The sequence below is a fragment of the Nannobrachium achirus genome (genome assembly GCF_963921795.1).
Source record: "Nannobrachium achirus genome assembly, chromosome: 17".
NCBI classification, from domain to species: Eukaryota; Metazoa; Chordata; class Actinopteri; order Myctophiformes; family Myctophidae; genus Nannobrachium; species Nannobrachium achirus.
Genome location: NC_137824.1, coordinates 31895290 through 31967378, shown reverse-complemented (window position 1 = coordinate 31967378; position 72089 = coordinate 31895290). Strand labels below are relative to the sequence as shown.

General features: G+C 42.2%; 2 protein-coding genes across 2 annotated transcripts; both read left to right on the top strand.

Moving 5' to 3' along the window:
• Nucleotides 1–17608: 17608 nt before the first annotated feature.
• Nucleotides 17609–42738, top strand: sh3rf2 (SH3 domain containing ring finger 2; the record flags this gene model as incomplete). Its single annotated transcript, XM_080746673.1, has 10 exons — nt 17609–18016; nt 23872–24135; nt 25159–25254; nt 26714–27088; nt 34856–34977; nt 36880–37050; nt 37584–37849; nt 38334–38647; nt 40273–40580; nt 42477–42738. 10 exons carry the CDS (start codon nt 17609–17611, stop codon nt 42655–42657), a joined length of 2505 nt encoding a protein of 834 aa, XP_080602799.1. The 3' UTR covers nt 42658–42738.
• A 3788-nt stretch (nt 42739–46526) lies between these two features.
• kif3a (kinesin family member 3A) lies at nt 46527–67975 on the top strand. The gene is made up of 17 exons (XM_080746352.1): nt 46527–46667; nt 47542–47815; nt 49018–49162; nt 50246–50330; nt 50491–50596; nt 51546–51685; nt 52200–52397; nt 53959–54133; nt 54337–54423; nt 57583–57739; nt 58010–58190; nt 59511–59621; nt 60079–60204; nt 65377–65430; nt 65516–65584; nt 65934–66064; nt 66592–67975. Exons 1-17 carry the CDS (start codon nt 46662–46664, stop codon nt 66638–66640), a joined length of 2094 nt encoding a protein of 697 aa, XP_080602478.1. The 5' UTR covers nt 46527–46661; the 3' UTR covers nt 66641–67975.
• The last annotated feature ends 4114 nt before the right edge of the window (nt 67976–72089 follow it).

The following is a 72089-nucleotide window of genomic DNA, read 5'->3' as shown; positions in this document are numbered from 1 at the left end:
CGTCCGTCTGTCCGTCTGTGCGTCACGCCTCATGTCACGCTCCATATATGGAGCTGGGCCAATACCTCTACATCTGACCTCACAGACTCCAGATATATCTGACATCACAAAGATGGTGTGTTCTGACATCACAAAGATGGTGTGTTCTGACATCACAAAGATGACTCGACCAGCCAGATTAATTGCGACCATTGGTAGCTACTTAGTATGAAAGCCTCCAGCTCCTGTCTGTCACTCTTCTGAGTATTTCTGTCACTCTTCTGACATCATAATGGCATCACAATATATCTGACCTGTTCTGACATCACCTTATCCCAGCTCAACAGAAGAATATGGCTGACCTGTTCTTCTGACATCACCTCATTCCAGCTCAGCAGAAGAATATAGCTGACCTAACATCACAATGATATTGCAAATAATTCGCCCTTGTCCCTTTTATGCCCATATACGGAGATCCCAGATGTCATCAATATCATCCCAGCTCAGCAGAAGGCTATAGCTGACCTGTTCTGACATCACAATGATGTTGCAAATGAATTCCATCCTTGTCCCTTTTATGTCCATATATGGAGATCCCTGATGTCATCAATATTAAGCCAATGTGTGTCACATTGTGTGACACCTCATCCCAGCTCATCCATATTTAACCAAACACAACGCGAGTCAACTTGCAAATTAATTCCCTCCTTGTCCCTTTTATACCCATATATGGAGATCCCTGATGTCATCAATATTAAGCCCATATCTGCGAATACCCATATATGGACATATTGTGCCAGTCTCATGTGGTCTATGACATCAAACATATGATGTCAGACGTCAGTCATCTCCATATTTGGGAGAATATGGCCACATTTTGTCCACATTTTGTCCAACATAAACAACCAACTAGGTCTGTGCATTTTTTTTGGTCAAATTTGATCCCATTAATAGTCTTTAAAAGACAAAGAAGCGGCCGCACACACTGTAGCCAAAGTGACAATATATAGTTTAGGACACAGAGGGAAAGTTGATCTCATGCCAAAGGGCCAGTGCTCGCCCAGCAGGCTGCTGTCACCCAGACGGATGCGTGCACGTGCCCGTGTGTCCGTGCGCCCATGTGCACACGCCCTTTAGGGCAAGGTCGCTTCTCACCCTTAGTTTAGGAGTGTCTTACTGGTTTTACTCCTGCTTCTTAACTGTGCCGTAAGAAGCTCTGATGTTTCAGAAACGATCTTGTCCTTTAGGATATTTGACTAATTGTTTTGCCCTTCTTTTAGCCAGTCCAACAATTTACAGTCCACGCACACATATCTTATGGACAACCTGACAAATATCAAAGCAATTGTTTTGCAATTACACCAGAGATGGCATATGCAAGTGGTTGGCATTTCATATCTCTCGCGCGCACACACACACACACACACACACACACACACACACACACACACACACACACACACACACACACACACACACACACACACACACACACACACACACACAAGCAGCTGATCTGGCTGTTAAAATGCATACATGTAAATAACAACCAGCTGATCCATGGGGTCAGCTGGCTGTTACAATGGATGCATGTAAATAACAAATGGATGACACTGTTAGAATACTCAGAAACCTTCTGCCAAACGGCTAGCAAGCAAACAGCGGTGACACGTGTGTGTGTGTGTGTGTGTGTGTGTGTGTGTGTGTGTGTGTGTGTGTGTGCGCGCGCGCGCGTGCGTGTGTGTACGTGCATGCGTGCACACTGAGCGAGCGAGCAAGCAGGGACAGACAGACACACACAAAGGCACATCAAAGGGAGTGATTGCAAGGGTTTTGTTCCATGGGAGATGAGTGAGGGGAGACTCAGCCAGTCACCTCGGATGTGAATGACTTTCATCATCTCCAAACACATGGCAGACCATAATAATCACCTTATTTCTCTGTACTTTGAAATAGAGAAATTGGGATGATGATTCCTTGCTCGTGCACAGTCAGGGCCATGGACACGCACGCACGCACGCACGCACGCACACACAGTGTCCTTGAAGGAGCAGAACGCAATCTCCATCTAGGATGATTTACTTTGGAAATGCTGCTGTGACTGTCTAGAATTACAAAATACATGCACGCACGCACGCACGCACACACGCACGCACGCACATCACACACACACACACACACACACACACACAGAGACACACAAAGAAACCCAGATAGAATATTCTCACAACTGTTGACTAAGTACGGACCTGTTCCTCTGCTTATTAATTATGCTTCTCTAACGTCGTTCATATGGAAACAGGCAGCCTTCTCCTAATTTGCAATAAGATGAAAGGCTGTCAGCTGAAAATATAGTCCCAAAAACAATTCCAGCCAACAGAATGTGTTTATTTCCCTTCCAACCCATTAAAATGTTTGACATTACCTATTGCGTCCAACTGAACATGATCTGCCAAAGTTTTGTACTTTTTCTGTTTTGTATGTGTTAACATTACTCTAATAGACCCCCGGCTTGTGAATATGCAAATATGTCTTCTAGTAACGGGAACATAAGAAAATCTGCAAAGTAAATCGTTACCAAGACATTTCTTCACCAATGTGTTTCTAAAGGTGTGTAATAATATGTACTAAAAGGTTGAAATTCAACTCCCGGGGGAAACCTCATAAAAAAAAGGATTTGTGTTTGTGTCCCATTAATTTACTATACAGGAAAAAAATACAAAAAAATATAAATATGCTTTAAAGGAGTAGTTCACCCCCAAAATGATTTTTTTTCTATTGATTCCCCATGCCATGGAGAGTAGAGTTCAATAATATTTTTTGGTTTTTGTCACATTCCTAAGACAAAAATTTGATTCGAGTAAATTTACCCCCATTGATTCCGGATGGTGACCCGTTTCGAAACGGGTCACCATCCAGAATGAATGGGGGTAAATTTATTGTTATCACATTTTTGTCTTAGGAATGTCACAAAAACCAAAAAATATTATTGAACTCTACTCTCCATGGTGTGACTAATCAATAGAAAAAAAGTCATTTTGGGGGTGAACTACTCCTTTAAGTAGCATGTGAGGGGTCAAACTAGGGGTTTTTCATGATGCTGAATCCATTGCAAGCATTTGTTTTGCACGAAAAACATTCCTTGGGCTACAAATGGCCCCTACAAAACGGTGAAAAGTGATGATTCATCACCAAACCATCGTTTTGTGGGTCCGTTTTTAGCCCAAGGAATGTTTTTCATGCAAAACAAATGCTTGCAATGGATTCAGCATCATGAAAAACCCCTAGTTTGACCCCTCACATGCTAATTTTTTGTATTTTTTTGGGTAAATTAATGGGACACAAACACATTGGTGAAGAAATTTCTTGGTAACGATTTACTTCGCAGATTGGTCAAATATCTTATAAAATCCCCTTACTATATTCCCTGTTAATTTTTGGTTTCTTCCTGATGATCATGTTTCAGGGGGGAAAAATCACAGCACCCCAGTGGTTGAAAGTAACCAAGTACATTTAATCAAGTACTGTACTTGAGCACAATTGTAAGGTACTTGTACTTTAATTGAATATATAGGCCTGTATTTATATTTTACAACTGTACGGTACAGCTACTTTTACTTTTACTCAAGTAAAACAAATCTTAGTACACTTCCTACAATCTGAGACGGCTACTTCTTCCACCACTGTGTGTTCCTCAAATGACTGGATTCAGGAGTCACAGGATGAAGATCGCTCTGGTCGTCATTTTAAAAATGATTTATAGGGAAAATAGACAATCTACAAAGCACACAACTTCTCGTGGTGCGAGGCGTTGTGTGCTTGTAGATCAGCTATTCTCACTAGTTCTGTGCGACAGGCTTGTGTGGTGAAGCAGGGCTTTACTTTTACGAAGAAACGTACACATTTGAAACATGTAGATACAAGGTTTCCGCCCGACAGTGACGAGATGCTGCTCTACTTTCTATACTGTACTGTAGGTTGACTAATGGACTGTGTGGTGGGAGAAGAGGTGCCCTGTTTCAGGCCTTTCAATTCAACACAGGTCTGACCACACAGACAATGAGGGCTGCTTCTGGGGCGAGGACAAATAGGTACCATAGAGTACGTGAGGAGGGGCACAGTCAGGAGAAGAGCAGGAGGGCAGAGAGAGGGGAAAACTCAAAAGCCAGTCCCAGAGGCAGGGTGGAGGCAGCTGGCTCCGAGGCGAACGTGTCCTATTTATAGTCTATTCAAACAGCAGCACCAAAAGAATTCAGGCACCCCGGGTTATACAGATCAGAACAAAGTCAAACTTTACTGTGGCTTAGATGTTTCGGTAGCTGTTGTATTGATTGAAACTGCTAGAGCTCCGGATCTATACACACTGTATGGATTCAAGGTTCTTTTGTTACATCCAATACACGTATTGATTCAAGGTTCTTTATTGTTACATCCAATACAAGTATAAGGAAGTATTATTCTGGGGTTTTGGTTCCTCGACATAGCAGCAACTATAGCAAGAAGAAACTAGAAGAGATGCAATTGGAAATTGCAAGTGTGGTTGCTGACGTCACTATATTCTGCAGTAAGCTAACTGTCATGTGAAGCTCAACCAATTGATTCCCTATTCCATCAATTTCCAATGGCAACGGAAAGGTTACCCTAGAAATAAATAAAGTTTCCCCAGGACTATAATATGTTGCCCTGTTGCCGTGAGTGAATTTAGTTTTGGGGGGAAATAATGCACTAATAAATGAATGGCCATATATGGAGATCTCAGTGTCAGTCAGTCAACCCCAGTGCACCACTCTCCCATTGAACTCAGGGGGCTTCCTCTATGGTGACATCACCGAGAATGCTACTTCCTGATTGGCAACATTTACAGAACATTTGATGACGTCACTTAGTGTTTTTCAAAGGTTTCCCCATTGGATGACGTCGCCGGATGCTGCTTCCTGATTGGCTATGAGTTTACGCAGAATTGTCTAGAACTACAATGTGTTGCCCCTAGGCAACCACACTAACTAGAAAGATGTAATTCTGGGATATTGCAAGTGTGGTTGCCTATTTAAAGTTTTGATAGCGAAAATGTCATGTGAAGCTTGACCAATCCTCAAGCTTGTGCTACTCCTCCTTGGAATCAATGGACTTACCAGCCTGGATTGTTTATCCAGGAAAAGAAGAAAGAAAGATAGACTAGAACTATAGTGTGTTGCTCTTTAGGCAACCACACTAATAAATCACACCCAGTGCCCCCCCCCCCCCCCCCCCCTGCACATTAGGGGAGGAAGTTGAGTGTGACGTTCTTTAACTACCTCAGTTCCATTGTCACCAACAACGGCGACATAGCAACTGAGATAAACCGAAGACGTGCGCTGGCAGCCATTGCCATGAAAACTCTCATGGAGGAGACCAGGGGCGCAGGAGGTATTTTAAAAGTGAAGGGGACACATCTGGGAGGTATGTGCGCGCGCATAGTGCGCGCGAAAAATTTTGGGGTATCCCCCCCACTTTTGGTGATATCCCCCCCACTTTTGCCCCGAGGAGGGGGGGACATATCCCCTCCACTTGAGCTGAATTACACAGTTGTTTTACGCAGATTTCAAGGCATTTTTTTTCTTGTTACTGTATCCCCCCCACAGTAACAAGAGGAAACGTAACTTAAAATGTGTTGACAAACGAAATTGCATTTCCATTATGCATCTGTTCAAAGGTACTTACATTGTTGCTTGATTTAAAGAACGACGTTATCGTTTTTTGGTTTTTTGACTGAGAATGATGTGAGACTAGCCTACACACACCAGCAGCAGGTCCAGCACCTGCAATGACGGTCTCCTTCTGCCACTGCCTGCCTGCTTGTCACTATCGCGTTGCATTAATTAAACTCATTCAGAACAGCTGAGCTGAGCTGACTGCACTGCACTGGTGGGACTGTGCCTCTAGAGGGCAGTAATACGCCTTGAAATGAGAACTACTCAGGGCCCAATTAAGAAGGCGGTAATTAACGCCCGTGCTAAGGAGATACCGACTGCCGACGATCGCGTTTGACGCATGAATAACGCTCAGCAGCTGATTATGTGATTTGCGATGATCGTAATTGTGCGCTCACCACGTGAAAAATTATTCATGGGTGTGTTTTCATGGAAACGTGTGAGGAAACCGATGGCATGACCGCTGTAGGTACATTCACCAATCAGAAGCTTGTCCGTCATTCCATTTAACTGGCATAAAACCAGAGGATGGGGGGGCTAATGCTTATTCACATATCACAGTGATATCATGCTTGTAAATATCTCACACTCAATAAGGTCTGTTCTATTAGAACCGACATTGTTTGCGTATAGAGAAAAAAAGGCGAGAAAGAGAGAGAGAGAGAGAGAGAGAGAGAGAGAGAGAGAAGGCTATATTAATATAATACTTTTTTTTGTCACGTCCACATATCTATTTGTCTCTCTCATCTCATGCCAGCGTGTCAGTGTGACATAGGCTGGCCTTGTTGAGTGAACAATGGACGCATAGTGGCCTATTAATTAATAGGCTACGGAACGGCGGCCTCCTGCCAAAAAAAAAGGGAATCTGATGGAACCAGTAGCCTAATTAAACGAAATAAAACATATCCCACCTGATTTAGTTTGATATTGAGTACAGTAATAATAAATACATTTCATTTATTATTTAGAAATTTACATTTGTAAAATTAGACCAAAAATGACAGAGATGTAAAAGAATAGGGCTGTTTAATTACTTAATTCAGCGCCTAGGTAATGGCAGCCAGACGGCTGCTGCATGTCCTTGAACTGTAGCACATAGGCCTACTGTACATGTGTGTGTCCGAAAAAAACATATTTAGACTTAAAAGCTGTCAACATGCCATGTATAGCCTATAGTGCTTCGAGAGCTTTTTTTCTTTTCTTATTTGGCTAAATTGGCATGACGCATCGCGATCAGCGATCACGCATCTATATGAAGCAAAGCAAAACTGCAGATTGATTCCTCATAGATCGGGCAATTATGAAGCGATTTTAAAAATTTAAAGAGCTCCTGAACACTGGAGGGGATATCCCCCCCACCCAAAAAAGTGGAGGTGTTAATCCCCCCCCGTCCCCCCCTACCCCCTGCGCGCATGGAGGAGACACATGCACCTTTCCATAACAAGAGGGACCAAAGTACAAATCTACAGTATAACACCTCAGTTCTCTCCATCCTCCTCTAAGGAGCAGAAACCTGGCCTCTCAACAATACCCTGGTGGACAGAAATGAGGGCTTCTACAACAGAGCGCTGCGCACAAAAGAGGGGATAAAATGGCAAGATCGAGTCTCTAACATCACGCTGCGGGAACGCACCAAACAGCCCCCCCGCGTCCCGTCTGGCAGCACGGCGGAGGATGCCTGGTAGGCCGCATCAAAAGACTCCCCTGTGAACACCCTACATACATCCTCCACTTCGATCTAAAAGCCGCTGGCTGGAAACGCACCCGCAGTGCACCCTGCACACGCTGGATTGATGCCATCACCAGGGACCTACGACAAATGGGCCTGTCACTGGCTGATGCTGAGCCCCTAGCACTGGATCGACCCAAATGGAGAAGATTGGTGAAGCTGATTGGCTCTACTCATGGCAACGTCCCCCCCGCTGAACAAGAGACCTGATGATGATGATGATGAGTGTGAAGTGAGCGGTACCTTTTATGAGTTACGTCCTGCGAAGCTTGGCCAATGCCAAGCTTTGCGGGACATACGGACGCACATACACACAAAGCCAGATGTAGGAGCTGTTAGCAACGCAAAAATAAACTAGACTGCACTCTGTTGAGGTGCCAACTTGCGCCTGCCCTTGTGCACTCGTGGCCATATATTATGGGCTAATTGTGCACCAGCAGAACGCGCAAGTACTGTGATCAGTGCTGTTCGGTGCAGTCTGTATGTATGTGGATGTGGCACATCGACAGAGTGCCAACTTGCGTCTTCCACGTTATTTATATCAGGTCGCACTTGTTGGTTGTAACGTCACCAATAATGCTGCTCTCTCATTGGCTAAAGGCCCTGTCTTTGTACTGTAGGCCGGAAACAGACAGCACCGAATACAGTACTTGCGTGCTCTGCTGGCGCAAGTAATACGGGAAAAAATAAATAAAAGTAAAAATTAAAGATTAGCTTGTGTGGATATTTGCCTGTTTATGTGTGATTGCGTATACCTGTATGCATGTGTGCATGTGTGCATGCGTGTGTGTGTGTGTGTGTGTGTGTGTGTGTGCGTGCATGCGTGCGTGCGTGCGGCAACAGGCCGTCAGTGTCTATTGTTCATAAGCTTGGCTGCCTGGTGTAAAAAGATGTTGTGGAGCCTGCTGTTGTTAGGGCTGCGGCACCGCTTGCCAGATGGTTGCAGCAGAAACAGTCCATGGTTGGGGTGATTGGGGTCTTTTCCTATGGGCTTTACAGACAGACCGACCAGTGTATACTGTATAGGGAAACACACATCAACTGATGCTCTGGGCTGTCTGTAGCACATTGCAGTTGAGGACAGTGTAGTTCCTATGCCAGTCATGCTCTCTGTAATCTGAGTTTTTTTTTTGCCACTAGGGGGGCGAGAAGAACTTCTGGGCCCAAAACTATGATATTCCTGGCCAGGAAGTTGTCCTTGTCACCTTCAGAATAGAAACCAAACAACCAACACCACAACAATCTGCAGCCCATGTTTTGAGGTGAATCCTACCAGACTATGCATTCTGTGGTGCCTCTGTAGAAGGCTCGTAGGTATGATCTTGGCCTCTTGGGCCCCCATGTTCGACTTGACTCAACTCAACTCGACTCGACTCGACTCGACTCAACTCGAACCCAACCCAACTCAACTATTGTCACATCAAAGGTTTACAGGAGTAAAAACGTAGGTGAAACAAATCGGTGAGGGTCTATGGTGGACGGTAAGATGCTAGGTACATTTATCTGTGTGTGTGTGTGTGTGTGTGTGTGTGTGTGTGTGTGTGTGTGTGTGTGTGTGTGTGTGTGTTTCTGTGTGTAAGATGGTAAACGATGGCAGCCGACAGTCTGTGGTTGGCACGTATAGCACATATAACGTGTCATATGACGACACAGTAAGCTTCCCTGGCGTTAGACCACTTTAAACATGAGCACTAACTAAGACATGCTGTCTGGTGGTGGGACGCACATGAGTGAGTGGGCTTCCATTGAGGGTGCACTCCATCTGCAGTGCAGTGTAAATATAGTGCACGTCCCCTGAGATGAATGTATGGAGGGACACAATGGGCTGACACAGCAATCGCAGGAGGTCATTAATGACACGCCGGGTTAAGATGTCAAGTGGAATGGCAGGTATGCAATATGGTGTCTCTCATATAAGCTGGGGTGCTCTGTTATAACATTGTGGTATGCCACAGTATATCCATGAGAAAGAATAGCTGCACATCACAAATAGAACATTTATATACAAAGTATAAAAACAATTGGAAAAACATACTGTACGTTGAAAATCCAATGATATGTTTTGAATAAAGACTATTACCATTATCATATCCTTTATTTAGCCAGAAAAGAGATTAAATTCTCTTTTCCAAGATTGACCTGGGCAGGAGAGCAGCATAAATATACTGTTACAGTATAACAACAAACACCAACAATACAAACAGACAAATACAACTGTCACACTACAACCGAGTAAAAACGATATCCAGTTCAAATGCAATACAGGGCCAAAACTATCATAAAATACATACAGTATATTGTTTCTCTCAGTATTACATTGACAGAATATGGTGGTACAAAATATTGACTTCACAACATTGTTCTTTTTCTTTGCTTTAGGCATTCTCAACATGGCTGGCATTGGAAGGTTTCTGACAGAATATTTATATTTCAGTTGATGCCGGTGAAGTGCGGCAGCACCCGACTCCCAGTTCCTTTCCCAAAATACATGAAACTCGACATCCCTGCGCCCCACTTCCTCAAGACGATGACTGAAACAGTGTCACATTCGCCATAATGAGCCTCTGCAATACACAGGTAGGAAGCAACTTATTGCAATGCCAAGAAGTAAAAAGAGGTCGTTTCATTTATTTATCATGTATGAAATATTCATAACATCCAATGTGCTGCCAGAGAAGGAGCAGGCCGAACAAACTGTGGGTGGAGGAACCACAAAGTTGCTTTGCACAAGGACGTTAAAAGGCATCTGGCAGCAGACCACCTGCCACTCTGCCCGCATACATCCCCATACAAAATTACATTCCAAGGCTTTCAGACAGCAGTGATACCATGGAGCTGGACTGACGACATACCGTACACCATTAACACATCCCTCTGTTGCCTCTGTGGCAACTCGACAGTCTGCAACACAGCAGGACAAGAGGATCTCAAAGGACCACAATGGAAATAAGCTTGCAAGCCTTTTCTCGCGTTTAATCCTTTTGACAGATGCATTTTTGGAGCTGTGTGGAACACAAGCTCCCTATACGTGGCCGTGTGTGTAGGTATGTGGGTGGGTATGTGGGTATGTGGGTCTGTATGTAGCCTGTATGTAGTAACCCTGGGTGACCAGAGAGGTGCTGTTGAGTCTAGCCTGCCCTGAGCATCAACTGCAATACACACACACACACACACACACACACACACACACACACACACACACACACACACACAGCTCCACTTCGAACAGAGGTTCGATTTTTAAAATGGCAATCAATCAATTGATCAAAATCTGGACCAAAGGCCTCACTTGCATATTAAACACAAAAAATAATGCCTGCATGGAAATGCACATGCACGCGCACGCACGCACACACGCACGCACGCACAAACACACAGAACTAATAAGAGAATCTGGTTCTTCAGGTTTGGCCATGCTTTTTCCAAACAAAGCCTGGAACCACAACGTTTACGTGAAAAGAAAAAGCTTACCTTTTCATGGGAAAACTGTCCTTAGATTTTACTGTTCAAAGACTGCAGCAATGAAACATGTCACCTAATCAGAACCTGAAAATATGATGGGGGGCCTAATAGATGCTCTGAACTGGAGGAGCTATTATGATGCTTTGATGCACCTTAAATAGCCGTTTAATCAAAACAGCTATACTAATCAAACTGCTGCATGGGATGTGTGGTTTGACTGACACTTTGTTCAAATGAAAGCACTGTCACACACACACACACACACACACACACACACACACACACACACACACACACACACACACACACACACACACACACACACACACACACACACACACACACACACACACACACACACACACACACAAAATGATCAAACAGTCACAGATAATGACTCTAGTCTAAAGGGAGGAGAGAGAGAGAGAGAGAGAGAGAGAGAGAGAGAGAGAGAGAGAGAGAGAGAGAGAGAGAGAGAGAGAGAGAGAGAGAGAGAGAGAGAGAGAGAGAGATGCTAAAATGGATCACAGTTCCATGAGTTAGCAGCACTCTTTGCATAAGACAGCGACTTAAATAAAACATGAAGGCCAGAGAGGAAAGGACTCATCCTCGTACAGCAACTTGTGACAAGCAATGATATTCCGAGAGACAGCCCACCCAGCTAGGAGCCTTCCCTGGGGCGAAAACGCCCACCACACCCCCCCCTCCATCAGACCATCAAATGTGGGACCTCATCATCACACATGTAGGCCTTGTGAAGGAGTGCCCGAGGATCATACGCATTCGTGTATTGATTTTATGAGCGTTGGAGCGGGTGGGTGCCCCCCCTGCTCTCCGCCCCTGCACCTTCGACACAGCAACAGAATATATCCCGTCCTTCCACTAGGGATGGGACGATATGAAAATGTCATATCACGAATATTATGACAAAAGAAATCATGATTTACAATATTATCAGGATAATCAAAATCCATTATCCTGCGGCGGATCATTTGCCAAAACATATTTGGCTATTTTTTGGCAAGACATTTGATAGGGAGTGAAAAAAGAGACTGTATCAAGTACGTATATTATAAGTACCTTTTACCAATTATAGAAAGTTTAAATGGTACCGGATATGAAGCTCGGCAAATAAAAGGTGAATTGATCCCAGTGCATGACGGAGGACGATATCACAATAAATGTAATCTCCACGATACGATTATCGTGAGTGTTTTTTATCACGATAAATGACAATATCGCGTATCGTCCCATCCCTACCTTCCACAGGTCCAACTGAATACGAATTAGAACTGAATAAACCAAAGTAAGTCAGCAAACTAAATAGTTTATTTATGCTGTATCATATTCCTCCTGCATTTGTTTGGACTTTGACAAAAAATCAAGCAGAAGTGGGTGGAGCACAGCTAAATTATTTAAAACCAAATGGCCTTAATAGCCGGTATGTAACACCATTTGTTTACGAACAGCCTAAGAGTTAAACTGATATTAAAAAGGTTGAGAACCAGTGATGCAGACCACCATGGGTCCAGAGAAATAAACTGCCTTGTTTATAATACAGCCACATATCACCCTGGTAGAGCCATAAAGTACTGAGAGGCATGAATAGAAGATCTTGTACATCAACATTTATATGAACATGTGAATAAATCATAGCTAATCTCACTCGGTTTGCCTGTTCTCTCTCTTCCTCTGCCCCCTCTTTTCCTCTCTGTCTCCCCCTCTCTCACTCCTTCACTCTCTCCATCTCTCCCCTTTCCTCTCCCTCTCTCCATCTCTCCCTCTCTCCCCTCTCTGTATCCTGAAAGCCATATATTTTAAGAATTCCCCAAGTTCTACTGACGTGAAGAAAGAGATGAAAGATTCATGCTTGTTTAAAAGATTCAAATGGATGTCCTGAACTTTCACTACACAGCCCAGACGGGTAAATTATTTAATCTTAAGGACGTAAGAAAGGGAATTCGGGGTTTGAAGTTAAGTGTGCAATCGAGATCCATGCCACAAAATAAGACATTTAAGAGATTTAACGAGAAGAGGGCGTTCTATAGCTACTGTGTTGTGCATCGTAATTATATTATACAGTATTGTATCATTTGGCAAGAATAGGATGCATAATTAAAAATTTCAGCAAAACCTGAAAATAAGTAGCACTCGAGGGGAAAGCTGCTCTGTCATGCATTTGTTTAACCACCTAGGATAATGTTTCTGTGCAAGTCATAATAGGAAAACAATCAGGGATAATAGGCAAACATTCTGTGAGAATAGCAGCTGCTATTTTCACAGAATGTTTGCCTACAGTAGTTTCAGATCTAGATCTACAAGGTCACAACGTGTCACAACATGTGGTGTTGTAAGCTTGTAAATCTTGTAGACTTTGCGTATAGGTAAAGAAGGAGGGTGCCAAGTACAAACCAGTTACCCCAGTTAATGAATCAATGTATAGGGTTGAACCACTTGAACCTGATCAGCATGCCTAGGGGAACATTCGCCAAGAGGAAAGATTTGGTGTAGACAGTCCAGTTCTCTAAGATTAGAGAGTTTAAGTAGTTAAAGTGGTTTAGTGTTTGAATTGTGCTTGTTAAGTAGCCTATACTAGTGTAGGTGGTTATTAACAATGGCAGCATGGCAGAGTTACTGACACTATGCACCAGCAGAGGGAGACCATGACACATGACAATAAGAGACTCTGAAGCTAGACAGAGCTTCAGAGAGTAAATCATGTCATGTGGCTTTTCCTGTGGTCTCCAAAGTATGGTCCGAGGGACCCCCAGGGGTCCAGATTATGATTGGTTTAATTAATAAGACTATTTTAATAACAGTGTTTCCATTTCACCACTATGAATCTATTTGTTATTTTGACCATTTACTTACATTTAAATTCAGTTCAAACTGAAATATCATTTTCATATCACGGCGGAGAGAATAATTTGAGTCCATGGCCTAGAAAGACAGTTTGGGGGTCTGTGAGACATGAGAAGGTTGTATAGTGGTGGAAAGTAACTAACTACTTTTACTTAAGTACTGTACTTAAGTACAATTTTGAGGTATTATACTATTATAATACTTGAGTATTTCCAATAGGCCTACTCCACTACATCTCAGATCCAAATATTGGATCTGAGATTTACTCCACTACAGTTATTTGAAAACTTTAATTACTACTTTATAGATTCTGATTATTATTACAAAATATACGTTAACCACTTCAGCCCTTCGGCCTTTTGAAAATAGCCGATCTGCAAGCTCACAATGTGTCGCGATGCAAGCTTGTAGATCTGCTATTTTCAAAAGATTTTTATACATTTGAAAACTTGAAATGTGACATTGTGCATGATGAGTACTTTCTACTTTTTAAAGCAGTCGGAAGATACACGCACATCCCAGTGACTGCGACAGGTGCTGGATCCACAAAAAATGTAGACTGGAGAAGAGGAAGAATCCGCACACTGTCTCTCAGCTCCCAAAAAATTTTATTTAACACAGCGGGCAAAAAATAATTAACACAACGTTTCGGCCTATCTGGCCTTCATCAGGTGTAAACTGAACTGTGATACAATGTGTAGGTATATTTATAGACTGGGGTATGCTGGGTAAAAGGGGACTACACCCCAATGAACTTGACTAATTACTAATCAAGTAGGCCTGCTGTCAGTAGGCAGAGCAAATCAGTAGCCTACTGAATGGCCATCAGAAGTAGGTCTGCCATATTCAGTTCACATAGGCTACAAAATAATAAACCCACATCTTAACTGACAATAAAACGTCAGTGTTACATACCTTATTACAGTCATATAACAATAAAAAGATCAAAGTAGACAAAAATTAAAAATCACAGTCAGAAATCACAAAAAATATTAAAAACAGTGCCAAAATGAATACAAAACAAGTCAAAGAAAGGGTTTGAGGTCGAATTCCTCATTGAGGCCATGCGGAGCCATAGTATTAAGGTAATTAATGTAGAACATCTCTCTCTGTAACAAGCGTTGTTCCTGGTTGCCACCTCTACTTTCTACTTTTTGAAATAAATTCAAATACATTTTGATGCCAATACATTTTTGTAACAGAGTATTTGCAGTATTGATACTTATACGTAAGTAAAATGGGAGTACTTTTTTCCACCACTGAGAACCCCTGGGACCAGTAGTTGTGCAGTGGTGCTTAGGGGCTGCTGGTAAGGCTGCCAGCTGGTTTTCTAGCCCACCAGAGGATGTCTCCTTGCATTCACCTGGTGCCCTTGTCATTAACGCTGTCTAAGCAAGGATCTAGTTAACCATACAGCTAAACATACTAAAAAACAGAGCTGCCTATGGGCCTGATGATAGGGTCCCTGAGAATGTACTGACCTAGACAATTAAAATGTTACAATTAACAAAGGTTAATCCCACTAATGAAAAACCAAACCATCCCTTTTGAACAAAATGCCTCAAATCATGAATTTTCGTGTAATTTTGCATGCACATTCCCACAGGGCCGATTTTAGCGAGCTAGCCTAGAGCGCCATCCTAGAGGGGGCGCCGAGGGGGCGCTGAAATGGAGGGAGTGGACCCAAACCAGCCCCAAACCGGCCCAAAACCGACTAAATTTATGCCAAAACCCGCTCTCCACACGAGTGGAGAGAGGCGTATTCGAGAGAGCTCGCATAGAGCGCTGATTAGACGCGCTACGGCCCTGCATTCCCACTAGGCCAGGGAAGAGATGTCACTTGATTTTTTCAAATCAGCCTCATGGTGGCGCTATAACAGTCCGATTTGTGTTTTTACCTATAACTTCACCCATCAGTGTAAAATGTTGTATGCACACTCCCTAGAGGCCAAGGAAAAACCTTTGCCCTGCATTTTTCACATCTGACTTATTACTTACTTATGTAAAACACAATTTGGGTTTAGTCCTTCAGATTTTATCCAAAAATCACGCAAATCGGTACACAGTAGGCTATCTCTATAGTCATGTGATCAAGATGGATCTTTCCAATATTTCATATTCCATCCTAATTGGCTAACATTGGCTTCCAAAGTTTGCAGGAATCCTCAGTTTAGAACAAAATGCATGAATGCAGGGTGCATGCACATTCCCACTAGGTCAGGGAAGATATGCCATCCCATCCTTAGCCTGTTACAAAATGCCTCAAATCATGAATGCAGCCTACCAGCGTCAGATTACAGTGAAAGGCAGAGGAAGACATGGCACCCTTTTCACATTGGACTATTAAATCCACAATAACATACCTGTCCTGGCGGAGACGTGCTCAGAAGAGCACTGCTTCTAGTTTCCATTGTGGTCCTTTGAGTGTAAAATAATGTTTGTGTAAACTGAGTAGGCTACATCTGTTGGAGGGGGGGTAGGAGAGACATACAGAAAGATATAATCAATAATGAATACATTCATACAATTTCAATGTGCTATGGTAAAAATAGCAAAGAACACGGGTACTGAAAGAGTTATCAATCAAAAATGTATTGTATTTAATGGACTAAGTGTTAGTAGAAAACATTTCCTCACATTGTTGTGTGTGTGTGTGTGTGTGTGTGTGTGTGTGTGTGTGTGTGTGTGTGTGTGTGTGTGTGAGTCACCACAGTAGCTGTAGTAGCAAGTGTACAAGTAGGCCTAGTCTACTACAACTCAAGGGTTAAACTAAAATTGAATGAGTGGACTGGACAAGCTGAAACCCGACACTATAGGAAAGTGCAAATCCCCAAACGTGTTTCAAGTGGATCCGAGACATGTTAGACAGCTTTGTTTTAAGTTGTATTCCTGTGTGTGTCTAATCTATAAGCCTCTTTGTCACATAACCACACAAAGTGTTTTGGTTACATTCTATCATTGTGTTGTTCAGCATGTTTGGTAAATAACAGTGGAGTACATCACTACTGTACTCATTTTGTGAGGTATTTGTAGCCTACTTTACTTGAGTAGGCCTATTTCCAATTTCCAAAACTTTTACTCCTAGGCCTACTTAAAAGATTATTATACATTTGAAAACTTGAAATGGCACATTCTGCAAAATGAGTACTTTTACTAGTACATTTTGATACCAACACTTTTTTACTTTTACTCAAGTACATTTTTAATTCCGGACTTTTAATTCTAACAGAGTATTTCTACTTTGCAAATGTTGATACTTTACTTGAGTAAAAAAATGGGAGTACTTTTTCCAACACCGTGTTTGGAGGAAAATAATCAGCTGCGTCACAGACAGACAGGCAGAGCGCTGCACACTTTTCTGCGCGAATGCTTTGGTCACTTCCCATTATTGGAATGCGTGGATTATCATGGTCGTAGTCAGCAGCTACACGCGTAAGTCATAAAGTATTTTAAAAACATTGTGTTGCTCGGCTGAAAGGGAACCTCTAGCAGCAAGAACAGCCTACTGCTATTGTGCTGCTACAGCTACTACACTTCCTGAAGTCGTCTCACCTTTGCGGCCAGGTGAGCCGACATGACACCTGCGTGCGTCATGTGATGTTTACGCACGTAGTAGCGCTTAGTTTTCTCCTCCTCGTCTCGTTAGTTTTGGATCGATCATCCGCGTGGACCGTGTGGTGATAGCTTAATAACGTGTTAATCCTAAACGTGAGTGCCCCGGATTTAGTGCTGTTACAGTGCTTTCATTGTAGAGTACTTGTAACAAGTGGACTGTCAGAGTACCGTTGATTCCTTCACTTTCCCCCAGTATGGCGGAATACAGTGTTTGGAACGTGCCAGGAGGAGGAGAAGAAGAAGCGGTCTCGAGACAGAGAGCCCCGTTAAGATGGAGGATCTAGCCCTGTTGGACCTGCTCGAATGCTCTCTGTGTCTGGAGCGGCTGGATGTGTCTGCCAAGGTGTTCCCCTGCCAGCACACGTTCTGTAAGCCCTGCCTGCAGCAGGAGGCGTTCTGTTCACAGCCACAGCAACCGCAGCAGCAGCTGCTGCTCCAGCTCCTCTGTCCGGAGTGTCGCACTCCTGCTCAGGCCAGGTCCGTGGACGAGCTGCCCGAGAACCTGCTGCTGGTGAGGCTCCTGGAGGGACTCCAGCAGGTGTCCATGGGGCCCGGCCGGGGGGCCAGACAGTCTTCTTCTGCCCGCTATGCGGTGCCCAACAACGGCATGGCCCTCAGGGAGGGTCAGCAGCAGGAGGGACAGAGCTCCCAACACAGAGAGAAGCAGGGGGACCGTGAGGTGAGTGTGGTGGTCAAAACGGTCTGTAAAATGATGTTCCATAATAATGCAGGGTTTCTCAAACTTTCAAATGTCAAGGTCTCCCCTGTCAGAGTTACAGACTTGTATGGGTCAATTTAGACCCCCCTAAAGGAAGGAACCCACAGAGTCCCTGGAATCCACGTTGAGAACCACACTGCTATAATGGATCTCAAACTGACACATCCCAACTAGCCTGTCCACCACAGGCAGCCCTAGGTAACTTTAGTGCGGTCCAGAGTTATTAGCATCCCTTTCAAATTAAGTTATTAGTCAGAATTTAGTTTTGAAACAATAAGTGTGCCAATTAAGCTAAAAAGAATGACCAAACAACTTATTATAAGGTTGACGTTCACACTGACAATATTTCCTCTCACCTCAGTAACCCATTTTAAGGGTTATTTCTTGTTTTTGCTAAAATAACAGTTAAATAGCGTATACATAGGCCTATTCTTATGTTATGGTAATCATTGCTGAATGTTTGTTCTGTAATGGAAGTCTCCCATCTCTCCAGCTCTTTAGTAAACAGAACATGCATTTTCAGGTCTGGATACCATGCAGTTTCATCCAATCTGGAGAGAGAACTCATACAGTTTAAAAGGTAAATTGGAAGTGATGAAACAAACAAAACATGTTGCCAATAAAATTAGAACAGCATTATAATCTTTTGATTGGATGAAATTGGTGTCCCATCTGAAAATGTAGTTTCTGTTTACTAAAGACCTGGGAAGACAGGAAGAAGAACCCTGTTACCAAACAAACACTCAATATAACAATGATTACTATTGGAATATAGAGCCTTAACGTTTAACCAAAAAAATATCACTACACTACCTTTTAAACCAATACATATTAATGGCAAGAACCAAACCTATTTTCTGCTGAGTGTCTATACGTTTCCCACATTACTGTGAGATCAGTACACACTCCCTTAATCTCATAATAATTAGCTACTTGCTCCAGGGCGCTTCCACTGCGTCACCACAGTTGACTAGCTGCTGGCATAATGCGAGTTTGGTGTTGTATATCTGGCTGGCACAGACGTTGCCAAAATATTAGTTTGTTTATGTTAACGGTGTTGTTTTTTTCTTTCACTCTAACCTCCCCATTTAATTCCACTGGGGAATTTGCCAGAGAAATGTACTTAAATATATGTCACTCACTATCTCATGTATAATAACAACAAACCAAATGTAAAGGTGACATTAGTCTTAGTTTGATTAAGTGTAGAATTTGGATGGTGGTTTTACCACTTGTCTTGTGCTGTTGCATCCCTATTCTGGGGGGAACGAAAACTGCAGATCCACAGGCTCACATTGCATCACAACACAACGTGTTGTGAGCTTGTTGTTCAGCTTTGATTCATTAAAGATTGAAGACTATTAGAAGTTTACCTAGGAAAAGTTACAGTTTCATGAAAGTACAATTCACTGGCACAAGGTCAACTAAAAGGATCGACACCTCAAAAAAGCTTTTTGAGCCTGTTTAAATTGGGGTCCTTTTCTTTAACTCATATAATATAACATTGAGTTAAGTTTTCTGTTACCAGTTTCGAGCAGCCGCCTGCAAGTGGCTTTTCAGAGCGGTTTTAAAGGAAGGTAGGGATTTACACTCCTTTAAGGCCTTCAGTAGGGCGTTCCACATTTTAGCGGTATAGCAGGAGAACAAATTTGACCCTTTGAGCCGAATCTGGGTTGAACATGATCTGTGGAGCTGCTTCTGGTGTTGTAATTGTGGACATCTTTGACGTTTTGGAAGTATTTTGTCAGGTACATTGGTAGTGGTGTAGTGTATCTTGTACACCAGTGACCAGGCCCATTGCAAGATGCTGTACTCTGTCAGCTACTGTGAGCCACCCCACGCTTGAAAAGTGATTAGCGTTAAGGTGAGCCCGAGAAGGAAGGTTAAGCAGGATCCTAATTGTTTGAGGAGTCGCGAGAGCATACGTTAACTCCATAGTCAAAGTGAGGGTGAATGAGTGCACTTGCTAGAGTTTTCCATGTGTTTTAATTGACCAGCGGGGCGATTTTTTTTTATTACCGTAGTAGTGATTTTTTCACTGGCTACTGTTGGCATGCAAACTTTATATGAGACCTTGTTTAGTCTAGGATATTCATTGTCCAGTTAATTGTATAGAATTTTATATGATCTAGGCTTGGTAAAGGCCAGCCTGTAATTGATACCGCATGTTGACCCCAGATGAATACAAAGAATCCTGTGTAACTGGCTGAACTGACCAAAGTTGTGTGAGGAAAGCATATTTAAACCCCTGCATTCTAAATGTTCCTTGCAAAAATCCCCAGATCGATCCATACAATAAACTGACCCAGAGAAGGACTTCTTGACTGTTGACTCCTGTCTAAATTTCTTTTACCAGTGCCATACCATGAAGGATTCATACTAGCAGCTCCAATTTAGGCATTTAGCTGGAAAGATGCAATTAGAAATTGCAAATGTGGTTGCTGTGATGCGAATTTTGCAAATGAATTTCATCTTACTATGCGAATTTTCCCCATTGAAGTCAAAGGGGAAAATGAATTTACTAATACATTAATGGCTATATATGGAGATCTCATACGAATAAGATTGGGTCATCTTAAAATCGTCTCATACAGTATAAGCATTGTGGTCCAAAAATAAACAAACGGTCTCTGCGATATTGTCGGGGAGGTGGTGGCTCTGTATGGTTTATGATAGTCAGTCACTAATATTTGATACAGTCTGTTTCTGGTGAAAATGTAACTAATTCAGCAACAGTAACATTAGCGTTTTCTCACCATCAATTGATTCTTCATATCCATATGAGTCAAACCGCTGAGATAATTTGTTTATGTTTGGAACACAGTTCTTAAATGACGCAATATAAAAAAATCGAACCTCTGTTCGAAGTGGAGCTGTGTGTGTGTGTGTGTGTGTACCGATTTTTGTGACATTTGAAGAAAATATGTAGGAAAAGGAGCAAAAAGTGTGTTTTGGAGAAAATTCAAGATGGCGGAAAATCTATCCTGGCGCAAATGGGCGTGGCCTATATGGGGAGATGCGTCTTGACCCAAGGAATCCAGGGAAAAAAGAATTTTAATTTTCCGATCTACGGTTCAAGAGTTACGGGGCAAAACGCAAAGTGTCTTGCATTGTCCCATTATAAGTCAATGGGGACAATTCAGCGTCGTTTTTTGCCGATTATGTGGCCATTGTAAGGCGGATCGGAAAGAAAGTTACTAGCACACCATTCCCGGCCGAGCCGCACGTTTTGATGTATATATTGCGGGGGTGGCGTAAATGGTGCGGGACTAGTAGCGTGCCGAAGTTTAGGCTACATACAGACACGGACGGACGGACGGACGGACGGACGGACGGACGGACGGACGGACGGAGACCCACACACACGGCCACGTATAGGGAGCTTGTGTTCCACACAGCTCCAAAAAGTCCAGGGGAATTCAGAATGGGGATGAAAAAAAAAAACGTGAACCAGGTAGATTGTGCAAATGACGTCAAACTTTGTTACTCTATATTTACTCAATAGTTTACCATGTAGAGCATAAAGGGTATAAGCGGCTAAGGTTGTTTATTTATTTATTTTATTTATTAAAAAGCTTCATCTAGCGCGTCCACTAATTATCTGAGACAGATTAATTACTTGAAAACTATATTTCCCCAACAGGGTCCCACACAGGAACGTTGGGTCATCGTATTCTTTCATCTACGGCGCCATTTGAGCGTTAATTAACATAACACCAAGATGAAGTGCACTCTAATAACCTCCCTGGAGGACAGAGTCATGCAAGCTCATTACTCTTAATAAATGTTAGCAAATCAAACTCCTTTTTTTAGTTTGAGAATATTTGTGGAATGAAAAACATGAAATGTCTTTGTTTTGCAGGAAAATGGCCCTTTTTAGTCTGATACTTCTGACAATTCAGTTACTAAATCCCATTAAAAGGTGCTGTCAGTCGGATTCTTTTGTTAAATCAAGTGTTAAATTGCTCTATATTCTGATTGTAATCATTGCTAGAGTGTTGTTCAGTAACGGGGGTCTCCCTGTCTCTTCTGCCCTTTAGTAAACAGTAAACATGTTCAGGCCAGGACACCAATTTCATCTATTCAGGAAGGTGAATTCATACAGGATAAACAAGTGAAATTGGAAGACACAAGCTGATACATTATCTTTGTGGGGTTAACAAAAAACCTTACACCCCTTTAACAGACAGTTTATTGTTGATATGTCAAATATTTTGAATTGCATCAACACTATCAAACATATAATTTTCCAAATGTCTGTCTGTCTGTCTGAGTGAGTGTCTGAGTGAGTGTCTGTCTGTCTGTCACAGCGTTTCTCCTCAATGGCTGGAGCAATTGATCTGAAATCGCATCACCATTAGCATATGAACATACCTGACATAACTGTGAAGCCGGTTTGTCACTTTCACAAATCGTATGCTGTATATTAGCGTTTTTATGGTGTATCTATTCTGCATCTAGCATGAGGCTTATCTATTCTGCATCTAGCATGAGGCAACATGTTTAACCAGCTCTGTGTGTCTGTTAACACAGTATCTCTGTAGCCATTAAACGAAACGGGTATTTCTTACATTGATGCTCCTACATATTATCATGCAAGCACCAGTTAAAGTTACTTTCCATCCCTCATATACTGTGTGCACAGTGCACACCCCATAACCCACACACTGCACATCATTTCAGAGCTCATATCTTTGAACGGGTAAGGGCTAGTAAATTAGATATGACAATTTAACAGGCCAGACATTTTTGGAATTAAAACAAGTTGTTCATGAAAACCAGCGAGAAATTGGGAAGTAATCCTGAAATCAGGGTGAGGAATGCAAATTATTCAAACTAAGTGTTGATTCATTTCTCAGAAATCTCCAGACAAGCTAAGCATCTTCTCTCAATCCAGAAAGAGAGAACAGAGAACAACACAATGACATTTAAGCTCCTCACTGATTGGCATCTAAAGGGATGTGTGTGTGTGTATGTGTGTCTGTGTTTTGTCTTCATTGTATTTGAAGGACTGGGGCCTTTTACTAATGTTCTGCACAAGGCTTATGTGAGTTGTTATTGCCTGCTGCTATCTCCCCGTCTCTCTCATTCTTGTTGGCAAATGTCCTTTGCAAAGTGCCTGGTCTCACTTTGTCACTGTAGAAGAAGTAGGTCAAACCCAAAGTTTTGTGTTTCACTCGAGGGAAATGCAATTGTATTGGCGAGCTGCTATTTGTTTTATATCTGACGACATGGGAAAGAGTAGCCCAGGATCCCTTTGGTATCTTGATGCTTCTCGGCCCAAATGCAGGAGATTGAATTGTCATTATTTTTTAATAATGTTAGAATTTATGAACAAAATGTGTGCGACACATAACTTTAACTTGGTAACATGCCATGGTATCAAAAATGTCAGTTTTATTGTTTTAATAACATTTTCATTCAAATGCTCTTTTATAATGTGTCTTAATGTTTCAACAGTTTACCACTTAAGCTAGATATATACTTGCCTGGCCATACACCAAAGCAAGAATAACAAATCACAATTGCACAATGCGCGTTGCATTGTGATGAGTTGGGAGCTTATAGATATGCTAGCCTATGCCACATTGTGACGTTTTGAGAGCTTGTAGAGCTAGCTACAGTATATTATTTTTGGAAGATTTTGGACATTTTTCAACGACACACCCAAAATAAGGAGGGCCGCTTGAAAGTGATTCATGTTTTGTGTAAACCACTTTGAATTTTCCATTGAAATGTGCTATACAAATAAACTTGCCTTGCCTTTCACAGCCAATTAATCAAAACATGTGGTATTATTTTCACGCTCTGTGCAGGTTGTTCCCAGAGCTTTGCACAACCACGGACGAGGCGGCATGGGAGAGCTGGTCCTCAGTAATGCTAACAACACCACCAACCCAAGACAGAAGACGGAGGAGAGCTTGTACCACAGCAGCAGTGGGCCTGGCGCCGCCAACTTGTCGCAGGCCGACAACCTGATGCCTCAGTCCCAACCGCTGGCTCTTTGCAGGGCCCTGTCTGACTTTAACCCCAGCACAACGGACCTGGAGGATTACAAATACTGCTTGAGGTTCCTCAAGGTTCGTCTCCCTTCCGTGCAGTAACTAACCTGATACTTCGACGAGGAAAGCGGCCCGATTTGAGAGAGTGGAGTCCGTGTGCCGTGTTTACACGCAACCTCACTTGTAAATGCAGGGAGCATCGGGAGGCTAGAATAATAGGGTTTCCAGTTCAGAGCGGTTTATTAACTCCAGGGACACTCCACACCTACATCAGGCATGCTGCAAATTGTGATATGAGAGAGAGAGACAGAGAGAGAGGCAGAAAGAAAGAGACAAGTGGACCATTTATTTTGGAGGGGGCGATACAGTATATCGTCACTGTCGGGCAGAAACCTTGTATCTACAAGTTTCAAATGTGTAAATCTTTTCGCAAAGTAAAGCTCTGCTTCATCATATGGCCAACTCACAAAAGTAGTGAAAACAGCTGATCTACAAGTACACAACGCCTCGCATCGCGAGAGACAACACACCAAATTCAGCATCATGCTGGTGTGTTCCGTTTGCAAGCATACACCAACGATTATGCACAATGGTGCTATTTCATAATCTCGGTTGCTTTCTTTGTCCCTGCTAGAAAGGAGCAGAGCCAGGGGCACAGTAGCACAGGAAGACCTCCGCTCCGCTCGCTGCAGTGCCTGCTACTTAGCGTAAAGGACTTTCTGTGGGAGTTACATAAGGACCTCAGTGTTCCATTAAAGCACGTCTGAGAGCTGGTCAGATGGGTTTGAGAGGGCGAGAGAGAGAGAGAGGGAAAGAGAGAAAAGACGAACTGGGCCCTACAGAAATAAAGGCAGTTGTCACATGCTGTGTGTGTGTGTGTGTGTGTGTGTGAGTGTGTGTGTGTGTGGAGAGGGGGGGGCTTCAGACTCCAGGGCTGATTCTACAGTATTCCAAACATGTACTCTTTTCTTTCTTTTTATAACTCTCCATTCAATCTGAATTCACGCCCCCCTCTGTGTCTCCTTCTACCGCCCCCCCCCCTCCCCCCCCTCTCTCCAATCCCTTCCTCCCCCTTTCCTCTCCTGTCATCCTGGTATGCAGGGAGACATCCTTACAGTTGTCAGACGGGTGGATGAACACTGGATTGAAGCGAAACTTGGAGACAAAGTTGGGATTCTCCCTCTACAGTTTACAGAGGTTTGTCCCTCCATTCATTTCTTTCTTTCTTTCTTTTTTAATTTCTTTCTTTCTTTCTTTTTTAATTTCTTTCTTTCTTTCTTTCTTTCTTTCTTTCTTTCTTTCTTTCTTTCTTTCTTTCTTTCTGTTTCTCACACTGTCCATGTGAGTTGAGAATGAGTGGTCTCTTTAGTCTCTTGTGTGCGTTGCAGGTTGCGTGGGCTGATGCTGTTTGACGCTATGCCTCGAGTAACAAATGCAACTGTAAGTGTTGATGCTGGAAGCGTGGGTCACTGCTGTGGCGCTGCCTTGTTTTTTTCTTTTTTTAACGTTCAAACCTTTTGCTTCATCCATAAATGCCAGTGGTGTACACAGCAAAGTGCTGAGGCACGGCGCTGTGTCTGCATCCCCTCATTAGTGTGACTACAAGGTTTACTCGGGTTCACAGAGGTTGCTTAGCTTGCTGACTGTCACTTCTTTTACTCTGTACTTCCTGCCTCCTGAAGAGAAGAGAACGTCTTCCTCGTCAAAGAATTGAGATATTTTATCTGCTCCTTTTTAACCAGTTGAACCCTATGAGATCTTGCGACTCGGTTTGTGGATCGGCTATATTCAGCGAAGAGATTTGGTGTGGGAAACGACTAGAGGACCTAGTATACTGTAGAGCCCTGGAGGACCCTGGTCAACTAAGTATATAGGCTTTAAGTGGTTAATGCTTCTTCAGACATTTTACTTGTTTACTTCTGTCTCTCCTCGTGTTGTCATGTTATTATTTTACCTCCTTTCTCTTCTCTTCGCTGTGTTCCTCCTCTCTTCTCAGCTTTCTCCTCTCATGCTTATCCTTCCTGTCTTCTCTTTTAACAACAACCCCCCAACATTGTTCCTCATCTTCCTCTGCTCTCATCTTTCAGCGTCCTGCTTTCTCCTCTCCTCTCCTCTCCTTTCCTCTCCTCTCCTCTCCTCTCCTCTCCTCTCCTCTCCCCCCTCATTCTGTGCCTCTCTCGGTGTGTCGAAGCAGTGGAGCGTGAGGACACGGTAATGCTTTCTCTGCTTGGGTGGCGTAACAACACATCACTGTAGGGAGTGAGAGCATTAACCCCGTCCTGCCTGACGGTCTGGTGGCGTGACTCTGCACAGTCCGTTTTTCGGCCATCTGCCATCGTCTTTCCCACTGCCTCTTGCCCTCTTGGCGCGCCTGTCGCTGTTCAGACCCGACTGTCGCTGTTCAGACCCGACTGACAAAGTTGTATGGGTGGGTGAGGTAGTTGTTGTGTGTGTGTGTGTGTGTGTGGTCGTATGTTATTTTTGCGAAACAGTGATAGTTTTCTTTTTCTCCTGTTCTCTTTCAGCCAAACTCTGTAGAGGTGAATTGATGTAGCTGGATGACCTTGTTGTTGTCTAGCTGAGCAAAGAAACCATCAGTTGGTTATTGTGTTCAAGGGGTTCTGTTGACATGTTTCGTTCTTCTATTCTCTTTCAGCCAAACTCGGCAGCTGTCAAACTCCTGGAGGGTAAGAACAGGAAGGGGAGGGACTCATCAGAATCCAACCAGCGGACTGGAAGTGGGAGCAAGGACAAGGCAGCTGACGCACCCGACAAGACCAACCATTTCGGGGTCCTTCAACTCCCGTCAAAGACTCCTACGATCGGCGCTCTGCCTCCCCCCAGCCAGGGCAAACAGCTGGTAGTTGGCAGCAGTGCCATCTACCAGCCGGCCAACATCTGCACCTTCAACGGCCTGCAGGGCCCGACGCCCCACCCCTCCAACGCTCCAGCCAACCACGGCCCTGCTCCGCCCTCCAGGGTGGCCTGCCAGCACCGCCGCTCCGACGGGACGCACAGACACCTGTCACAGGTGAGTCCTGTGCCTACACAGCTTCCTTATTGAGAAATCAGAAAAAGAGGAGGCCTATGTCTTTTATAATGATTACGGTAGTAAAGATAAAATCTCTCTTTGTTCCTAAAGGGGAAACCTCTAAAAGTCAAGAAGAAAAAGATTCCAAGGTTTTCCAAGGCACTCTTCCCAATGTAAAAAAACTAGCTTTAATAAAACAGACTAGTTCATCATTGAACAAAAAAAAAGCATGCCTACATGTTTTGACCTCGGGGCAAAGAGGAAGCCATCCTTATTGTGTCAGTCACGGCGGTTCAAAATGTGTTTGTTCTGTTTGCTTTACCTCGTCTTTTCCCATCTGTTGGTGTGCCACGTGGATTTCCTTTAGTTACGCTTTGGTCTCCCTCTATTTGTTCTACTATAAAATGTATGTTATTCAAAAGACCTGGCCTGTTTTGTCAGTGATAATGAATGTTTTCATCAGTCACTAGAAGAGAACAGGGAGGGAAGCATTACACTAAGCTCCAGGAATGAGTGCAGAGGGAAAGACATCGCCCTTGTGTTTCTGTTCGCCGATACTGTACATGACTAACAGGCTCACATGGAGACAGATGTGGAGGCCCACGACTGAACGATGGAGCGATAAAGAGGGTGAGGGATAGAGGTTAGTGGAAGGAGCCAAAGATTTTAATCGGCCTTGGGAAGTAAGCCAGGTTTCCCCCCACTGGAGATGAAGAGCAAGGGGAGAGATAAGGACTGTAGGAGGAGTGTTTGATTAGCTGTCATACTTTTAATTTGCAAATTAGTTGAGGTGAATGTGGTTTGGATGGAAGAAAATGTCAGAAGAGAGATCCTTTGATTGAGCTCCCTGATACAGTAGCAGACATCATTCAGAAAATCAGAACCAATGATAAAATACTGTAGATTGAAGTCTAGTTTCTGATTATCACTGAAAACAAATCAGAAAGAGCAAAAAAGACTGGCAAACTCCTTTGTACTGCACTGGTCTGTTCTTGCCCAAAGGTCTCTCTGCTCTTAACATCTCTAACATATCGATTGGAAACAGGCCAGAGGTTGGAGGTTGTAGCATAACAAAATGTGGTCATGTTTTACGAAGATGCTTTAAGCCTTAAAGCATCTTGACCACATTTTGACCACATTTTGTTATGCTACAACCTTCAACCTCTGGCCTGTTTCCATGGATGAATTGCCAAGTATACCACCAGTCACCCTGTTAATGCTATTTAGTAACTAATAATGTATCAGCACATGGTGATGAATGAGTACAATGTGTATTATTATACACAGTGTCTCTATCACCATGCACAGTGTTGATGAATGTGTATTGAACCATGTTGGGCAGTTGTTGCATGCCATGAAAGAAATGATTCGGCTTTGTTTATCAATCAATCACATATTCTGCAGAATCAGGCCTCAAGCAGGATAATTTTCAATTTTTTTTCTCATTAATGAGTCTCTCATTAACTGTATGGATTATAGGCCTACCATGAAAATGCAATACGGCACACATACCATTTAAACTTCTAAATTTCTACAAAACTGTCCTTTCATGTCAATCAGAACAAAATTACTGTGGCTAGCGTTGTCATAAGCAGGTTAATGTCAGGTTAAGGCTGGGGCGTTTCCTGTATACGAATGTCTGCAAGCATTAATTATGAACACAAAGTGTTGCCAAACGACCTGCCCTGATACGACGATTTCCTTTGATTGAGGAGACAATTCACATGTCTGCCCTGCAATTATACTGTGCAGGCGTGCACTGTACTGTACATGTCAGCCTGCGAAGGGGAGAAAGACGGGCAAAACGAAGGAGGAGGAGGAAGGAAGAGGAGGGGGACTAGACTGGAGAGGAAGGGCAAGAAGGTGGAAACCGGGGTGGGGGGGGGGGGGGGGGGTGCATGGTTTGAAGTTAAAGCTGCTATCCGGAATATAATTTAACCACTTGAGCTTTATACTGTACACTTTGTCATAGGAAGAATAGCATAAGTATCTGATTGCGATCGTTGTGAGCTTAAAGATCGACTGTTTTTGAAAGTTTATGACATGACCAAAATAGGGATGCAGTATGGTAGAGAGATAATGTTAATACAAACTATATCCTGCAGTGGTTGGAGGTGGTGTCCCTTCTCTTCCATTGAGACCCGACCCGACACCTACAACACTAGCTTACGAGTACTGCCTGAAACTAGTGCAATATCTCCACTACTTTATGTGAGCGGGTGATGAAGCCTTTTGGACAGATCGGTAGAAATGTACATTTGGTCTGGGGGATCTGGGTTCTAATCCTTGGTAGTACATGAAAGTTTACGGATTGCAGCTTTAAGAAAGGAACTAAATGATGTTATGAAGTTTGGAAGAGGCAGGATGGGATGAGGTGGAGTGGGGTGGGGGGAGGGTACAAGGCAAAAATGTAATAAAGAGAATAATCAAGAGAATAGGTGTGAAATGGAGAATAGGGAGTCTCTCTCTGCTTATCTCTCTCATAGCGATGATGATGATGACTCACTGGCAGGGTGGCTTACATAACGGGCCCCTTCTATCTCTCCTTCCTCTTCACTGAGCAAGTAACATCACCACCGCGGCCAATAATAGACGACAAGCCCAGTTCTTTGCATGCAAAAGTTTCCTCACTCTAAAAGGGGGACAGGACTCCTCGCCATTGGCCAAGCCAGCATGTGGTTTTGAGATCTATTTATAGACGCGCTTCCCATCACCTCTCTCAGCTGTGCAAACTGCCGCGGTGCTTGAAATACTGCTTATAGTGTGAATATTAACGGAGTTGAGTATAAACACAGCATGGGTGCAAAGGAGCCAGAATAATATGTAGGCTAATAATTGAATTTGTTTGCAAATCGTGTACTAATTTGTTCAGGTCCCGCAGTGAGTATTAACAGATGAGTGAGTCCTGAAGGAAAACACAAATCAGCTTGGCGTAATTTAAATGTATAATCAATACCGGTTGTGCTGACTGTTGCATAAGTGATCATAAGTAGCTATCATCGTATGACTGTAGGCTGCAACAACAAAATGTCACAAAAACTCTGCAAGCAGTAATTTAATGAATGAGATTCAATTTTTCCATCACAGCCATAAAAGTAACTCTGTGCAGTGAATCAAACTGTTGCCCAGGTGGTGCCTAAACCCCAACCTTTAACTTCACAAAAACTATGCCTAAACCGAACCTTAACCCTAACCTCACAAATACTAGGCATAACCATAACCTTAACCTCACAGAAAATACAATTTGCCTAAATCTAATCTCAAAACCACTTCCACCTGGGCGAAACACAGGTAAAAGAGAAAGTCTGTTACCCGTCTGTCTGTCTGTGTCCCTTTTATGCCCATATATGGAGATCTCTATCTGTCTGGCTAAGTCTCATTTAATGCCAATTAATTGAGTTTGTGTCAATCATACTCAAATACTGAGTCCAGGCCAGCATATCAGTCAAGTACTTGGACATCATATTGATGACATGAGGGTACTCCATATACTGTATATGGGGATTTGAAGATGTATCAATATCTTTTGGACAACTGCCAACCTCTCCGACTTTCCAGTTTCCACTTGCTTCCCAATCACTCCATAGAGCTATATTATCTGGAGGAAGGATTTCAAATCCCTGCCGACTCATTTCAATGAAAGTTGCTCACCCAGTGCATACTCCCCTGGAAGTCTGCCAGAAGTATTTATCTCCTAATGGAAGGGGGCCCATGTACCGTCACGAGTGAGCCCATATAATATAGTAGCTGAGATTTATAAAGTCGCTTTCCAAAAAAGAAAAGACCAACTTTATTAAGAAAAAGTAGAAGTACTAGATAAAAAAAAAAGAAAAAAAAAGGTAAGCAAGGGTTGGGGGGACTCGATGATGGACATGCTGAGTTTGTCATTTGGGCGATTCTCCAGATATGTGGCGGACGGACGGACAGCAGAGATTTATGACATGTCTGTCTGTGTCCCTTTTTATGTCTATTCCCTCGGGTCGTCGGCCATACGCACGCCAAGTTTGATGTTGATTGGTCAGATTTCTGTTTCTGTATACCTAGATAGATATTGCTAAATATTACCGTACTTTCTTAATATCGGTGGTTACATTTGTTGTAGATTCACTCACATTCAGTCATCGCTCAGTCGTGCTTGTTGTTTCCGTTGCTGTCAAAGATGGTAATTTTAAACACCAGACCTCAATGACTTCAGCGTGACTTCATTTGGTACACGCTGGGTGACGCGCTGGGTCACTGTCTGTTTGTGTTTGGATGATAAAAGAACAGAACAGGAATGACCGAAGACATAACAGACTGATGCGAAGACACGGAGAGGTTGAATGGTTGGAGCCAACCCATTTCAGTTCTTTCTTTCTTTCTTGCTTTCATGCCTGCTTTCATCCTTCCTTGCTTTCTCTCTTTCTCTGTCTCTTCACAAAGGACAGCTGTCATGTCTCCAGGACATACAGTAATAATAATACCGTAATACGTCGTTAACTTGATGTGTTACTTCCGCCTCATGTGACTACATCACGTCATCTTCATTATGACTTCTTTTGTCCTTCTCTTGGGTACAGTGTGAATATAATGCAACCTAATTGTGAGAGAGCCTAAAGGGTTCATGGTACTGTACTGTAACTGTACAGAGGGGCAGTTTTAGAAAAAGTACTCACATTTGTAAAAGTATCAATACGGCATTGCAGAAATACTCTGTTACAAGTAAAATTTCTGAATTCAAAATGTTACATAACATTGCAGAGGGGAGTGTTGTGTTCTTTGTCTACAGGCGAGCATTAACCACTTAAAACCTACACTACTTAGTGGACCAGAGTCCCCCAGGGCTCCATACTGGGTCCCATCCTTTTCCCCCTGTACACCAAATATCTTCGCCAAAAATTGCAGATCTGAGCTTGTCATTTTCAAAATCTATTTCTGGCAAATGTTCATCCCAGAATAGGGACACTAGGTTTCATGCGGTTTGTAGATTAATGATGTTGTTCAACACCGCTGAGCTGTAAATAGCGGCAGGCATGACATGTGTACAGTGCATCACCAAAAGGATAGCGGTCACCGGGAGTAATCAATTCACACCTTTCAGAAATAACACCATGACTCATCACGAGTGGTTTTCATTTTGAGTCACAAAGTCCTTATGGCTAAAAAGCTATTTTCAGCTTGGTAATTAAGGACCATTATCCTAAAGGCCACATTCTCCTCAAAAGCTTGGAGCAACATTAATGCCCTGGGCTTTGCTGCCTTCCATATGCTGGCTGTGTCATGCCTGACTCACAGCCTCTGCCCTGGGAGAGCGGCTGGCATGGATGAGTGTGTCTGTCACGTGTTATGCTGCTGCCGCAACTGTTGTTTTCGGGGCACGTCCCACTGGGAGGAGGCCACGGGGCAGACCAAGGACCAGATGGGGGGGTTATAGCTCCACGCTGGCCTTGGAACACCTCAGGATCCTCCCACCAGTATGGAGTAGCTGATGTGGCCCGGGAAAGGGATGTCTGGGATTCTCTGCTGGAACCTTTAGCCTCGTGACCCAAACCTGGGATAAGTGGATGAAGCTGGATGGGTGGGTGGATCGGTGGATGGATGGATGGAAACAAAGTAACAAAGTGTTTTCTTGGCGAGAGAATAAAGAATGACCCTACATTTTAACAGCCGGCGACTCTGGGTGATGTCGTCCAAAAGATAAAATAATTTCATGTTTTTGGGCGACGTTTTCCACTATCACCTGCTATCGCCAGTAGTTGCCGGGTCCCACTGACAAATAAAGCACTTCTGGAAAATATGGCCGACCGTCGCCCACTGTTGCCTGCTGTTAAAACCATAGTTATAAAAAGCTAGATACCTCTTCCGCTGCTGCAGTTCATTGGAGCGACCGGAAGTGTGAAAGGCACGCTGCCACTCAAAGTGACTACTGGGTAGTACTGGCCAATCACAGTGTCTTTTCTGGGACTTAAATTCAATCCAAAGGAGCTTTATTGGCATGAGGAGACAAATGTTTACATTGCCAAAGCAAGTGCCTCTGGGAAAGAGGGAGTACTGCCTCTGATTGGTCTGCCGAACCTCTGTTTCTGTAACACACGTTAGAATTCCGTAAAAAATGCCTATCCTTTTTTTACCAACGCCTCAGAGCCAGAGTTGGCGTTTACCTTTCTATGTCTATGGTTAAAATGCACTAAATGCCTTTTGGGTATATTGACTTTATACAACAGATGACATAAAGAAAATATAATTTAATTCAAAAACCAGAGAGGATACAAATCTAAGCAAATGGATTACCAATGTGATCAAATGGACACGATTCTGAGTTTTGGCTCCGCCAGGGACTGTCCTTTGCCACGGTTCATACTTCCTACACAGAGGACCTTATCTGCATTTTTCTCTCTACACAAGGCCAGAATGTTTACTCTGGGACATTTTACCCAGACATAATCATAACAACACTAGGTTATAATGAGTCATTCAAAATGCAGTTTGGGGAAAATGGGACTGAATCATAGAATACATTTCTTCCACATAAACTACAGTACCACATTATGTATGGCTGTGATGTGTAAACGTAATCCTTTTCAGTTTTTTTTTTGAGAGGGAGGTAAAGGCTGGTATCACATTCCTTGGAAACATCAGTCATTGTGCACAATAAAATCCTCAGTGTTAATGTAACTCTGAGAGTGTACAAATGTTACATTTACTCTCTCAGAGTAACAAATGGATACATTAACTCTGAGTATTTTACAGTGTTAACTTCAGTATGTTCTGGGCAGAACATTAAAGACTTCATCACAAGACCCTTTTGGCAAAGATGACTGTTGATTTTTTTTTGTCAAGCCACGTTTGCCCTACATCACTGGCAACACACAGATACATATAGTTGTGTTAAATCCACATAAAAATAAATAAACTTTCTGTTGGCCTGCCTTCTCCTCCTCTCACCTGTGTCTGTTAAAGTTGCAATCCGTGGGTTTTGTAACCTGGTCTCTCGTATTTGAGAACAAACTGTCAAACGAACCCTCGCCATGGGGGGGATACACAACTTCTGAGCTTCAGGCAGGGGGGTTTAAAGGTCTTGACGTTAACTACTAGTGAAGCGCGGGCCGACCCGTTGCCCGTGGACCCCGCAAACGGTCAAGATTTCAGACTCAATTGGCGGGCAGCGGGGCGGGCAGGTTATCACCACTCTCATGTGCAAAAAATAAATGAGAATAATCACCTGCTCTTAGTTGCCTTTTATTCTTAATAAGAGTAGGCTAAGAATAAGAATACAACGGTTTGAATACACTTGAATTGAGCGTGAGGGAGCGAGTTTTAAAATGCGCCAGAGAGGCTTGGAGCGAGGTTTCTCCTCCGCTCCTTGGAGCGAGGACCGTCCTCCGCTCCTGTTGGGGCCACGAACCATGTCTGCGCCTCGCAGACACGCTCGCTGACACAGAAGTTGACACGCTGAGCAGTGAGCAGAGCAGAATGCAGTCGCTGATCAGGATTTCACTTAAATGTCTGTCATCCATACAAATCTGTTCATAAATACTTAGTATAACTTACTAAGTTATGTCACCAGCCAGTCAAAGGAAACAAACTTTCGCAAGTGAGACGGATTTTGACTGAATGAACCACAATGACCTCGAGTCGCCCCCATCTCTCGAATCTGGTGATTAATCAATAGCCAACAGCGGATTTAGATATATACTGTATGTGTGTCAGCATGTGCGTCGTATATGTGAATCACAGGTTGATTAGCATTTTGTGTGACGACAATGCTGACCTGTTGCTGCCTTCCAGGGGGAGAAGAAGATGAGCAGCGAGCCGCCGCCCACCATCAGCATGGCCCTGGTCAACCCCCAGGTGACCCCTCCCTCCACAGACAGTAAAAACTCCTCCACCCAGCAGCTCTCCATCAGTGTGTGAGTAATGCCGCGCAATGCAGACAACAAACGGCATAGGAACAACTTCGCTTGGAATCAACTTTCCTAGGATTGCAACAGATTAGTTTGATTAACTAGCAACGGTTAATCAAAGTAATCAAGTTAATCATTGAAAATAGCAGATCTAAACGTGGGCTTGCTAGTTTTCTAAAATTTTTGAGTGAGACGTTGTACGAGTTATCAGACAATTTGGTTAGTCAATTATTAAAAGAATTATCGATGATTGAATTCATCGTTAAAGTGACAGTAAGAATAAACAAACTGATCTCTCACTGTACATAAACAAACAGCAAAAACTAAATCTTAAATCAAACATTATTCACATATTTACACATTCATAAAATGGCATCCAAACTGGTTAAAACACATCATTTCTGCTATTTCCCAACTGTTAGGGATCACTACAGCAGATCATTTGTTTCCATTCTGTCCTCTGCATATATAAATGATTACTTTTGCCTCGCAGCTATCATCTTCAGCATCTTTCTCCCAATACACCATCACCTTTCACCACTCCTCCGCACATGTACAAACCATTTCAACCTGGCATCTCTTGACAACTTTCCAACCTTTGCTGTCCCTCTGATACAGTGGTTATCATACATTTTCATGTCAAGGACCCCAAATTGATATGCAGGCTATTTGGCCATGGACTCGCATCAGAAAAGATTTTGTGCAATCATTTGAAAATATCTAAACATATTTTGGTGCTAACTAAACAAAATTAACTGACTTTGTTGTGGACCCTCTAGAACCCCCTCAGGGCCAACAGGGGTCCCACTTTTGAGAACCAGCACTACTCTAATATACTTATTCCTGATCCTGTCCATCCTCGTCACTCCCGGTGAAAATTGTATCATCTTCCGTTCTGCCACCATTCTGCCTCCTGTCTTTTCGTCTGTGCCACCATCTCCAAGTCGTACAGAATAGCTGGTCTCACTACCTACCTATGGTCTTACACACCTTCCTTTTCACTCTCGCTGGCACCCATCTGACACAAATCCCTCCTGACGTTTGTCTTCACCCGTCCCATCCCTGCCTGCACTCTTTTCTTCACCAGCTGTGCAGTAGCGACTGAGGAAGTTACTGTCACGATTATGACATTTTACATAACGATTCATTGTCACTTAAATAATTGTGATTAACGTCGTTGACAATTATATTTCTGTTTGGCTTATAGGCTTTGAAGTTGCACATGGCAGATATCTAACTATTAATTTAGCGAGTGTCTGTCCGTCCGTCTGTCTGACCATCTGCATGCTGACATCACTGATACTACACAGTTTTGCCGCCATGGTAACCGTCTGTCTGCATGCTACTCTGACGTCATAGTACTGACATCACAGACTGGCCTGGACACGGAACACTATGTATGGGCATAAAGATCTGCCCAACAGGCACTTCAACATGGAACACCATATATGGTCATAAAGATCTGCCAACGGGCACTCCAACATTATTTCTGGGACTCCTACATTCAATCCCTTCTTCCTCTTTCGTGTATCATCGTCCTTGATGATTGGTTGTCGACATTTTATTTCAAAAGATTTCTTGTTGCTTAGAGGAGGCCATGGGGCTGGCTGTCGTCCTCTCTCCCTTGCTGACGTCGGCTTTGGCAGGGTTTGAACCACTCACCTTCCTTATGAAGGGGCATATGCACTAACCACTACACCTTAGATACTGTGCACACATGCACACCCCCTGGGCACAGGACTAGTAACCTAAAAATACAAAGAAATTACTGACATATTTGACAACTTTATAGTGAGCTTGTAGATCTGCTATTTATTATGCGATTATGTCAAATAACTGCGATTAGACGATTATGTAATAATTGTGATAGGCTTACTCTCTGTATAAACTCTCTGCTTGGCTCCTCAGGTGTGCAACCCTCTACTCCTACAAACCTCGACGCCCAGAGGAGCTGGAGCTGAGGAAGGGAGAGATGGTGGGGGTCTACGGGAAGTTCAAGGAGGGCTGGCTCCGCGGGTTGTCGCTCAGGACGGGCAAAGTGGGCATTCTTCCCGGGAGCTACGTCACCCCCGTGCTCAGGTGACAGGCTGCCACACCTGCCTGTTTGGGATAGCTATTTAGCACCGTCATTCATTCCTATCTGGTCTTTTAGTACAGTGGTTCTTAACCTTTTCAGGCCGCGACCCCCAAAATAATCATATTTTAACTGGGGACGAACACTTTAGTTGAGGCATTACATTTTGTATATCACAGTTCTATTGTACTCTATATCACAATTTCTGCCTCTTTTGACAATTTGGCCAATGTTTAAATTGTCATTTCAGAGGTATAAAAATGTCCTTAAATTGTCACTTTAGAAATGTGCTATACACTTAAAGTTTATGTTGGTTTGTTTACTGTTGATTTAAAAAACAGTGTTAAGTTAATCGTCTGGGGACCCACAGGTGGAGAACCACTGCTTTAGTACCTTTAGAGGCTGTTTATTGGTTCAGATAAATCCATGTGTTATTTCAAATAACACATGGATTTATCTGAATTTTGCGCATTACAATTTAGTATACGTGTGTGCTAAATTGATATTTATGCTAATGCTACCTTTTGCATCACCGCAGAACCTCCGCCAGACTCCTGGAGACTAAGGCAGCGACCACATCCTCCCCAGCAGCTGTAAAGAGGCCCACAGCGTCTAGGAATCCTGCTGTGGTCCTTGCTCTTGATAGGGTAAACACAGATGGAACAATGTACTCAACGGGACAGGTCCCATCTGTCCTCAACGGGGCGCAGCATGCAGCACCGTCAGCCGGCGCAGAGAAGTTGTCCTTGTATGGGGTCTCCCAAGGCTGGGACACCGTCAGACGGGTCTTTAATCCACATAGAGGTGAGAGGGGAGCAAACGCATCTGTAGGGGTGCAGCAGTTAATCGAACAAATCAATTGCATGGATTATTTAAAAAAAGGTTATTGATAATCGATAAAATATTAGATTTTCAAAAATAGTAAACATAGCAGATCTACAAGCTCACAATGTGTCTCGTGTGTTATGTGATGCATTCAATGTGCGCTTGTAGATCGGCTATTTTTGCAAACTACAAGCTAGGGCTTATTAGTGGTTAATGAGACTAAAATCGATTTAGATGATTATAACAAATCAATTCGAATTTTTCCATGTCGAATTGTTCATAAAAAAAAGGCACGCTTCTCAATTATTTGATTAATCGGAAAAGTCATGGATAGAATAATTGCTAAGAAGATAATCTATTTTTGCAGCCCTATTTACCTATTCCAACATCAACCTTTCATTGACCTTTTATTGAATTGGTTACTTGAGTTTCACAAAGAAAGAGTGGGCGTCTGTTTCCTCAGGCTCGACACAGCGAGGAAACCACCACGTCCACACGTCCACCTCCAGCCACCTGTCCCACACGCACAACTTTGCTCAAGTTCAGGCGTCCGGCTGTTCTCCTGCCCTGCAGAAGAGGAAACAAGGCAGCATTTTGCCCAGTCCTGGCAGGCCACTGGGCCGCATGTCTGACGCAACAGCACACCCTGCTGGTATTCTGCTGAATGGCAGAGACTTATCTGGCCTGAAAGAGGCAACATTTGACAGAAAGCCTTTCACAAACGGCCCTCACTCGATCTTAGTAAGACCTGACTCGCACAAGAACAACACAGACAAGGTATTGTATTCTCTCAAGTTTTGAAATTGATCTAAGTTCATTTAATTGACTTCCCACTACTTTTAGAATTTCTCTGCAGCATGGCTTACAGTAAACGTTTTTCTTTTTTTTTCGTCTTTTTTTTTTAAACACCGTGACATATATATTTTATCATGACTCCCTCTCCTGCATTTCTGTTAACACACATTTTACAATTTCTCCTCAATTTCAAGCTGTTCTCTGCTGTCTATTTATAGTCCAGTGCAGTCTGCTGTCTGGATTTATGTTCTGTAGTGCATTAATGTGAGTCCTTAGTCATTAATTACCCTGTCTAGAGTATGTCAGGGTCGAGTGTGTCAGGGTCGTGTTATCTAACCTGTTCTGTACGTGCTTGTGTCTGTCTGTCAGTCGGTCTGTCGGTCTGTCTGTCTGACAGACTGCCCCAAAGAGATGATAAACTCAAAAAGATCAAGGTCACATTGAAGGTCAACAATGAGAGTGCATGGGCAGATTTTAATGAAACTTGGTGGCACTTATCAGCAGACATGATTAATGTGTGGGTCAAAACGATCAAGGTCACAATCACGATCAAGGTCAAAATGACATAATGGGTCATATCTGAGTAGTGGCAGCAGTGGCTCAGGAGGTGGAGTAGCTGACCTTGGAATCGGAAGGTTCCCGTTTCGATACCCAGCTCCTACTGGCTGTGTCTACAGTAAGTGTCCTTGAGCAAGACACTTACAGTAACCCCTAACTGCCTCCATGGTTTCCTCCACTCCTGTTTTGTGGATGTGTGTGTGAATGTAATGCACATTATAAAGGCTTTGGAGAAAGGTGCTATACCGTGCGGTATACAAATGCACCATTTACCATTTTATTTACCATTTAGACGGATGTTTGTGGAAGGTTTATGACATTTAATTATTCTGGTTATACACTCCCAAGTTGCTCTGGATATCAGCATGTGCTAAATGCCTACGTTGTGAATTAGTTCTTCTCACCACAACAGATGCCAGAGACAATTCCTCTCGTGAACTTCAGATTTGACAACAAAAGGATCTAGGGCATTCACCAAATATTCGAATATTCGAACATTCGAATATCAAAGTCACTATTCGACGCTGTTCACCGAAGTCGAATATTCGCTTATTTTTATTTTCTTATTGTTTTCTCTTTAAAAAATATATAGTTTATAAAGCTTGGCTAGAGAGGAAGTCATAAGGATGAGTTTTCAATGCCCCTGGTGGATGAATTTGTTAATGCTCTATACCAGGGCTTCTCAAACCTTTTTAGGCTGTGACCCCCAAAATAAACATATTTGAACTGGGGACCCCCACCCTGACAAGCACTTGGAAATGTAGGTATTACGTTTAATGTGACTCGGTTCCGCAGATAAATATTGTGAAAATAGCAGATCTACATGCTCACACAACGCCTTGCAACGCGAGGCGTTGTGAGCATGTAGATCGGCTATTTTCACAATGTTCGCCTCTTGCTTTCTTAATATTTGATAGTTTGGCCAGTCCTGTCGAATATTCAACTATTCGAATACTTTGAGGTCGAATAATTCGAATACTAAAAATCACTATTCGTGAATGCCCTAAAAGGATCATGGTTGTAATAAACCTCTTCTTCTTCTCCCACAGCCAGTGAAGTCGGTGCGGTTCTTCACAGATGAAGACCCCTCTCCTCCCAGACTGCGAGCCTCCTCGTGGTCGTCGGGTGGGCATCAGGCGAGCTCCTCTGGCCGACCCGGCTCCCTTCCTCTGGAGGTGTGGGCCCCCTCGCTCACCTTGGGGCGAGACGGACCCGGCATTGTTCTCAAAGAGGGCAAGAGTCCTGTTCTGAGGAAAGGCCTTGAAACCACCATCTCAGATCTGAGTTCCAGCCTGCAGAAACCGTTGTCGTCACAAACGTCACTATCGGCAGCGTCGGCTCAGTTCAGCCCCAGCAGGTGACGAGTGGTTTCTATATTTATTACACCTTTTGTATATCCAGGTAATTCCCACAGAGATACAAGATCTCTTTTTCGAGGACGCCCTGTCCAACATAAATAAAACATTAAAAGCAACAAATTACAGTGTCACAAATAACAAAACATCATTATTCTACTATAGTAATGTAAAGGGTGTGATATTGTGATATGTGATGGTTAAAATAAGTGTATAGATGTATATTCCATTAACAGGGGTCTCCCCTTTCTTAAGCTCTTTAGTAAACAGAACAGTTTCAGTTTGGGGTACCAATTCAAGCCAATCAGGAGCGAGAACTCCTACAGGATAAACGAGTGAACATGGAAGTGAGAAAATAAATAAATGGGCTCAGTTCAGATTTGGAACTGGAACACTATAACATTTAAGCTGATAAATGGCTTCTCTCTCCTGATGGAATAAAATGTGTAACTTACCAGAAACATTAGTTACTAAAGAGCTGGAGACATAGGCGATTCTAGCCTCTTCCAGCAGGGGGTGCACGACCTCTATTACCTCATGCACGCGCGCGCAGCGCGCGTGCACGACGCTCGCGCGCGCGCTTAGCGGTTTTGTAATGTTGTTTTAGCGGATTTCTGCAGTTAATTTTGTACCCAAATGTAACACAATATAAACAAAAAAAGTGTAAAACAGGTGCTTCTTTTTCTAGACACCATGAGCATATGTCTATAGGATTTATTTACTTATTTTGCAGACAGAGGCAGCACAGCCAGGACATATAAAGCCAAACATCAAGTTAATCATCATTCATCAAGCAATCAAGCAGTCATTTACATTGGTGGTGTGGCACAACCACACCACCAAAGATCCATAACCAGCAGCTACCAATATTTACAAGCAAGTGAAGCAAGCATGCGCGCTCGCTCGCTCGCGCGCGCACACACACACACACACACACACACACACACACACACACACACACACACACACACACACACACACACACACACACACACACACACACACACACACACACACACGGAGGAGAAGAAAACAGGCTGGCTAACTCCACAGTGAACAGATAGTTAAATAAAGCCATGTCTTACCTTAAGAAAATGACAAGAAAATATCCAATGTTATATTGAGGTGCCCAGAAGAAAGTGTTATTCCTTGGAGGCACAGAACACATCGTGTAATCCAGCCTCTTTGAGCAGTGCCGAAAACTTTAGTTCACGTATGGTAAATGTAAAAGCTATCCACATGTCCTATGGATGTCTGTAGTTAACCCCAGGTAGCATATTCCACTGTGAAACAACTGTTTAATTCTGTTATTTAGATAAATCTGCAGGTGTCATCATCTGCCGTTTGTTTTTCAGCGGTGCTGTCAGAGACGTTCAGACAGTCACTGTGATTGGTTGAGAAACCAGTAGTCCTATTACCTCCCGCCCCCCATTTGCTGTGATTGGTTTAGAAGTCATGCTATGGGTGCTTCAAAGGGTCAAAAAAGGCGAATTTGAGATGTTCTTCTTCTTAATCATATTGCGTGTTTATTATGATCAAAAAAATCAAAATGGCCGCCTGGCGGCCAGGGGGTGCACGTGCACCCTAGGACACCCCTTAAAATCGCCTATAGCTGGAGAGACGGCGAGACCCCTATTACAATATTACAATATTGCGCTTCAAAGGACAATTATTTTATTTACTCTATAGTTTTTGTATAAAAAAAAGATCAAGATGGGTAAAATCAGTTACTGTAAAATCCTGCGTGTAACAGTTGGTTCCATTTGTTTAGTTAACAAATTGAAGCTTAAATTAACAGAGGAGGATTTCACTGTGTAGCAGAGCAGCGCCGTCGGTTCCGCTGTGCGGTGGTTGACTCGACTGTGACCTTGAGCGTCTGTTCTTTGTTTGTCCCTCAGGCACAGAGTGACGACAACGTACTTAGCACAGACAGACTCGGAGCTCAGTCTGCTACAAGGAGAGCTGGTCCTGGTCCACAGAGCTCGACCGGATGGACGGGTTCTGGTCACCCAGGAGTGCAGCGGTCTGACCGGCCTGTTCCATAGCAATGTTCTAATGTCCATGGAGAGACTCAGCTGACTGGATTTTACTATTAGTATATTATATCGTCACTGTCGGGCAGAAACCTTGTATTTGTTATTAGTATTTATTTGTATTGTAAATTAAAGGTAGGTTAAGAGAGATTCTTGGAGTAAAACAAACCTTCTTTTTTAAATAACAGGTTAAAGCTTTATATTCTGACCGTAATCATTGTTAATATAGAGTGTTTGTTTGTTCAGTAACAGGAGTCTCCCTGTCTCTCCAGCTCTTTAACACTTCTGTTGCCAACCCAGAGTTTCCTGAGTTTTTTTATTTCTTTTATTTTATTTTTTTCAAAAAATTCCTTTTTTCAAAAATGTTTTTTGGACCTCCAGAAATGTAATAGGCATGATCGCGATCGCGAAATTGCATGTTTAACCCCATACCAACCCATTCTTTCAAACATGGCAGCCATGTTTGTTTACATCTGAAGAAAACATAATGGCTGCTATATCATGAATGCCTGAACGGATTTCCAAGCGGATGTTTTTGTTTGAAAGCTGTGAACAGCGTGCACACACGTGGTGCATGATCTAGGCATGGGCGTGCACGATCCGTGCACTATGAATTACATGGAAGTCTATGGAGACCATGGCATCTTGGACCTTCAAAGAGATTTAATTGATTGCAACTCAAGTGTTAATAAACTGACATTTTCAGATCGGTTGCCAATTTCAGCCAGTCAGAAGAGAGTGCCCATTCATCAGCTTAACTTTTATAGAGTTCCAGTTCCAATTTTGTCAGCTCATTTATTTGTGACATTGTGTCCAATTTCACGTATTTATCCTGTATCCTGTATGAGTTCTCTCTCCCGATTGGATAAAATTGGTGTCCCGACCTGAGAATGCATTGTCTGTTTACTAAAGAGCTGGAGAGAAAGGGAGACCCTAGTCTCGCATTGCCAGACACCTACTCCACCTGAGAAGAGTAGGCAGAGCTGTGAAGGGACTGGCTATGCGAGAACTAAAGAGACCCCTGTTACTGAACAAACACTCTATCTATCCACCTCTTTCCGTGGGAGTTTACTGGAGATTATTTGGACCACACTTCCAGTTTAAGTTGTGAGCTTGTAAATCATACTCGGCTGCGGCGCCGGAAGCTCGGTACAACATCTGCGCAATGCACTATGGGGCGTTGGAAAGCCGTGGATAGCGACGATTACAGAGCTTTTTGACACAAATTATAACAAAAGAATAACACTCAACGGTTCTTAACCTTTACCAATGGTTCTCAAACTTTGAAATTTGAACTTTGAAAGTGTACAAATGGAACCATTTGGTTCCATGTGTACACTGTGAAAGCGGTCTGTGGGTTTTCTAAACATTTAACCAATGAAAAGTATTAAGAGTTTGTGATTAAATGATTACTACATTTGATGCATTGGAACTCTGGTTCTTTTTGACCATATCCTAAAAACAACAGTTTTGGACATACAAGGTTTCCGACCGACTGTGACCGTATATAGAACGTTTCTGTGTTCTCTGTTCAGACAAATGCCAAATGACTTGACCAACCTGCTGTACAGCAGTTGGCTTAGATTATGTTGTTACATACTGTAGGTCAGTGCTGCCAAACGTCAACCCTGAAAGACGCGTGTTCTTGTGATTTTGAGTGCATTTGACTGTATGACCTATTGTGTGTGTGTGTGTGTGTGCGTGTGCGTGTGCGTGTGTGTGTGTGTTCCAATGAATGTGCATGCATGTTACACGTGTACTATTTCATGAGAATTGTACACACAAAAACCCCACTGTTCCCTTTTGAATACCCGTGTTACACACTGTTGAGTGCCTTTGTAAAAGCCCACAAAAGGAGACGTGTATCTAATAAATTGAATTACATGAGTAATAATATTTTCTTGTGTTGTAATAATGCTTCCGTAACATACTGTGGTAAAGTGGCTGCCCACCACCGCAGAAGTTGTGGGATTGAATCCACCCTGGTGCATCCGGCCGGCTTTGTGGAGCGTCTGCTGTATACAGTATATGAACACAGCTGGCCTATGTTTGTTGGAGGGAAGCTGTGTGATGTATTCCTACGGGTTGGGCTGGGGCGGCAACTGTCAGCAGGGACTGTTGGGCAAGAGGAGTAGGACGAAGGCTCTACTTCCTCCCGGTGGGGGCTCCTCAGTCCTCACAGGTGAGTCGGTAGGACACAGTGACAATATATTCTGAACCACTGCTTCACATCAATTCATAAATTCTGTCATAAGCCTAAAATTCGGGAGGTATTTATTCCACCACATTGTTTGTTCAATACCCATTTTGTCATGAGCATTGCTAATCAATTATCCATAAGTGTATCATGTTTATGGATGCAATCTGATACCCAACAAGCTGCTGTAGTTCTGCAAGGATGTCGCTCTCTCTCCTCCTGCCAGAAGGAACAGCCACGCTGTGATTGGAGTGTTGGTTGCCAGGTAACGATCTCAAGTTGGTTGACAGGTTCCAAGAATGAAGTTTCTTTGCCACTGGTACAAGCAGTGAAATGTTGGTGGGAAACAAAGATTGTGCATCACTACAATATATAACACAATATTTAAAAAGCAAACAAGTAATGAACCTGGATGTAATGAGGCAAAACATTTAATAGAAATAAAGTTAAAGGACAATTGAACAATTGTATCTTTAGCTGTGTTAAATAATCAAAGAAGCAGAACTTCAGAAGATATGTCAACTAGACTTCGCATTGTACTTGATGTAGTCTAGCCTAATATGTACAAAATCTTTGATTTGTATACATTTGGACAAATATCGTCAACTCTAAATATCCTAAGTGTGTTCTGCATCATCATATCAAATTATTGTTGTGTGTGATATTTGTCATGATTTCCTATGTTGTCTACTCCACTGGATTTTAACCTGGGGACTCGTAACTTAAAGCAGTAGTTCACCCCCAAAATGACTTTTTCTATTGATTACTCACTCCATGGAGACTTGAGTTCAATAATATTTCTTTGTACTTGTCACAAGACAAAAATATGATTATTGTAAATTTACCCCATTGATTCCGGATGGGGACCCGAACCTTTAAGGGACCCCCAGGGGTCCTTGAGGGGGTTGCAGGGGGTCCCCAGCTAAATTATTCATAGTTGAAACTAATGAAACTGGGAGGGTACAAATTAAACCAAATGGACCTTTTAAATATCTATTATTACATTCCTTTAAGAGCCGCGCCCACATAGCCGCCCACATAGGCATGCATAGGCACAGTGCAGTAACGGCACGACATGTCCACCTCAGACCCCTCTGCGCGCGTGTACAGAGAGAGAGAGAATAACCCTATGCTGTCCGCTCATTCGCTAAGCACGAGAGAGAGGAGGCAACAGGGGAGGGGGGGCGGGCAAGCGAGAGAGAGAGAGAAGTGGAGCTGAGCGGAGCAGTGTATCGAATTACAACAGAGGGAGGTTGGCTAGGACTGATCACGTGGCACACAGAGTTCCTAACCGGAAGTGCGTCCGGCGGTCAAATATGTCCGACCGGAAACGTGCGCTGCGCCACAATAGTTCCGCCACAATAGTTCCCCCCCCAAAAAAAATGTTTTATTTATTTTTTTATTTATTTTTTTTTTATTTATTTTTTACTTTAACTTTTTATTTTATTTTTATTTTTATTTTTTTTAAACTTTTTTTTTCTCCAAAAAACAAGTTTTCTAGTAAAGAAGCGGGCGTGGACTCTAGATGTGAGCGGCCCGAAGGACCGCGAACCTCTAGTTCTATAAAATATTAAAAAGATTGGCCCTAACCTACCCTGCTGTCAGTTGCCTGGCAACAACCACAGCACCCTCTGGGCTATGGGACGTAGAATCACCACCATCCATCCATCGCGCATGCGCAGACTGACGACTGAGCCTGAGATCGATGCTATGGGGGCTCCTCTTCTGTGTCGGCATTTAAACATCAAATGATCAAATAATTACAAATAAGAAAAACAACAACCACCGGGACCATCACGACCCTTCTATTGTTCCCCGACGAACAATAAGACGACAGTTGCCCTGTTTTCAACATGCCGGTAGGTCGCCCCTCCTCTGTGTTGTGTTTTGTTACTAGGGGTTCCTCCCTTATTCTGATGTGATGATGATGTGATGCTAACCTGGCTAAGCAACAGTCAATGCTACATCCTAACTGACATAAAACGACATTTCTCTTAAATGCCATTTGACACGATGATATTAAACGTGAGGTATTGAGCTAATTAAATGATCTATTGTGCAAGAGATCCGACTCAAACACAGAGCTGCTAACGTCACCCATAGCCATAGGTGACGTTAGCAGCTCAAGTGGAGCTTTTATTTTAATGCTATCCAATAACATCCCTGCCAGTGGGTTGGGATGGAATCGTGTAACCCTTGTGTGTAATAAGGTGTAATAAAATAATATTTGTTGCCAGTTGTTGATTCATATTTCATGTGGTATCTCTGTTATCTTTATTGTGTCATGTATGATTTTTGTCCATGGTTTAAGATCGTAAACCGTTTACAAGGCAATTCATGCTTGAAAAGCGCTATACATACATATATACCGGTATTTTAGTTTTAGGCTTTTATGTCTTTATTGATAGGGATAGACAGACAGTAGGCTGGGGAGAGAGATGGGGAGTGACATGATGCAGCAAAGGGCGTGGGGATCAGGACTCGAACCTGTGTCACACTGTCAGGCAACACAGAGTCTAGGTGCCTGGACGTAACGGAGGTGTTCCGAACCTCCCCACCCGGCTTCGAACCCGGGTCTCCCATGCGAAAGTCCAATATCTTAACCACTAGATCGAATTAGGGGAGATACTAGACTTTTGAGGCTTCAAGGCTGGGGCTGCGACTCTCTCCGTCACACATACATATAAACAACAAATAATAACAACGTTGTCATTGTCCATATTTATTTCCCAGGGCAATAAACACGATAAGCCAGAGGTGAGTGACAATGTCAAGGTGGTGGTGCGATGTCGTCCACTCAACCAGAAGGAGAAGACTCAGGGCCACAAGCTGGCCGTCAGCGTGGACGAGATCCGAGGCACCATAACGGTCAACAAGCTGGAGACGCCTCACGAACCTCCCAAGACGTTTACATTCGACACAGTGTTTGGACCCGACAGCAACCAGCTGGACGTTTACAACCTGACCGCCCGGCCCATCGTGGACTCTGTGTTAGAGGGTTACAACGGTGCGTTCGTTTGCTGTATCATATCGCTGCAGAAACCTCCTATCTTCATATTAATTTTTAACCAGTGGTCCTTGAGGGGTTTTCTGGTGGTCCCCAGCTACATGATGGAGAGTTGTTAACCAAATGGACCCTTTTGGATATTTAACTCTTGAGAGTGTAAAATGAAACCTACGGGTCCATTTGGTTTCGTTTTACGCTCTCAAGAGTTAAATTATTGTTAAACATCTGTATTACTTAATTTACAAGAGGTTTACGCCAGGGGTGCCCAAAAGGTAGATCGTAAGTACCAGTAGATCACAAAGGCTGTGCAGGTACTAGGTAGACCACAATACATGCCCCTAAAAATATATCATTATAATGTAAAATGTATAAACAAAAATCACAAACCCCCTCTTTTTGGCATCTGTCACTTGAATTAAGGTGACTTTATGGCAAAGCAAACCCCCAATGCAATGCTTTGTTCTAAAGAGCCATTAGCATTACAAAGAACCCGAAAACCTACCACATCCATACAGAATGGGATGAAGACTTTTCCCCACTATTTCCCATTCCAAGTGTGTTTGTCTGTCTTATAAGTAACGCCAGTGCCGCTATTCCAAAGCCCCCTCGGGTACTTTTACCACACATCCATGGATGGAATTGTTCACAAAATCTTATCCAACGACAACAAAATATTCTAACTTTTGGGTCAGAGAGGCTAAATCTCATCAAATGGTGGGTTGTTTTGGACATACGCTGTTTCCACCTGACAAAGACGACATAATTGAGTCACTGAGCATTTTCATGATTAATAAACGATTTGCAGTGGAATCTGCCTCACCACTGAATCACCTCATCTCTTGAACAAATTCCCTTTAGCCAGTGATTCCTAACCGAATCACTGGTGGGTTGTGAGTATATTGCAAGTGGGCCCCTATGTAACTGACACTAAGACTTTAATGATAAGACATTAATATAAATAAACAATTATATGTATTTTTTAAACCTTAATAATGCATTTTATTGTTGAAAGTTGAAACCGATAAATAGGAAGCTAGAAAGTATACTACTTGATCCAATCCGGCACACAGTTGATTGATTGATAATTAAAATAAACATACATTATTTGTATCTAGATAATGATAATGATTGTTAATGATACCCATCTGTAACTCATTTGTGTGACTTGATCATCAATGCTGGGCACTGTTATTTCATTCCAGGCACCATCTTTGCGTATGGGCAGACTGGCACAGGGAAAACCTTCACCATGGAGGGTGTGAGGGCAGTGCCAGAGCTCAGAGGGATAATCCCCAACTCCTTTGCTCATGTCTTTGGTCACATTGCCAAGGCTGAAGGTGACACTCGGTAAGAGCACAGGCAGCAACCAACCACACGAACGATCACGGCTGATTTGTTTCATATTTCATGAACAATTGTTCAATCTTTTTATTATTATTATTAAGTTAACCAGGATGATGATTCATCTACGGCATAAAATTAAGGCAAAATAAGAATTACAAAATGATGTTAAATAGTACTCACTGGACACAAGTTAACACCACAAATATGTTTTAGATGTCACTTCACTAAACCGAATTATTCTGTTACAAAAACATTTATTTGATTGGTTTTGTGTTGGATGTACTTATCAATTATTATGTTATTAATGGTGTTTCCTCTAACACAATCCCTGTTACAGATACTGTACTTCATCTCATTTGATGAGTAGCATGACACGGCACTCTTAGCACGATCAGGCAGCAGAAATATGTCACACATGCAAAAAGACTATACTGTAAATATGACCCATTATGCCGCTTACAGTTCTACTTCTGTATGAAGGTGTCGTGCAGCGAAAATAGCCGATCTATTTGCTGACACACCCTAAAAACAGGGACGCCAGATTGAGGCCAGATTGAGTGTTTCACTGTTATCTACTCCTCTCTCTGTTTCACTGTTATCTTATCTACTTCTCTCTCTCTGCTATTTTCGTGCAGCGAAAATAGCCGATCTACAAGCTCACAATGCATCGACACATTGTGAGCTTGTACATCGTCTATTTCCGCTTATCATTTATTTATGTTGGATATTTTTGCATTTAGGCCTTGGCCAGACGAATCTGGATATTTCATATATCCCAGATTGTCAGATATCCACATAGAAAATATCTAGGTCCACACGACAAAGATATCTACGTCTAAAATAATTTGAGTCCCCAGAACTCCACTAGGGGGACAAGCACACACACAGTAAAGTCTTCAGAGATATCCATGCCTACACGGATCCAGTGAATCGGATATCTTTCAATATCTTCACTTATTTATCCGGTTTCAAAAGTATCCAGTTTTGCGGCTGAAATATCCAGCTTTGTGTGGCCGGCACCTTAATGACCAACAGGGACCCCAGAAATGTTTCACTGTTCTCTACCCCTCTCTCTCATTGCCACAGGTTTTTGGTTCGTGTGTCATATTTGGAGATCTACAATGAGGAAGTTCGTGATTTGTTGGGGAAGGACCAAATGCAGAGGCTGGAGGTGAGAGGAAGATGACAGTGCTGTGCTACACCTCAGAGCACTGCTATTTGAGTCCCTTGTGATTTTACGTAGGCGTTTGTTGTGGTGGGCCTGACAGCTTTGCATAATGTAGTTGTGGTGGAGTTTGATGTGTGACTGTGACCCAATTTGTGTGTTGTAGGTGAAAGAGAGACCCGACGTTGGCGTCTACATCAAAGACCTCTCGGGTTATGTCGTCAACAACGCTGACGACATGGACAGGATCATGACGTTGGGGCACAAAAACCGTAAGCAGCACGTCTGCACTCAGACCACAAAATAATCCAAATGAACTTTAATGTAATGTAATGCAGTGTTGGGAAAGTTCACTCTCAAAATGAACTAGTTCAAGTTAAAGTTCAAAACTTCTAAAATGAACTAGTTCATTAGTTCACCCAGGCAGACAGCACCGCAGCGCTCACATATCAACTTTTGTGAGGTTTGCGAGGCTGCAGCCAGGTGATATGGGGCATGTGAAAGAAAAGAAAGATGTGAGGACAGACCCGCACGAACGAGCCGATTAGCACTGTTCATGGACGCCAGAATGAATGCGTTCGACAATAGCGTTCATCAAGCGGAAACGAAGAACGCTCAATTCACGTTCGCCCAAAATATGAACATGTTCATGAACGATTGTTCATTGAACAGAACACGTTCGGGTACAACACTGATGTAATGTAATTTAATACCAAATCTAATACAAAATAATGTAAGATTTTGCACCATCATTTCATGACATTTCATGGTGTGACCTCTGTCTGATCAAGCCTTTAAACTGAAGTGCGGGTAATATTGTATGCACTGCAAACAAAGCAAAGCATTGGAAGCTACATAAGGTCACTAGCACAAGTCCATATCCTATTAGTACAAAACTGGGTTTCAAAGCAGCCAACGGTATGGCACCCCCATACCTCCAAACCTACACCCTAATCTTGCAGCACTTTTTTATCCACAACTAATCAATCATCAAAAAATAAATTAAATACATTATACATCAATTAGTCTGATTAATCACTTAAGCCCTATGATGTCGCACAAAAACAGTCGATTCAGCGCGTTGTGAGCTTGCAAATATTTGCGCTGTTTTTGAAAATGTATTTGATCATTTTTTATTTTATTCGAATAACCTTTGCACCCGTATAAACTGTATGATGACCTCTTTAAAACCATTAATGCGTGTCCGTCATCTACAATTAGGGTCGGTTGGTGCCACCAATATGAATGAGCACAGTTCCCGCTCGCATGCTATCTTCACCATCACCATCGAGTGCAGTGAGAAAGGCGTGGATGGAAACCAACATGTTCGCATGGGCAAACTACATCTGGTTGATCTTGCGGTGAGTTTTGTAACCCACTATTCATTTTCTCAGTAGACAGAGTTTTTCTCATTTCCTTTGAAAAGTGTGGTCTCACTCACGCAGGAGGAAACGGTGTGGTCTGGTCACACTCATACAGGAGAACACATCGTCACTGGTGGGTAGTAAACCCAGGTCTCCCCCAGGGCTCTATACTTGGCCCTTCCTGTTTTCACTTTAAGCTAAATATCTAAATTAAATAGCCAATTTATTAAGCTCACAAGACTTGATGATGCATTGTAAGCTTAATAGATCAGCTATTATTCGCTCCAGAATATGAACGCTAAGATTAACACCATTGGATCTATTGGAGAAAACCTTTTTTTCCCCCTGAAAAGTCACAATTTTGAACGTACAAGGTTTCCAACCGACGGTGACGATATTATCAGCACCGTTCTTCCTTCCTGGTAGCAGCGCTGTCACACGGAGGCAGAGAACCATTACGTTATCAGGGCTGTTCCATCTCACTGCCACCCCCTCCCCCCCCTCCCCCCAGGGCTCTGAGAGGCAGGGGAAGACGGGCGCCACAGGGCAGCGTTTGAAGGAAGCCACCAAGATCAACCTGTCCCTGTCCACCCTGGGCAACGTCATCTCTGCTCTTGTGGACGGCAAAAGCACCCACGTCCCCTACAGGAACTCCAAACTCACCCGTCTGCTGCAGGACTCGCTGGGCGGAAACTCCAAGACCATGATGGTACACACACACGCTGCTTTAATGGAAATCACAAAAATAACACCCTAGACCAATGTATTGAAAGCAAAATGTCCACCACACTTCCTGGGTCATTTAAACCACTTAAAACTATTTAAAGCCGTAAAGATTTTTGTCTATAATGACATGCCCAAATTAGGGAAGCTAGGTTGAAAGTAGGTTAATGTGAAACAAAAAAGAAAAGAAAGACATCATCTAATTGTGAGCTTTTAGATTATTATCATTTTTCGTATACAATTTATCTCATTTACTGCCCCAACCCAAGAATCCAGAGAAAAAGCCGTTGGTCCAGGCCGCTTCCCTGAGAAACCCGAGAATTTAATTTGATAAATAAAAATAATCCAAAATCGGCTCGCTGCTCCGGGGTTACTACCTAGAGGTAGTGCTTCCGTTCTGTGCCAGTAACCCGGGAACCGGAAGCGATTTGTTTGGCTGGAACAAGCCGTTTCTGTCTATTTGTTACTAACTCGAGAACGGTAGCTCGGATTCACATGCATTTTTTGTGTTCGCGAATGGCGACTGGCGTGCACACGCATCGTGCATGATCTGTGCACCATCGTGGACTATGGACACGTACGCGACCACGTTAACTAATTAACTGCTATTTTAAAACCCTTCTAATGTTCCACAACGCCAGGATTTTGCCTACCTTTAACGTGGGCACGTGCGCGCATCTCATGCGCGATGGTTCATCGATCGTGTTCGCTCTAGTATCCACTCATGGTAAGCGACAAAAAACAACAGCCCTCCATTTTCCATAGCGAAACAGTTTGCATGCCACGTGGTTATTGCGTAACATGGAAGTGAATGCGCTCGGAGACAGGATACAGGGGATTGGTTGTCCCGCCCCCTGATCCAGTCTGGGACTTCCGTTTCCGGTTCACACGGACTCTCCGGACTCTATAGCCGGAAAAAACATGGCGGATCGGCGATCATATTTTAATATTTTTATAGCGATTACAGCATATTTATGACTCGTCATACACGTCATAGGCAGAAGGGACGCATTTATATAACTCGTCCAACTTGTCATACGCAGTAAATTAGTTAAAAGGTAAGAAAATCGTCGAAAGTCGATTTTTATTCGTGGCAGTAAATCATTCTTTTTTTTTTTTTTTATATAAATTTTTATCCCACAATTTTGTAACCCATTTTTTCACCCAGTGCTAATTGCCTATGTAAACCTGGGCTCTGCACTCCCTCTGCCACGCCTGGGGAGACAACGGACTGACCTCATGCTTCCTTCTATGCATGAGGAGTCCAAGTTGCTTCTTTTCACCTGACAGTGGAGATTTCCCTGGTTTGGACGTAGCGCGTGGAAGGAACACGTTATTCCAACCAGTTCCTTTCCCCTCCATCAGGCGCCCCGGCTGGCCAGGGGGAGGCATTATTGAGACCAGGTTTACGTGCATGTTTTTGTGAGGGCATCAACCCTAGGAGACACGGGGAGAACATGCATTCTTTTTTAACATGACATGTCCAAAATGGGAGGTTGAAAGTGGTAAAAACAATGAGTATGAGCTGACATGTGTGTCCCCTGCAGTGTGCAAACATCGGTCCGGCAGACTACAACTACGATGAGACTATCAGCACGCTGCGCTACGCCAACCGTGCCAAGAACATCAAGAACAAAGCCAGGATCAATGAAGACCCCAAGGACGCCCTGCTCAGACAGTTCCAGAAGGAGATAGAGGAGCTGAAGAAGAAGCTACAGGAAGGTAGAATTTCTATGTTGATAAATCGCTAAACACGTGTACAGCATTTACCACCCCACTAGGAAATGTACAGATTTGTACTGTACTGTATACACACAGTGTCTCAGTGGTGGTGTGTGTGAATGGATGAATGTAACACACACTGTTTGGATGAGGATATGCTACAGAAATGATCACACACGTGAAGTAATGCAGTGCTTTCACAGGTGAGGAGATCTCGGGCTCTGAAGCCAGTGGATCAGAGGAGATGGACGAAGGAGACGATGAAGGAGAAGGACGCAGGAGAAGAAGAGGTGAGGACACGTGGATGGGGCGGGTACACGTTTAACCACATGATGATAGCGTCCCCTTTATGAGCATGGTCATAATAGGCAAACATTCTGCGAAAAGCACATCTACAAGCCCTCAGTGCTTCGCATTTGGAGCTTGCAGATCTGATTCCATCAGGCCCGTGCGTTTTGTAGGTAATCGCCATTGAACACAGCATGTCTTGTCAAAAATGCTATGGAGAAAAACAGCACAGCAAGAGGCGTTTCCCCATCTTAATTTGTATAAATGTTGCACACTGCGGTTAACGGTGGATAATTGCAAGTCTAATGTCCAAATGGCCATCTCCATCAGGAAGAGGATTTAAGAGCAAGTATCCATGTCACTTTAAAAAAGTAGGGCTGCAACTATTGATTATTTTGTTTGCGAGTATTTTATAGATAACCTTTTTGGTTTATTGAATAATTCAGACGTGTTTTTTTTGTAATCCATTTTGTATACGTCAATTAATCTACGCAAATAATATTAGGACTTATTTTTATGGTCAACTAAATCGATTAGTTTGATCATACTATATATTATATTATGCACTGGTGTCGCATATAGAGAACATTTCCGAACTAAAAGGGAAGTGCACAACATGTTGCGATGCTATACATTGTAGATCTGTAATTTCTGCTATTGTATACAACTAGAAGTTGAGTTCAGGCCGCTGCGCGGCCTTCACCGCCATGTTGCGGCAGTGTGGTGTGTGTAATGGCCAAATATGGGTTTTGAGAAAAAAAAGTTTTTTGAGAAAAAAAAGTTTTTTGAGAAAAAAATTTTTTTTTGAAAAAAAAAGAAATCTTTGAAAAAAAAAATGTTTTGAAAAAAAAAAATTTGAAAAAAAAAAATTGGGGGGGAAAAAAAACGCTTGCGCACACACACACACGCGCACGCACGCACGCATGCATGCACGCATGCACGCACGCGCACACACACACACACACACACACACACACACCCCCCTCTGTTGTAATTCGATACTCTACTCTGCTCAGCTCCTCTCCCCCCTCCCTCCCCCTCCCCCTCCCTCCCTCTGTAACTTGATACCCTGATGATCATTTTGACGTTTCAGCACTGGCCAGAATGTTCAGAATACTATGTCAGGACTGGCTGCTCTGCGTGAGGCGAGATGTTGTTAAATTGAAATAAATGCGGTTCAAAGAGTGGCATGTTTAAAATGTGGACAGTTGTAAATTTTCACGTTTGTTCGACGTGGTGGCTATGTTTGTAAGAGGTGTTTGTGAGAATATGTAGCTAAACATTCTGGTTTAGGTTTGCCACCAATTGCTCCAGTATAGATGCTTGATATATATTATATAAATCATTACAAAAATCATAATAATAACATTAAATGTTAACTTGTTGCACCCCTAACTGGGTGATGCTTTAGAGTTGCATCATGCCTTACAAATAAATTCCCCCTCAGTGATGGGTTGTGTTGTGAGTGTCTAAACTGATATGATCTCTAATGAGCTAATTAAGTTGAGCCTGCCTCTATCTTGTTATGACTCAGCCACCTTTTCTCCAGATAATTATCACTAACACGTCTAAAGCTGAGTTTATTGGAAGACTTTAAAAGATGCACCACAGTCAGGAGTTCCCCTGCTACCCATAATCCTTTGATTCCTAGCTACATGGAAAATAGTAAGTTAATAAGTGGTATTTTAGATGTGACGACTGATGTCACGTTTCTTAGTGACATAAGGTCACTCAGGGTTCAAGACCTTTTTTGATAGGCTTGGTTCCACGCACATACAGTACATGTCCCCTTGTGCATCATGTTTGCATTGTCACATTGCCCCTTCACCATCTGTCTCCTTTATGCTCTTTTGTCTTGTTGCTCTACCTTTATGTGGGCCTTTTTACTTAATTGTCATACTGTATGTCTTTTCTTCATGATCATTTTGGTAGAGGCAGTAAGACTTTCAAGGTCATTCTGTAATGTGTTACACCTTGTCTCTCTCTCTCTTTCTTTCTCTTTCTCTGGGTGCAAAATGCTGCCTGTTTGACTTGCCATACTCTCTTTATTCCAGAAGAAAGAGGTTGGTGCTCCTGACTGTAATGTACTGTAGAGTAGACATGACACCTCTACACTGCTCCTACCCAACGTATCACCCTTAAAGACCAGCTCAAATGAAAAATAGGTTTTTCACTCTATTAGAGCATGGTTTACAAAATTCAATTTCCGTGTATTGTTTTCAAAAGTCCAATCTTATTTTTTTTTGTCAAACAAAAACATACTGCGTGATTACATCGCGGACGATTAATTCACAAAATCGATTTGAACAGAATTAAACTTGATTCAGCACTGTTGCAGTACACAGCATTTGATCGCGATCGAAGTTTAGACCCAATAGCCTGAGGGGACAAATATATGCTGTATGCAGGTTGGAAACCTGAGCTAGACACACCCAGCCCCCCGTTCACTTGGAGTTTTGTCACAATATGGACACAAAAAGCCATTTCAGCTGGTCTTTAACCACTTGAACCCTTGTTTACCTATTCTGTGGTGAACATTTTTATGAAAATATATCTAAAAGCTCACAACGTGTTGCAGTGTATCACAATGGGAGCTTATAGATTGAATATTTTGGCAAAGATATTAAGTGTAGAGTGATAATAGGAGGGGCACAGTCCACAAAGGTCAACAGACAGGCCTTTGATCAGTGTTGTTTACTGTCTTTTTGTCTTCCATCGTCTTCATTACTTCATAGTGATCATGACCCAACATAGAATTAATGGATTTCTGAAAAAGAAATACATTTTTACCCCCTGCAATCGATTTAATTTCACACTAATAAGTTAGTGAGTTATATAGTTAGTTAAAATGTTAAATTTGTTTATTTATTGGAATTGCAATCAATGAGGATAAAGTCATTTTCAAGACATTTTAGTTCACATTAGATTGAACATTTTGTCACTTCAGCCCTATTATACTCCATCATACGACGAACAGTGGAAATGGAAGATATTTTGAGTGAAAACGGAAGGGGGCCTAATATAGAACCCTTTGGGACTCCGGTGAACTAATTATATAGGGTTTAAGTGGTTAAAATGTTGCCCACAACTAAGTAACTGCTTAGCAACTGGCTATAGATTGAGGATGACATTAAAACATATTGAATGTCTGCTCTCCGAAGGCAAGAAGAAGGTCTCCGCAGACAAGATGGTGGAGATGCAGGCGAAGATCGACGAGGAGAGGAAAGTGCTGGAGGCCAAGCTGGACATGGAGGAAGAGGAGAGGAACAAGGCCCGAGCCGAGCTGGAGAAGAGAGAGAAAGATCTGCTCAAAGCCCAGTGAGAAACGTCATGTTCAAATCACTACGAATCCTGTTCAAATCACTACGGCGCTTCTTCAAATCACTATCATGTTGAAACGACTTCAAATCACTACAAAGAAAAAAAAAACATGTTCAAATCACAACAAATGATGTTCAAATCACTACAAACCATGTTCACGTGACTACAAATTAAGGAATCATTTAACGTGACTCTGTGCACCCCCAATTTCGGTCTTTCTGTCTTACTGACTGTCTGTGTGTCTGTCTGTCTGTCTGTGTCTCGCAGACAGGAGCACCACCTCCTGTTGGAGAAGTTGTCGGCTCTGGAGAAGAAGGTGATCGTGGGAGGCGTGGACCTCCTGGCCAAGGCCGAGGAGCAGGAGAAGCTCCTGCAGGAGTCCAACAGTGAGCTAGAGGAGCGGCGCAGGAGAGCCGAGCAGCTTCGCATCGAACTGGAGGAGAAGGAGGTGAGAGGCTGAATGAACTGGAGGAGAAGGAAGTGAGAGGCTGAACGTTGCTCTAAAGCAGTGTTTCTCATACTTTGACGTTTCATGGTCACCCCTTAACTCTGGCAGTGTACAAATGGAACCAAATTCATTTAGTTACAGACTCGTATGATTCAACTTAGACCCCCCCCCCCTAAAGGAACCCCCCCAGGAAACCTTCAAATTCTTATTCAAAAAATTTAAAATAAATGATGTTGCTTTATGCAGCAATAACTAATGAGTCACAGAGGTGACCCAAAGACTGATGCCAGATTTATCTGTCCGATGCCAATCCTGATTTTGGAGAATCCTAGACCAACGATTAATGATGATTTTACTGATATTTAGTTAAAAAGACATCACACCTGTCATTAAATAGAGCAGTGATTCCCAATCTTTTTTCCTTGGAACTAACAAAAGCTCAGCCCCTCCACGCGTGCAAGCATGCAGGCAGGCAGGCAGGCAGGCAGGCAGGCATGCATACATGCATACACACACTATACAATTCTTGTATGACAAATAGTTACTTTAAAAATATATATATATTTTAGACAGTATAATAACATGCCCCAAAATAGGTATGCCAGGTTGAAAGTGCATGAAAATAATTAATGTTTGTGTGCAACATGTTTCAAAATGTTTAATCAACATGAATCATCGTCTTTGATTAGAAGCATAAGATGCACAACACACCACTTCCTAAAGCAGCCACAATGGTTTCCTCTTCCGAAGTTCCACGTACTGTATGTATGTGGTGTTTAAAGAGAAGCTTGTCATGTCACTTTATAGCTGGATATATACTACTGATACTGACTGAGTCATCATCTTAACCTTAAGGTGTTATAAGTGCATTTGATTGATTGATTACTTTTAAGTGCTGGTCATAATGCATTATAAGCTCAGTGGAACAGCACATTATATCTACCAGGTGTCCACTGCTAACCTGCTGTAAACAAAACGTACCACTTGGAAGACAAGAACTATTGCGTACAAAGGCTCTGAGGCCTGACAGCTAGACAGACCTTTGCTATGTCTCTGTCTCCCTGTTTCTGTCTTTCTACACTGTGGTCTATCAATAACGGAAGAAATAACACATTTAAAAACGATTTGCTTAAGATGTGTTTTTCATCTTTTCTTTTTCATCCTTAATCTTTTATCTAGCACCTAACTAACTTATCTATTTTTTGTTGAACATGGGGAGGAAAAAGGAGCTGACCTACAGTAGTATAACGCCATGGGGGATCCTGGTCAACTAGTTAAGATAGATAGAAGTCATTCCTTTCTATGTCTTCTTCCTTTCAGCAAGAGCGTCTGGACATTGAGGAGAAATACACCAGCCTTCAGGAGGAAGCACAGGGGAAAACCAAGAAGCTGAAGAAGGTCTGGACCATGCTGATGGCAGCTAAATCAGAGGTATGAGCAAGAACGCTAAGGCTGGTCACATAATACGGTTTTACCCAGAGTGCAGTTTATTACTTTTTTAAATTATTCAGAGCTACGTAACACAAATGTGAAATGTCTACTCTGTTGTCTCTAGATGTGTGAAAACCACATTAAACTTCCTGCCAGTGGTTTACACCATTAGCTATTTTAAAATAAGAATGAAAACGGTCATGAACATTTTCATTGGCTCGCTAGTTTACTAACAGCTGTTAGTTGATGTTATTTCCCATAACAACAGTTACAATCTGAAAGTTCACAAAGCGTGTAGAGTTCCTGAAAGTGTAATTGTTTATTGAATGAAACCATCTGCAACGAGTGTTTAAATTAAGTTTAATCCTTGGAGTTGGTGGTGGGATTCTTTGTCAACCTTGTCCACAGCGCTTTAAGACACGTCTCTCTCTCTCTCTGGTTTGGTTGTGTGTGTCAGATGGCTGATCTACAGCAGGAGAATCACCGGGAGATCGAGGGACTCCTGGAGAACATTCGACAGCTGAGCAGAGAACTGAGGCTCCAGATGCTCATCATAGACAACTTCATCCCCCAAGAATACCAGGTGCGTGCGTGCGTTCGTGCGTGCGTGCGTGGTGTGTTTGTTTTGTGTACGATTTCAATTACTTGTTCTTTTGGATGAACAAAATGAAACAAATAACCTCCTGAGAAAATATGTTCAGTTTTATGGTGAGCTCTCAGACAGTTGCCAAATTTAGATTGGCTGAAGAAACGGTTCTCTGTCCTCCCTCCTCATTGGACTGGACTGAAATACTAGCTATGATTAGCCAATAGACCAATTGTGCTCTTCCTGGAGGGTGGGCCCCCCTTCCCTCAGTGGCTGACTGTGAACAAGATAATAGTTTTGTAAGTGAACAGAAGAACTGTGATGCAGTTCACTGAACAGGATCATCTTCAACAATTTGAGGCGACCTCTCCCTCAGCATCAGTGTTGGGAATAACGGCGTTATTTCTAACGGCGTTACGTAAAGAAACTACTTTTCTCTGTAACTAATAACGTAACTCGTTACCTTTCCCGTTCAGTAGCGCTGTTATTGTTACTGTGGTGTAAAGGGGCTTGTTACCTCGTCACTTTCTTTGATCAAAATGTTTCTCCCTGCTGCCGACAGTCTGTGATAACTCTCACAGTAACATGAACATGGAACTGACAGGCTCCTCTCCCACTAACCTTGAGTCAATACACGTTGCAGAGGAGTGATGATTGGTTAACATATCAGAGACGACCTTGGGCGGTCTTAAAAAATATCCACGGACATGCTGTCCACTCCAAGCGGGGCAGCAGGCCAGCAGCACAGTGAGCACACACGGTCAGGAGAGACAGAGCGGGGAGGAGAGGAGAGTTGGCTACTCCTGTTGGCAAATGCTGGAGTAGCGAGGGCTCGCGACAATAGCAGCTTTGCAACTTGGAAACATTATTTTAACTTTGTGGAGATAAATGACACTAAAATTGACTCCACCAATATCGCCACAGCATGTCACCAATGTCCAGAGTCAACCAAACAGATTGATTGACATGCCAGTACTGCAAGTGCTAGCAAGATATGAAACATGCTTGATGCTTTCAGTTTCCACCTCAACCTAATCAGTGCCACAGTGCAGAAAGACTACTATTTTATTTCATATTGCACAGCTCACTATGACAGTTTGAAGAAGGCTACAATGAATATCAGCCTGTCAACATTTCTAAACATATCTTTTGTATTATTGTTCCACTACATTTCATAATCACAATTGCTACAATGATAGGAAGTTGTCTTGCCCCCTAAAAAGAAAAATGTGTAACTGACTCTGTTCCCCCCACAATGCATCGTTTTTATTATATATTTGTTTAAAGTATAGTAACTAGTAACTTTTATAATTGAGTAACTAGTAACGTAACTAGTTACTTTTTCAGAGCAGTAACTATTAAAGTAACTAATTACCTTTTAAAAGTAACTTGCCCAACATAGTCTAGCGGAAAGTTGACATGATAGTTCAGTTGGTGATAGAAGCATGAAATATGGCACAGATGACTTTCATATGACCCTAATTGATAATCAACCTCTGGCCACACAAAATTCCAACATTTTTCAAGATGGCCGCCAGTCTTCAGAATGGCTGCAACTGGACCTACGTTTTGGACTACATAACTTTGCTGGGGCTGTAAATCTTTGATTCTCAGCTCATTTTAATCTAAGAATAATGTTCTAGAGGTATTTCAATCAAACAAGATAAAAAATTACATTAGGTTTCAATATGGCGGCATATTTTCCAATATGGCAGCAGATACATTACAGAAATGTACAGCTGCTCATAGTTAATCCACAGTTGGTGATACAAGCATGAAATTTGGCACAGATCACATTTAGACTACCTTAATTGATAATAAACATCTGGCCACACGTAATTCCTCCATTTTCGAGATGGCCACCAGTTTTTATAATGGCTGCATTGCAACTGGGCCTACGCTTTGGACTAGATCACTTTGCTGGTGCTGTAAATCATTGATTTCCCCCTCATTTTGATATGAGACTGGAGTTGAGTTATGTTCTGGAGGTATTTTTACCAAGTAAGATAAAAATACCATTAGGTTCCAATATGGCGGCACATTTTCCAATATATGGTTGCCAATAAATTGACAATTACTGCTTATGGTTAATCCACATGAGCTTGTAACACATATTTGTGTAAATTACCATTCACGGAATCCCTTTATGGCACATTTTAAAGTGATTCTGTAGCTTTAGAATGACCTATAGGTTCAAATAGGTTGACATGTTTTTAAATATGCTCACCATACACACACTTAGATCTTATAAAACTTTTTTTTAATTTATTTTGTATTGTATTTATTATTTATTTATTTTTGCTTTTTTTTATCAGGCAAATCATTATAAACACATTTTCATTTATAATGGTGGCTGGGAAAGTGACAGGCCTGTGTGCTAGCAACTGCAACCACAGAGGGGTGTGTAGATTAGTCCAGACTTGAAGTTTTTGCAGCGTCCAGAAAGTTCCTTTTTACATTGACATCGCGTCAGCTCCTGGCATGATTTGGCCATTGCTGGAAGATCCATCCATTGTGGAAGCCAGGTTCTGTCCCTCTGGTGCTATCCCAAATGAATTGGACTTGGCAAAACAGGACTACATTAGAGTGACAGGCCCCATATATGTCCTGCTTGGAATTCAGATCTCTTTCAGTGTTCTTTCAGAGCAGCGTATTGGTAGAATACAGTCATATGATTGCTGCTTTCTTGCAGACAAGTGCAGCCTTGCCTCATTCACTTCCTTGTAGGAACTACTTCTATCGTACATGAGTACTACAAACTCCTCAATGACTTCCATGTCTTCATCAGTTACTGCAACAGGTGTTGAACCTAATTTGGTGAAGACCCAGGATATCTTCTCAAACACGTTCCATGTCTGCCATGCTGACCGTCCATGGAAGGACTAAACTGTATTGCATTCGCTGAATTTATGAAAGAACCTGATGAATTTGATCCCATAGCTGATGCAATTTCATGAATTGGGATCTATCTGTGGTTCTTCCCCCTTCCAAAGTCAATCCACAGATTTTTCAAGCCAAGTGAACAAGTGAAATAATAATTATAATGGTTACCTAACCTACCCCTCCCGCGAGGGAAATTCAGCCCAACCCAGCTGATTCGCTGCCCACAAGGAGCGTTTGAGCAATTAGGGGTTAAGAGTCTTGCTCAGGGACACAGATCGACATTGCTGGCCTGGCCTGGAATCGAACCTGGGACAACCAGGGGCTCTGGTTCCCCAGGCGGGCTCCCTAACCATTCAGCTATGGCTGAAACTGCCATGACAATGAACGTCAGTATCTGAGCTTCAGATGATGGCAGCTGACACTCCATGATTTGCAGCATAGGCTGCATAAAGGAACATCCTTGTGTCAGCTTCCTTGTAAGTGCAACCTAGAAAATGTATTCACTAATAGCTAACATCGAACCCCATGCGACTAGTGTGCTATAGTGTCAACCAGTGTGCCCTGGTCAATTAGGCTGGGCATCGATTTTGAAAACTGGTGGCCATCTTGAAAATTATGGAATTTTGTGTGGCCAGAGGTTGGTTATCAATTAGGGTAGTATAAAGGTCAGCTGTGCCAAATTTCAAGGTTGTATCACCAACTGTGGATTAACTATGAGTAGATGCACATTTATGCAATGTATCAGCAGCCATATTGGAAAATATGCCACCATATTGGAACCTAATATTATTTCTGAACTTGCCTGGTTGTAATACCTCCAGAACATATTCTCTTATATATCAAAAGGATAGGGAAATCAAAGATTTACAGCACAAGCAAAGTGATATTGTCCAAAACGTAGGTCCAGTTGCAGCAAACTGTCTGGCCATCTTGGCAAATGTAAAAATTTTGCGTGGCCAGAGTTTGATTATCAATTAGGGTAGTATAAACGTGATCTGTGCCAGATTTCATGGTTATATCACCAACTGTGGATCAACTATGAGCAGATGTACATTTATGCAATGTATCGGCAGCCATATTGGAAAATATGCCGCCATATTGGAACCTAATATTATTTCTGAACTTTCCTGGTTGTAATACCTCCAGAACATTCTCTTATATCAAAATGAGAGGAAAATCAAAGATTTACAGCCCAAGCAAAGTGATATTGTCCAAAACGTAGGTCCAGTTGCAGCCATTTTTCAAGCTGGCTGGCCATCTTGAAAATGTTGGAATTTTGCGTGGCCAGATTGATTATCAATTAGGGTCATATGAAGGTCATTTGTGCCAAATTTCATGCTTCTATCACCAACTGAACTATCATGCATTGAAATCATGCATCTTTCCGCTAGACTAACACTGCTCATCACTGTGTTGCTGGCAGAACAAGGGTGCAATTCGTTAACATTTCAGAGGGGATTTTGGTTTTCTACGTTTCGTATAGGATGTGAAACTGACAACTAAAATAAATTACCGTAACTGCTTCTACTGCTTTGATCACAATTTTTCAGATATATAGCTCATTTCATTTTTATTCAATTGGGAAACTTTCACTATTGTAACAGGATGCTGACAAGCTGTCTGATACAACACAGGTGAAAAAAGTAGGAAAAATGATGTCCCACACCATCAGTCAAGAGAAAGAGACAAGAGAAAGTCGAGCATGGTCTGGAGTTATTTCACTCCATTAAATGATATTCAGGCAACATGTCATGTGTTAAAATCAACACAATGTTGTGGCAATACCACAAACTGCTGAAAATATAAACCACATAAAAGAGCATCATTAGTTATTTTTACAGTGGTGATGATAGGAGGGGGAGTTCCCTAGCTGAAGACTTTCAGATATGGATTTATCTACGCATTTGGTGCTAATTAAGATGGTTGATTTAACAAAGCTGGAAATGAGTAACACATTTCCAAACAATTTCTGAATGCATTATACAATTTGCATTTTATCAATCTTGTTGGAAAACCGATATGCAGTGTTTTCATAATTGTGGTAAATAAAACCTTCCTCAATGTTAGTTGAAGTATCTGCTTTCGCATGCATCAACTTCTTATTTTGAATGTGGAAATAAGAAATTAGATAAGAGATAGAAAAGCAGATTGGCTAACACTAAAAAACAATGGAAAGTTATAGACTTTAGTTATAGAAGTTATGGATTTGTGCTCAGATGTTTTGTATGCTAATTTCCAATATTTGCATTTGTATGATCATAATATTTTCCACGTGTTCCTCTACAGGAGATGATCGAGAATTATGTGCACTGGAATGAAGATATTGGAGAATGGCAACTGGTGAGTTCTCTTGAATCCAATCCACACATGACAGCATGTTGTAATAAACTCAGAGTGTTTAAATGGTGGTGTTTTTTTCTTTCAGAAATGTGTAGCATACACTGGCAACAATATGAGAAAACAGACCCCAGTACCAGACAAGAAGGAGAAAGATGTGAGTGCCTGACATTGTTTGAGGTTGTTTGGTATTGTGTTTGGGGGCGGCCGTAACTTAGTGGTTAAAGAGGTCGTCTGGTAATCAGAAGGTCACGGATTCATCCCCAGTCCACCCATGTTGTGTGGGAACCCTGAATAAAGTTCTCCTATTGTTTTGGTTTGATGAACAAAACGTGTCTTACTTTGTGTGACATCCAAATTCTAAATCATAAAGCATGTTACATCACATTCCCTACCGTTACTTGACCTGGATACGAGGAGTTATTCCCCCAAGAGGGTCTTAACCTTGTGGTGATTGGTAATTGGCTGGCATATAACCCTTCATCTTCATCTTGTCCTCTCTGTAGCCATTTGAGGTGGATCTGTCCCATGTGTACCTGGCGTACACAGAGGAGAGCATGCGACAGTCTCTGATGAAAGTAGAGAGACCCAGGACCTCTAAAAGCAGCAAGAGTGGGCGGCCCAAGACTGGCCGAAGGTAATTTACTGCTGAACCTTTATAATAGTAAAACTGATGATTTTACAGTGTGCTTTTGACAGATAAATTAGAGCTACCAATTCCAATTTTGGACAACAGGAAGGCCGATATCAACTACACATTTTTCTGCATCGCCTATTTTCAAACAAACACATTTTTTTTATTAAAACACAAACTGTGAAACAATATAAAAAGCCTTATAAGAGTCCATAGCCACAGTTCCCAATATAAAAGGCAAACATCTGTCAGATAATCCAAAACATTAGACTACCTCTAATATTAATCACACTTGTTACCACTTACAGTATGCAACATGCTGTTATTGCATGTGTAAATGCTTCTGTTCTTCTCCAGTAACGCATTGACAAGCAATGAAATATGTTTAGTATACAGTAAAGTTAAAGTATATTTGTTTATCTTGTTTTAATATGAAGTGACGGAAGTGACAGTAGATACATAGATGTTATCACTGTATGCTGCCATTCTGAGAAATGGGTTGTGTAAACCTATCACCTATCTCCAAACAGGAAAAGATCTGTGAAGCCAGAAGCTGTGATCGAATCTCTTCTGCAGTGAGTCCTGGTGTCTGCAACCCATAATGTTACCTTATTGAAATATGTATCTGAATACACTGTATAGCCAGTAAGGGTTCGTTGGGAATGATAGGCTGGTCAGGGAGCAGCCACTGTAGGATTTAAAAACGTTGTGGTCAATGGGACCTGTTATTTTGTATTACAATGTAATGCTTGTTTGAGGATGGCTGACATGTTTATCGTTACCTTAGAACATATTGAGGTGGGAACTCTGCTTATGGGCTATTCTTAAAAGACCAGCTGAAATGGCTTTTCACTACATTATCGTGTTGTGTGTCCTAGTGAAACGGGCTGGGTGCTTCTCAGCCAATCACAGCGATGGGGCAGTGCTTCTCAGCCAATCATGGCGATGGGGCAGTGAGGGCGGTTTGTTCACTGACTGAATCAGTCAGGCTACGGGATTTAAACACTACAACTTTCATTTGTTCGTTACTGCAACAAGGCAGTGTTGAATCAAGTTACTGTCTCTGCAACTCCAAGCGTAGTTGTAGGCAGCAGCATAAACGTTTGTTTAGCTGAATCTGCTTACAGGTACCCATTATGGCCACGGGTACGCTCTAAAAGTGTGAAAAATGTATTTTTCATTTCAGCTGGTCTTTAATAAGTAGGCCACATGAAGAGGGTTTTTGACTGTGAAGCCCATATCTGAGAGCATCAACACCTCTCCTTAAACTAGAATTCATCTTAATGACAGCATTCTTGCTTCTGGCGGGTTTTCAATTTCTCTGGTTTAAGCAGAGGTTTAGGCTTATTGTGAGAGCTGTGGTCTTGTACATTTCCTCTACCCAGATTGAGCGCCTGCACCATGCAGCTCTACAATGTGTAAGAATGGAGCAGAAAGACTTGAAAGGGTGAAATAGTTGTTCAGGTGAATCTTTCCTGTATGCTAGAGGACTGCAAGTCATGTATTGCAATATGGACCATTTCATGTATGAAATATCAAAAAGAGTGCATTATGCTTCTGTTAGGTCAAAAGAGTAGAGCATGCATGCTATTCAGCTTCTTCTACTGTAGTGCCATTGGCCTCATACAATAAACAAGTACTTTTATTTAATTTTATTTTCACATTTGTTACAAATGTATGAACCCTTCCCTAAACATACTGTACAATCCACATAGCTTCATATAATGCACTAAAGTGGGCACAAGGAGCTAATTTCCGTTTTATGGTTTATTGTAGTGAAAGTGAAGTTACTTTATATTGTATTATACTGTATGTTACATGTTTACAACATCAAACTTGTCTCTGTGTTCTTAATTTATCAAATGATTTTTATATGTTTTATCTCACATCCTCTGTGCCATTTTATGCACTATTAAATCCATATCTGCCTACTGCAAATGTAGTTTGATTTCAAAGGTTTGTCTGAATTAAAGTTCATGTGATGAAGTTATGGTGGTGTTGGTTTCATTTTATGGATTAATTATCTCTGCCAGGCTGGGGATGGAGATTATGTTCTTTCCCATCTGTATGTTTATTATAGCAGTAATAGCACCAATATGGTGCTGCTCTTTTTTGGGGACCTTACCTGGTTCCCTGGTCTGGTTATATGGAAACGTAAGCAGAGCTTGGTTCTTCGAAGTTCTGGTTCTGGTTCGGCCCTGTAGTGGAAAAGGGGCTATTGACAATAGTGAATGCGTTCATCAGACCCACCGTCTATAGGACTATGGGTTAGGGGCCTAGGGCTGTACTTGTGGTGTGTGTCATCAGTTTTACAACACAGAGACACACACAGTGGCCAGCAAAAACACTAGACGCAGACATGAGGAAATCTTATCTTCAAAACATTCTTCTTCATGAACCATGGGTCCTACTGATACAACATTAGCAGGGAAGGTCCATGGGATATGGATGAAGATAATTTGAGAAATTGGTCCAGACATTGCCCAAATGATTAGAATATAAATTTATATTTTAAAAAATAATGATTTAAAAAATGCTATGTCTTTATCAGTGGCCTTCTACAACAACCTATTAAAGGTGGAAAAAAAATAATGTGCTCATTCTTTTCTGTTCGGGTATTACATGATTAACAAGGAGTATTATGATCGCCTTTATAATGTTCCCCAATGCAGGTCCATTACGCTACATTTGCCCACTCTCAGAGCTACATTAACACCAAGGATTTCTGGCATTTCCAGGCTTTTGTTTCCAATATACCCTGCTGGTTCCTGGATGCTTATTGCTACATCAGGACTACCAACTGGACTTTAGGCTCCAACGGGGTGGAGCTGTGGCAGGGCTGCGCAGGCAGGGCCCATCACATTGACCTTTATTTTATAATATGGTGGGACTGTGAGGGCCTCTTTCGTGTTGGCTGGGTCCATCACATGTAATAGGCGTCCAACGGAATTAGTTGAAGTGGGATCCAAAATGAGATGATTGCTGTCCCTGGTGCTGAACTCTTTAGGTTGGGTGCGCTGTCGTGCACACGCACACACACACACACACACACACACACACACACACACACACACACACACACACTAGAGCATGCACCATCTTAAATTATTGTCATCATCTATTCTAGACAGATGGAGCGGCACTCATGTGGCCTATATGCAGTTTCATTGCTTCCTATGGAAATAGCGTTTGAGGGCCTGCGAGTACTATGGTGATGCCATCAGCCAAGCCCTTCAGTCCCTTCAGTGCACATACGACAGTAGTGCTTGGGTAGTGCTAAGAGGATTAGGAAAGACAAACAGCACCCCAGTAATGGACTGTTGATGACGATATCGACTTGAGGTGTCTAAAGACTGTATTCATCGATAGATAACCATGCCTTGTATTGCTCACGCTGTTGCTAGCACTTGGAGTGTAGTTGATGTACATTGTGCAATGTGCATACCTTGGGGATTTGAGGGCGGGTGCTGTGGACACTGATCTTGTCTGTGTGTAGTAAGCCTAAGTATTTTTACATTTATTTAAAAAAATATATGTTTTTCTTTTGTGTTACAAATTGCCCATCTTATAAACTTGACCTTGACCTTACCTCTCCATGCATTCCATTAGGCCTATCCTCCCTTTCTAATTCTGCCCATTCTCTATTGCTGCTCTGAGATTTTTGAAAGGGGATAGATTGTGTATGTTTTTCTTACTTTATTTTTGTATTATCTTATTTATTTTGATATATTTGTATTATTATTATCACAATCGTATTATGTCTATTATTATGTTGTTGTGCATTGTATTGTTGTATTAGCACATCCTTGTCGAACATACCACACAATTTCACTGCTTGCAAGTCACAAAAAAACCCTCTTGATTGAGTTGATTCTTGATTGATTCTCCTGGTGGACTATTCTAGTTCTAAATATTTCATCACATCATGTGCGGGGGCATGTTGCAGTGACATACAATTTCCAAACAACAGAATATGTAAAGTAATAATTTATTGTTGCATAAATAGGAAGGTAAGATATAAATAAATAAATAAATACACAAATAAATAAATACATAAATAAATATTTCCTTTTACAATAAATAGTGGTTCAGTGTCAACACCGAATGTAAGTGCCGATACAGTTAGTTGTAATAGGGTCAAACAACAGGCCATACACCGTCCAGCCCATATGGACGGCTATCCTCCTGCAGAGCCGTGCCATGATGAAGGTTTAGTGGGGCTGATGACACTTCATGTGGCCTATGTCAGCTTTGGTACAGCTGATGATTCCATCTAGAAGTATTCTCAGGTGCCGCTTTGGTGCGGAATGATGATACGGCTCACAATTGCACTTGGTAACCTGCGTCAAAAACAAAAGAATCAGGGATCATCAGTGGTGGAACACACACTCACATTGTTCACTTGAGTAAAAGTATCAATACTGCAATGCAGAAATACTCTGTTACAACAAGTAAATGTCCATAATTCAAAATGTACCTGAGTGAAAGTAGGCCTACAAAAGCATTGGCATCAAAATGTACTTAAAAGTACCAAAAGTAGAAAGTACTCATTATGCAGAAGGTCCCCATTTCAAGTTTTCAAATGTATAGAAATCATTTGAAAATAGATCTACAAGCTCACAATGCGTCACAGGCAACGCATTGTGAGCTTGTAGATCTGCTATGAAAATGTAGATCTTGTAGATCCGCTATGAAAACGACTCTTTAAAGAGAGGACTAAACTACCTACCTTTTTAACAAGGCTTTTTTTCTTTATTTCTTTCTTATTTTTTGCTACAGTGGTTTTACTTTACAGCTTTATTGTTTCAGTTTCATAGATGTTTTTAGTTGGGTGATGATTCTTTTTTATGCGCTTGCTTATTGTAGCACAAATCAAAGTGCATTATAAATAAATTATTATTAATATTATTATTATTGTTATAGAAATATATTGTATGTTTGCACAAAGGCCTATTAAAACATTTTGTGAATGAAAGTTGGTGAGCCTTTTGTAAATAGATTTGGGATGGAAAATATTGCTTACCTTCTCATTGAAGATCCTCAGGTTCTCCCTAAGCCTTTTCAACTCGTTGCTCTCTTGCAGGGAGTGTGAATGTTTCGGAAATGTAGTTAGGCTCTCTGCAGCCAAACAGAAGAATTTCTCCTGGGAAGGCAACAGAAATATGTTAAAGAATAAGCAAAAACATCCAATATTTTCAGGGCTGAAACAGAGAGGAGTCTGGAGTGAAGCTCCATCTTACAAGTGCACACAATGCAACATGACCATGTAATAACAACACTGGATGTTTCATGAATACATCTAGAAACAGAAGATAACTAACGCCAATATAACACTTTGTTAGAGTTGGTTAAAGTTTGTGGGAAAGTTTATAACATACCACGCAGTGAGTGCCATCCTTCGACATGTAGATGTACTTGTCCAACAGCGTCTGTTTAGAGATCAGAGATGGAAAAAAAGCTTTTAGAAATTACACATTTGCCCATTTAAATCATCACAATAATAATAAAAAAACACTGAAGATTCTCCAAAACTGAACATAGCTTACATGGTTCTTTTGGATTTTTTCTACTTGATTTCTGATGTCCTTGAGATTATGATGAGTAGTACTAATATGTGCTGAGTAGACCATCATAAATGCCAGAGAGAGGATACAGAGAGTCTTCATGGCTTCAAGGTACAGCACAGGTGTCAAGTTGAGATGGAAGGCTTACTAACATACACACTCAAACACACATGTTGCTTATATACACAACTAAATGCTGACGCTTTCACACCTCTACACATCCTGAGGAAGACTTAAGAATTCACGTCATGCTCTTCCTGATGACCAAATAAGGTTCATACTCTTTTTATATCCATTTTGTTTTATGAGGAAGTCATTTTGTACAGTTCAAGTCTATTATAATACTTCATGTGACACATTGTGAGCGTGTAGAGGAAAGTGATTTGGTGTAGACTGTAGGGGGGCCAAGTAGCATTACCCCTGCCCCGGATGAAGTGTATATGGTTAAGAACAACTTATTTACA

Coding starts and splice junctions, on each gene's coding strand:
- kif3a (XM_080746352.1), top strand. Junction 49,163..50,245: donor AAGGCTGAAGGTGACACTCG/GTAAGAGCACAG, acceptor TCATTGCCACAG/GTTTTTGGTTCGTGTGTCAT. Junction 60,205..65,376: donor TCATCCCCCAAGAATACCAG/GTGCGTGCGTGC, acceptor GTTCCTCTACAG/GAGATGATCGAGAATTATGT.